We start from the raw sequence: 61,909 nt of genomic DNA, 5'->3' as shown, positions 1-61,909 counted from the left end.
TTATCTGTGAAAGAAGCAGAGTCCTAGGAGACAAAATTAGAAAAGAAAGTGAAGGAGTTTCATATTCCAAAGAAATTTAGGTATTGCTTGTATTGAAGCTAATTTTCTATAGTGCTTAGTATGACTTCAGTGTCTGGTGACACTAAGTCTGTGACATGGTAACTTCATATTAGAAACATAACTCTGAACCAGAGATAACATCCCACCAATTACACACTAGTATCTTGGGTGAAGGTTGTGACCATATTCTATTTAACATTGATTTGTAGTTTGAATATGCAACTATCCCCAGTTTACAGTGATCACTGGAGTGTGTTTTATGGAATTACACCTATATCAAGGTGGAAGGGTAGGGAGGACTGTGCCACTTCAAAAATTATTTTGTGTGACTGTCTCCTAGAGCAGAGCTACCTCTCTTTAGCCTTATTTTGCATACTTACCCAGTGTAGCAGCAGACAGGAAATTTTCTGCTTTTATTTTATTTTATTAGCTTCCACTGTTAGAGCTGCTAAATGTCTCCTGGCTTTCTGACAACAGCAGAAAACAAGCATTTGTTAGAAAACCATGAATTTAATGTTTTTCCTTAGAGGAGAGAGCAAGAAATGCTCATGAAATTCCCCTTTAGGGATTCCTCCACAATTGTTGAAGGAATTACAACCACTGCCTCATAGAAAATACTATCTAGTATCTGGAAACCCAGAAACTTCACAAATTCCCTGAGATCTAAACACTCAACAGAGATAATGAGTGGGAGGCTAGTGCTAGCAGTTGAATTTCGACCTGGTTTCACTCATCAATGAATACAACCCAGTGTAACCCTGCAAGCAGAGCACTGCCTATGTTGAGCCTTGTGCTGTGAGGGGATCTGTATTTTTTCATGAGGGAAGTGGGAAGGATGTGAGGGGAATAGTCATGGGGATATAATTGATCTGAGCGCATATCTGCACATGAACTCGTTGTCTAGACTGCTTTTGTAGTCAGTGGAAAGACACAGGTATTTTATAACTGATTTATTTGTCTTGTGATAGACATCTAAAAGAGCTGAACTGAGTTGTGTCCTAAAATATGTAAATGTCTATGCCTTCTGCGCTATTGTGGATAAACAAAGGAATGTGCAGAGGGAAGGTCAGGCAACTGATAGAGTATGAGAGATTAAACCCTAGCTCATTGATATTTCTGATTTCCAAAATCATTCTTATTGGCTTGGTTTCACACAGGCTTGAGGCATTTTGAACAAACCCCTGGAAAGCACTGCTCCTTTCCCCTCTTATGCCTGTTTCTCCTAGGTAATGAGGGCACTTGTCTGTCCTGTGGGAAAACCATGCTAATGTGCCTCTTCGCCATTACATTTGTGATGGACTCTGCAGCAAGAAATTGAATGGGACATCTTACTTAACAGTGTTCATTGCATGGACACAGGCTTTTCCAGCCCATCATTTGCAGCTTACCATCAATGTTCTTCACAATTTTTGAGGTCTAGGTTGCTCTCACTGCCTGTCTGACCAGCTGCAGGGATGAGTGACCAGGTCTCTGCAGAGCAGCTGAACATCTCTGTCACTGCAGGCTGGAGGACGTCCCTTCCTCTGTGACAATCTCGTAGCTGGAAAAGTCCTAAGTGATTTTGGAAAAGAAATAATTGATCAGAAATCACTGGTTATGTCTGGGGAGAGCCACCTTGATATTCTTGTTTGGAGCCAGGACGAACAAGGGTTTGATTTCCAGCTCTCTGTATTCTTAGAAGGTACTTTACTCAACCCAACCAGACCCAACCCAATGTGACCCAGTGATTTCTGTCTGGCCCAAGCTGGAAATACTCCAAACTGTCCTGATAGTATCAATGAACCTGCCACAACTTCCATGAGAAACTCTAGCTTCAGTACATCCTCTATTCTTACAAAGCTTCTAGACTGAAAAATCTGGTTAAATTCCTCAGCAATATTTTCCCTTCAGTTCTTTCTAACCATAACATTGAACCTCCCCAAGGAACAACATAGGCCATAGGACCAGTGGATGAACTATGATTGTGTTTTTCAAAGAAATCGGCTGTATGAAGAGGAAGCTGGGGTTAATATGAAACATTGCCCTACACCTCACATTGGCTCAAAGAACATATTTTCCTTCTCTCCCTCTCTTTCTTTCACTCTCTTCCTTATTTTCTTTTCGGTATTAAATGAGATGGATCAGATTTTCCAAAGTTCATGAAGAGGAAGTGCATGTCCTGGTGTCATTGTTTATGTAAAGAGATTGGCTGCTGCCTGTCACGTTCAAAAAACAGCATCACTAGAACTTTATAAAGGGACATTTTATTTAAATTAGATGACTGGCTGCTGCTTTGGCCTCATCTATGCTTTTGTTACTAAATGGAATCTTTCACACTTTTCATATTCAAAGCCCTTCATAAGTGTTTAGTCGTTAGTCTTCACAGTAACCTTGAGAAATACCATTACTGTTTTTGTATCCATGAAAAAAGTGGAGACAGAGAGGACCTGATGAAAACCACATTTGCCTTATGAGTGACCCCCCAGTAGAACTTCTATTGTGATACTGAAGATGAGAGATCTGGTGTGGGCAAGCCAAAAACAGCAATCAACCTAGATTACAAACACTGAAGTCTGCCCTGGGCCACGATTAGAAGATATGGTTGTTAAATTAACAGTGATCAGTCACAACAGTATTACAATTATTCCTACCTATTGGTGGAACTGCAGCAGTGGGAACATTCTTTGGACCAAAATCAGTACAGATACAGCTAAACAGATTTGCCCACAACCAAGCCTTTTAGCTATTGCAACATAACTCATGTAAATACTCCCATTAAGTTCATCTGGAATTATGAACGCTTAACTCAGAATGCTCTGCAAGTCATGGCTAGGTTGTGAAGAGGTGAAAATAGTAATGCCAGTAATTCAGTTTAAATGGCTTTTGCTGTTTCGTTTTCATCTCCCAAAGCAATCGTTGATCTTGAAAGGAGATGCTTCCAATCCTGTCTTCTCTATCCTGTGGAGGACTGTGTTGCAAACACTCTTAATGGCAATGGGGTCTGTGTTCCACAGTGCCTTGAAGGGCTTAAAAGACAGAGGGGATGTGGCAAAAATCAGGGATGTTGGACAGTTCTTGAAGGACAGTGAGTGGCACTAGCCCCATGAGATGCTCATTAATGATAGAAATGCAATGCTTCATGAGAAGTGTTTTGGCCTAGATTTGTACTCTCAGGTGATCCAGCCTGCAGAGTTGTCTGCCTCAGGACAAGAATATCTACATATATAAAAAATCATATATAAAACCATTTAAGGATGGCTAATTAACTTTAAATTAATAAGCAGTCTTCATCCAGATTATTTGTCAGTAATCATCAGTTCTCAAAATTTTGGTTTCGCCTAGTTTAGCTAAAGAGGTACAGTCAAACCCATCCAAGCCCTATATAAATATTTTTATTTCATTTCTTAAAGCTATCTCATTTTAATTTACTTAACACCTCTTCTTGACAATTAAAAGGTATTTTAAAAGAAGTGGAACTACCTCACTACCTGGATTTATGCCAGCTATTAAAACCACAGAGAATGTTGCACTGAGGCAGATTATGTTGCATCTGCCCTCCTGGGGATTCTTGTTCCTGCCTCTGCAGTGCCTTTTCCACATTATTGCCAAAGACAAACACTTCAATACTTGTAGATTCAGGATGGTTATGTCTCTGCTGCACCGAAGTCCCTGGTTCAACTAAATCACTTACACACAGAGCCCTAAGAAGATCCTGTGTCCTACCCAGGCTTAAAGAGTAAAGTTATCAGTTTTTTGTCTTTTATTTTCTGGTTCATTACAAAAAACACTGAGGAGCTCTTCTTCTGTCCTTTGCAAAATCTCACAGAAGCAACATGTTCCCTGGCAGCTGGCACCTGCGTGAAAGAGGGAAGAACAAGGACACAGAATGTAACTAAACTCAACTTTCTTCAAGTTGAAGTTGGACAAAAAAATGCTGAAGAAACAGAAGGAAAAAAGCTTGGCAGCCTGAGGTCTTTTGCAAATGCCATTCTTACTTGTGGCACTGACATTTTGTGGTGAATTTTGGTGGAACTGGGTCCTGAATGAGTATTAGATATGATTCTGTAATCTCAGTCAGTGTTGGTCAACATTAACATCTGCACAGTTTTTCATTAGTGGTGTACAACTTACGTGGACAGCAGGGTAGTTTTGCCATGGTTAAAGACAGACACCATGCTAAAGGTTTGTAACTGAGGGATAATCTCATGAGAATAGGGCTATACTACCTCCAGTGCCTGCTGGAAGCAAGGTAGCTGCTTTGCTTGAGGATGTCCCCCAGGCCAGGATGCTCTGCTAGACCCAGGCAGGTGCTGTGAGGAGCCTGCTTGGAGAGCCTTGTGCTGACTCAGGATGCCAGATGATGTGGTCCCTCAGGCACAAGGTCACATGAAGGCAGATGCATAGCTGAAGTCTGTCCTCGTGCAAAAGCTCTCATCTCCTCATGGATGCCCAGGTACTTACGGGGTAGGTGTATGCAGAGGTAGCTCTGTTGTGGAATGGCTGACACTGTCCCACAGGATCTGAGCTGCTTCTGTGCTCCACATCCCCCCACTCATCTCTGCCTTCCTGAGTTTCATCCAGGATCCCTGTCCTTTTCAGCCTCCACTCCAGATAACACAGGGTTAACCAAATCTGTTGGAGTGACTGAGCTTAAATCTTAGTTTTCTCCTGCAAAAATTGGCTTCAGAAGAGGCTTTGGTCAGAGATTAATCTGACTATGAAAAGAGGTATCCATCTGAAGAATAAGAATAAAAGTGCCACCCTAAAATGAAAACCCCAGAAAAGACCAAGAAAACAGGAGAAATACATCCACTTAATGATGCCCCAGACTGTCTAGATGGCAGCCTGCTGGGGCAAGCGCCCTGGGTTAATGGAATAACCTCTCACCCCTGGAAACTAGTTTAAATCTTGCCTTAGGGTAATAAAGGAAAATTGCATCTGATGGTGTCAAATTAGTCCCTAGCGGACCTTTCTCCACATCATGAATTCACCACAAATTTCACACAGTTTGTCGTGATTGGCAGAATCTGCTGAGGAGAAGTTTAGGATGGGAATAGCTACGATTTTGTAGACTGGAAGTCAGAGTCTTTTTGCAAATGGCATGACTTAGCACTATTGGCCCTTTGCTGTCAGAACAAAGCCTTAGATTCATTCGCACTCCTCAAAGCAAGGGAAACAAATAGAGAAACTGTCACCTCATGACAGAATTAAACCATTATTCACCTCTAGATACAAGGTAGTTTCTCAGAGACAGATCTAGGCTATCCCAGATTGACATCAGTGTCTCATTTGTGAAGATATTTGGGGTTTTCATCAGTCTATATGAGATAAAAAAAATATAATCACATGCTAGGGTTTAAAATAATCAAACTTTTTAAAAGACAGTGGACTTGACATAAATAAAACTACAGATTCTCTTCAGCTGTGACCATTTCACACATACCACAGTGTGTGAAATACCATTTGGGAGACTCCCTGTCTGAATCTGAAAGTATACATCTGCTTTGTGCACAGGCTGATGAGCACGCCGAGACACTGAGTCTCACACTTGCTCTGTACACAGAGAATTTGAGGAAAAACAACTTAAAAAGCATATCCTGTACATAAGAATTTCTAACAAATTGTTTCTAAAGAAATAAAAAGACCCTTTTAAAAGGCTTCAAAGAAGATTTACAAGAACAGGGGAACAAACGGGAAAAAAAAGAATGCAGAAAAGGAGCAGGAAGATGAGGTCTGGATTTATTTTCAGAGCTGATGGGATGTCAGGTCCCTCTTCTATTGGTTTTGGTGCCTGAGCAAAACCACCTCTGATCCAGTTGCTAAATAATGGAATGGAGAATTTAGTCCAAAGTCCCTTCATTCAGCAGTGTAATTTGAGAAATAAAGACCTTATCTCGGATGCTGTGAGAAAGAGACAGTGTGCTGGTCCACGTGGTTTTGGAGTAATAACACTACCTACTGATGCAGTCTTGTGTGTTACCATACACTGCTTTGAAAATATCACAACCCCTTTTTGTGTTATTACTGGATGTCCTTACTGCCAGTTGTAGGACTTATCAAATGACTGCTTTCCAGAGCTATTGACTTTGCTTGTATTCTGTTGAAGATTCTTAATAATGGTGCTGAATTGGATATAAACACGTGCTTAATGTCTTTGAACATGAAACTGAAGCACTTTGCAAGGATTAGCTGACATAAGTTGTAGTAACGTGGCAGTGAATTTTCTTTTAAACAACAGGGAGAAACACTATACCTGTTTTTATGAACAGGCTCACTTGACAAAACATACTTTAAAAACATTGAACTACACTGTTGTGCTGGCCATTTTGGTTGATTCCCCCCCAAGATGGAGATGGCAGTGTGCTGCTGCAAGCCTGGTGCTTCCCTGTGCCCATGGTGGAGATGTGGGTGAGCAGGAGGATGGCTGCCAGTGAGCCTGTGAGAAAGGGTTAGGATCATACCTGTGGGTTTGGGAAGATAGCACCAAATCCAGCCCTTGACCTGTTATGCAGCCCACAGGAGGTGCAGGTCCACTGACACAGTTCCTCTCTCACGGTGGGGCCAACTCAGGAGTTTTGCTGCCTCTTCTCCCTATCCCTCTTCCCCTGCCTGCCAGGATGTGCTGACTTGGCATTTTGTGAAGATCCCTCAGCACAGTGCCTATGTCTGCTACAGGGGGTGTAGCATAATGCAAATTAATAGTATGGTGGAGAACATAAATTAATTTTTTTTCCAATATATACATGTATAATACATTAGTTTTCTACATAACTAAAGTAAAAGAAATAATGTGAATCAGATAAACCTTGGAAGTTCTGGCTGAACAAAAAAAAAAACCCTAATGTCCATTCCTACCTGTTCACACCCTTAGCAACTCTCTTTGAATGGTTAATATCACAGTTTTGCATAAAGCTTTTCTTTAGTATAGTCTAACTCCTTGTAGCTATACCTCACTATAGATTTAACTATCTAGCTCACTAATATGAGCAAGTGCTAACATTTAAACAAAACAAATCTGTTTTCTGGTGTAAGCAATTAGGTGGATCAAACTTCAAATGAAATGAGCTTTTGTAGCTATAAAGGTCAACTACAAAGCTGAGTTAAGAAGTGCATTAAGGTGAAATAGACTCCAGTCATAGAATTACAGAAGAGTTTGTATTGGAAGGGACCTTTAAAAGACATCTAGTCCAACCTCTCTGCAATTAACGTGGATACCTGCAACTAGATAAGGTTGCTCAGAGCTCCGTCCAACCTGGCCTTGGATGTTTCCAGGGACGAGTCATCTACTGCCTCTCTGAATTACAGAATCACAGAATCATTTAGGTTGGAAAAGACCTCTAACATCATTGAGTCCAGCCTTTGATCAATCACTAACCTGTCAACTAGACCATGGCACTATGTGCCACATCCAATCGTTTCTTGAACACATCCAGGGATGGAGACTCCACCATCTCCCTAGGCAGTCCATTTCAATGTTTAACAACCCTTTCCATGAAGAAATTCTTCTTGATATCCAACCTGAGCCAACCTGAGCTCCTCCTGAGCAACCACAACCTTCCCTTCTCCTCTAGGTAACCTTTCTTAGTGTTTGACCACCCTCATTATAAATTACTTTTGTTACATCTACTCTAAATGTACCTATTTTTTAGTTTAAAACAATTACCCCTTGTCTGATTGCAACAGGAGGCCCTACTAAAAAGTTTGTCTCCATCTTTCTAATAAGGCCTCTTGAAATACTGAAAGGCTGGAGTGTTGTTTTCTCCAGGCTGAATAGTCCAAACTCTCTCAGCCTGTCTTCACAGGAGAGGTGCTCCAGCCCTCTGATTATCTTCATGGCTCTTCTTTGGATCTGCTCCAACATGTCCACATCTTTCCTGTGACAAGGATTTCAAAGCCAGACAAAGTACTCCAGGAGTCATCAGAACAGAGTAGAGGGGCAGAATCATCTCCCTCAACCTGACAGTCGTGCTTCTTTTGATGTAGCCCAGGATGCAGATGGCCTTTTGGGTTCCAAGTGCACATTGCCAGGTCAAGCCAGCTTTTTGTTTACCAGTACCCCCAAGTCCTTCTTTGCAGGGTTGCTCTCAATTCATTCCACACCCAGCCTTTGATTTTGTTTGGGGTTGCTCCAACCCAGGTGCAGCACCTAGAATTTGGCTTGGTTGAACTCAAGAGGTTCCCACGGGCTCACTCCTTTAGCTTCCCCAGGTCACTCTGTATGACATCCTGTCCTTCAGACCTGTCAATCACATCACTCAGCTTGATGCAGTCCCAAACTTGGTAAGGGTGCACTAAATCCCATTGTATATGTCATTGATGAAAATACTAAACAGTACTGGTCCCTGAGGGACACCACTCATCACCCATCTCAAGTTGGACATTGGAGGAAAAAAGTTATTGAGTAGCTCAGACTTCCCCTTGAAAGATTTTACCATTTTGTCAGTCTTGCCCATCGGAGGTATACTTTCTTTGACCTTCCTTTTCTGGTTAACATACCTCTAGAAGCCCTTCTTGTTATTCTTTGGATCCCTTGCCAAGCTCATCTCCAGTTGCACCTTGGTCTTCCTGATTCCATCCCTACAGAACTCGACAGCATCCCTGTACTTATCCTGAGATACCTGTCCTTGCTTTCATGCCTGTACATTTGCTCCTTTCCCTTTATTTTGGCCAGCAGGTCTCCACTCAGTCATGGCAATCTCTTGCTATTCTTGCCCAGTTTCTTGCACATGGGGACTGAGAGTTCTTGTATTCTCTGGAGGACTTCATTCGGGTCGTAGCTTTCTAGATACACAGTAGCTTTCAACTTCTCCTGTTTGTCCTAACTAGGTACTGGGAAGGTAAGGAAGGGAGAGAGAGGACTCAGAGATGAAACATATTAAAATTACTTACAAAAACTAAGCTTTTTTTCTAAAATACTCTCTTAGTTCCTGTTTTTCTAAAAACCAAAAATATTCCCCAGGGTGCCCTGAATCAAAACCTCCTATACCATTTACCATTACTTAGGAGTAAAGTTAACCTGGAATTTGACTTCAGTTCAATTTCATCTTCCATAGAAGCAAAAGAGTAAATGATCCTCAGCATGTGCACAGATGAATAGAGACAAGTTCATTCCCTGTCACACATAACCTGCCCCAACCTCTTAAAAAAATACTTTCATCAAAAAATACTGATAGAGGCAAAGGTCATGGGATATGATGTACAATGGTAGCTGAGGACAACCAGAGATGATGTCATGGCCAACATCTGACAGCAGAGGAAGGATACAACTCTACACTTACATTAGTTATGGTTTCTGTACAAATCCGTGTAGAATTTTTTTCCTTCAAAAAAATGCATCCCCTAAATATTTTAATCTAAACCAGCACTCTGTTAGCTAGTAAAAACAGTGAGGTCTCATCTTCTTGCTGGCTACTCGCTAACAGCATAAATTAGACTTAGAAAATTCTTTCTGCTGTACATGTCTGAGGCATAAATAACACCATATGTTCAGCAGCAGTTTAAATAAAATATCATTCTTACCTTAACAATGACACTGTAATTTAGGAGCCATGACTGCAATCACAATGGGAACACTGAAGTGTTCTGCTTAATCTTTGTAAAATACTATATTACTTTCGTGCTGCCCTTAAACTGCTTTAAAAATAGGACATTACATTTACAAGGGGAAAACCCCATCATCCTCTAGCTTTGTCCTGATAATATATACCAATCAGAAAATCTAAATGTCATCAGGAACAACCCACAGATTGAAAAACTTTTTCCTAAGAACATATGGACCCCACTGGCCTCAGGAAATATTTGAAGAGTGAACACACATTTCATCAAGATTTTTGAAATCCCAGGGGTAAGGAAGGAATGAAAACACGACAGAGTAATTTAAAATGGCAGGTATTGGACTTTTCCTGTTCAACATTGGAAATCAGATACCTAATATTAACAGAAGTCATTATTTTTATTACTCCAATTAAAGAGACTAACACCTGCCATCTCCCAGATTTCTGAGAAGGGTTTAGTTTTTTCTTCCCCTCTGCAGAGGCAGTTATATTGCTCCGGGTGTGGACAAATGCCATTACTTTATAAATTGACGTCTATTTTATCTTCCCAGGACACTGTACCTGGAAGAGTCTGTTCTGAGCAGAGGGAGAAATAAACTCTCACTGCTGGACCTGAAGAAAAGGTGGCAGCCTCTGAACCCAGCAGGGCCAGACCTTTCTTTTAGGGAGGATGGAAGGCAGTTGCCCTGCTGTCTGCTCATCCCGAGGATGACCTTCCCTGCTGCAGCCTGGCTGCTGGAGAAGGTGGAGGTCAGGATGCTCTTGCCTGCAGATTGGACCCATTTTGCTTCCAAAGTTCTGGGATTGCACTTTTAAACAGTTCAGTCCTGCAAATGAAATGCCCTTTTCAATGCTAGATATAGACGTACCTCTTCCCCCCAACCCCTGGACCCAGCAAAACAGACTTTATATACAGAGGCAAACTTTTTAACCTTCTGACTATATGCAAAAGTGATTTTTGTAGTCTGATACAAGGCCTGATAGCAGGGAATTTTTGCAGTTGCTGCTGTTGTAGTAGTCTCTCGGCACCAGCAGGCAGCCATACAGAATGGTGATGAGAAATTTTGTACCAGCCTCAACTGCAGGATTTTCAAAGGCATTGCACATATTTTTCAGGCTGCTGCATGAAACATTCTCTTGAGAGCACAGAGGGCTTAGATTTACTGCTGCTGGCACTGGGTACGTGTTGCACTCTAACTAGATGAGTTTTGACTATAAATCACATGCATATTACCTACTTTTGCCTTTACTGCAAAGGAATGAGAAGCATCTCCTTGGTGCTGTACAGGTTAATATTCAATGCTCTCTAGTAATGTGTAGCTGAAATATTGCAAAGTTTGAGCATTGTACAGATATGAGTTTGGTGCACAGGCATTCAATGCCAGAAAACAGTCACCACTTCTGAATTTCTCAGAGGTTTTCACAAGGTTGGTTTTCCTTGGGTTCAAGGTCATGAGTCATGTTACTGTCATCAGGGGGAAGAAAGCTTTTGTGACAGAGTCCACCTCGAGACTGCTGTTTCATCTGAGCTTGTGTGGTCACTGAATTCCAGAGAGACAGTAAGCCAGTGAGGTTCTCACACAGGCAGTGTTCTAAGTATACTCCTGCAACTTTGAGGCCTTCACTTCTGCCAAAGCCCACTCAGAGACATGTTAAGAGGTATAATGGCACTGAGCATCACTGGGTACAGATACATTTTCAGCGGGTGTTGTGGAGAAAAGAATCTGCCTTGGTGAAATGATTGTGTACAATACAACCACAGAGATAAGAAATACAAGCTGCTAAGATACACTAGGCTGGTACCAGTTTTCAGTAACCACATTGGTTGGTGCTATGTCTAGAAGCAGACCAAACAATCAGTCTTGCAAACTCCATGAACAAATGGCATTGGTGTCTCCTGCAGGTGGCTTTGTGCCTATAAGAGAAGATCTAGCCAGCATGTGCTGGGAGAAGGAAGAAGAGGTGAAGAAGAAATATGAGAGACATTAACTGACACGAAACTTCACTGTGTGCATAAAACTCCAGGTTCAGAGACATGAGCCCAGTTTTAGCTCTTCTGTGGGCACCTATGGTTAACACTCCCTAATTTCCAATGGATACCTAAGTAGTAAAGGGAATTAGAAATATGGACTGGTAATTACCATTCATAAATTTCAGAGTTAACACAGATCTCTCTGATGAGATTCGATGCCAGATATCTGGGCTGGCATTGGGTGAGGTTGCTCCAGGAACAGAAAGAGTGTCACCACATTGGTATGGCACAGGACCCAAGCAAACGAGTCATGCTGGGAGAAGTGGCTCAGTGCAGCACTGCACTGTGCTGCTTATCTTATTTCTAGTGTTGTTGCTCGTCTCTTTGCATGGTGCTGCAGGGTGCCATGAGGCGCTGAGAGTGTGCTAAGACGTAATGTAAGGATGGCTGGATGGTAATTCCCATTCCAGGGCAGAACCACAGAGGAAACAGCCCTCATTGGTGCCAATGCAAAATCAAAGTGGGACTTTGAACAATCTTTACTGTAGGATGCAGTGGGATTTGTTTCAAACCCCAAATCTCTCCTTGGTAAGTTTTTGCTTTTCATCACTTCTCTATCTTGTAGAACAGTGATGCTAGAGGCTTGCAGGCAGCATCTGGCCTGTAGATTTGATCTCTCCTTCAAGAAGAGGGTAGACAAAGCCAACACTGCATGTACCTAAGTAATTCTTTCTTTTTTTTCGGGGAAGATGTGAATGGACAGGAAGCATGTGCTTCCTGGCTGGCTTTTCCCTATCAATCTCTTTCTCCTGTATGCCAATAACATTGCACTAGACATGCACGAGGCTGGAGAAGGGAGTGGAATTATCAAGAAATTGATGAATAGGAAGGTAGAAGTAGCAGATATTTGAATTGGGTACTTCTGATCTCACCAGTCTCATCAGTTTATGTAGTCTATTGATTAGCCATGCCATGGGTGCAGAAACCCCAGGGCAGACCCATGCATCACTATTTTAAAAATAGCAGTACTTATGAAGTCAGGCTTTGCAATGTGTAAGCTATGCTACTTCCAGGGCCACTCAACCACTTTCCAATGTTGTCCAGGCTAATAAACCCTGACAAGCTTATTTTGATTCCCTCCTCTGCACTCCTGGCACATCAGGGTCCAGAGAGTTTATTAATAATGTGGGCACTGCAGTAATTTGCTTGAGGTTGGGGTTCACCAATACACTAGCTCCATCTTAAAGGTTCTTCCTACCAGATCAAGAGGTATCAGAAAAACATGATGCAAAATACTAATTAACCTTACCAGTGAATAAACTCATTTTGCTAGTACAAATCTGTTGAGTCAACTGTGTTGGCTTAGCTTTCCATCAGTCAGGTTTATGTGGCTCAGGCATTGTCCATCCTGTGGTTGCTACCTTAAAAGGATAAAATTAACAAATTTTAAATAATGTGTTCATGTGTTGGAAAAAGGGTTGCACAGATTGTATCCAGATAAAATGTTCATATTTGTATCACCTGAGAGGGGTCAAGTCTTGTGTTATCATTGTAGATCCATGACCAGGCACAGGAAAAACTTGGAAGGGAGTGGAGGAGCAGGAACTGGCTCCAGTTCCAGGCAGATGCTGTGGTCAGTGTCTCAGTGCTTTTCACTATTCTGACCCTCTTCCTTGCTCAGTCAGGGCTTTTACATTAGCTGGCAAAACTCCAGCCTCGCAATCATTCTGTGACATCCCTTGGGAAAAAAAAAATTACACCAAAACATAAGAAAAACAGCTGCTTCTGCATTACATGGTAGTTCTCCCACAATTAAAAACCAGATTTCAGATTCCCCATGGAACAGTAAAAGTCCTCAAAGGCAAAAAAGCATTTATGTAGGTGGGAAGAAAACTCTAGAGATATAAAGCTATTTATAGCAAAGAACATTTTCCTAATGGACAAAGGATTCTTGATGGCTTAGGAACCCAATCCAAAACCTTCCAAAGTCCTTGATTGTTTTCTCTTCACATTATGCTGTAGCATGCATAAATTCTACTTTATGATAACATAATAGCATTGGTCAGTATCCACATGATTTTAGGAGGCAAGTGGCAAGAATACCCAGTGCATATGCACTGTTTCTGTGCAGGTGATAGAGTACTGGGGTGATGACAGCACTGGATTTCCTTTCTGATGGCTTAAAATTTATTTAACATATATTTTGCTTTCTGCTTTAACCAGATGATGATTTCATTGATTTGATTCCTATCTTATGAACCCCGTAACATCTCATATCACCATGACTGCCTACAATGAAACAGCCCTCCTGGTGAGGAACAAAATGTCAGGTTAACATGGATGTGTATTGGTGATTGTAATACGCGCTTTATTGACAAAGGACAGAAGAGGATAAAATAGTGTGAGTGGAAAGCGAGTTTTAGAGCGATAAGGAGTGTTTCCAAGGATCAGGCAACCATGTTTCAAAAGTGCCAGAGCTTATCTTGATCAGTAGATTTTACTGTTGTGATAAAAACCCCAATTTTTGTCAAAGTTTGACAGTGGCACATTCATGGTCTACATGTCTTGCTAAAGAAAAGGTAAAATCAGTTGAGATTAGACTTTTGTATTACACGCATGTATGCAAACTATCATCTCTTTGTTCTGTATTTGAGAATTTTATTCACTAATTGTGTAGCTTTTCATTCTTCTGTGATTTTAAACCAGATCTTTTTAGTCTCAAAAAAAAGCACGTGTATGTCTTCCAGCCAAGCCTTCCTGACACAGAACTCTTGGCCTAGTAAAATTCCACTAACAATGACACTGTTATATCCTTTCACCCAGGAGGTGAGATTTACTTTTGTTCTTCATGAAGAGATTTTTTTCTTCATCAGCCTATAGATCTGGGTTTGAAGCAGCCTATGGTGGTTTGCTCATCTCACTATACTATATTTGAGAATAGGTACGTCTTTCATTTTCACAGCCAATTGGTGTTAATGTCTGCAGGAAAACTTGGACGACTGGAGCTAACCCCCAGAGCACCATATCCCCCCTTCAGCTGGCTAAGGTAATGCAATGGGCTCTTTTCTTATTAATCTACTCCTCCTGAAACAAGGGTACACCAGGGAGCAATTACAAGGTGAAAGAGGTTGATATTTTGGCAGGTACCCCATTTACTTTGGAATAGCCCTGGAAATAGTACCTGACAAATTAGCATAGGTTGGACTAAATTCTGCCTTTTACTTAACACTGACTTTATTACTGAAGTCGTTGGGAACAGAATGCAACCCCAGGAAAAGGGTTTTTTTTCTAGAAGCTCCATCATTTCCTTTATCTGGCCAAAGTGAGCAAGGCTGACATGAACAAGTGGCTTCATGAAACACAGCTTTTGCTGGAAAAACTCAGTTCACAGCTGTGAAGTATGCAACTGGCTTGCAGATAGCCCCAGTCAAGCCATTGCCAAGTGTGTGCCATGAGGCAGTGCCACCCTGGCTGAAGCAGAGATTCAAGGCTGTCGCCTCTGCTGCTTGAAGTTGCATAGCACTGTCGATCCACAAAATCTGTCACTGGGAGGGATGAGTTATCAAGATAGCCAGCACAGAAAACCGCCATCATGGAGAAATCCTTGTTAACACTTGCCCATCAACAAAATGGCTCTGTTCCCATCAGTCCTGGTATCCTGTCTCCTCTTCCTGTGATATGCAGGGGAGAGCAGAGAGCTTCACTTCCTTCATCCTCTTGCAAGCTGAAGTTTCTGATCCACATTTGCTCTTTCTCCTTGCTGGCAGGCAGAACAGCTTTGTGTTTGAAGCTATAAGAAAGGAGTTGATTCAGCAATAAGCATAGCCTGTGATGATTTGTTTTTTTTAGTAGCTGTCAGCAATGAGTAATATTCATGTCATACCTCCAGGATCATTTGAATCTGGTATAAATCCAATCTGCTGCTGAAAGTGGTGGTCTCATCCTGTCCTGTGGGCTCAGTCTTTCACTCCCATAGCACTCCCTAGTGCTGTTACTAGCACTTATGTGGGCCTGTGGTGAGCTGGATCAAAGAGGACATCCCACGGCAAACCAAACCCCTCTGCCCATGAAAAACTCCATATCAATATAAGAAAGTGCTACCTCGGAAGTGCTCAATCTGTCTCTGTGAAGAGTTTGCTTCCCATAAACGTCTCAGGATACCAAAAGGGGAAATTAAAATGGCAGGAAGCAACTTCTTGCTTCCCTGCAGTTGTGGCATTTGTATTAAGCTTGTTTTTAGATTGTCTCCAAATGCCAAAAATGGAGTAAGACAGACCAAACTCAAAACACTTGTGACTTCATAACACCTCAGAGTACAAGCCATGAAAGTTGTGCCTGATTAATCCACACTGCATTATGATGTTTCATGTAGTGCTTCAGTGGTCCTTGCTATTTGAGAGAACTAGACTTATAGTGCCAGGAAGCCTGATTGAAAATATGTACAATAAACTTCCCAGGGCAGTTTATTAAAAAGACAGTGTAGTTCAAGTAGCATCACACATGTTTAAAATTGCAACAGACACTTTGAAACCATGTGTTGTGTAAATATCAGTGTGCTAAATCATGTGTCAAAGTTGAGGGATCTGGTTTCTCTGAAAAGTGCTAATGTTTTTTGATGCTGAATAGAAGCTGTGTTTAAAAGAAACGATCAGAAAGCAGAAGTCAGTTTATGAGAGCATTAGTGCTTCAGATGTGGTTTATCTACTTAGCAGCAAACCTAGCTTGCAGCAAACATATTTTGGACATAAGAAACAAATCATCCTATCTGTGCATGAACCTCACATAATAATTTGCCTTGGTAGTAAAAGTAACCAGTGATTACGTTGCTGCAAGAGTGGAGTTGGTAAAAAGCAATGTGTCAGAGAGAACACACTGTTTAATGGTCGGTGCCCTTCTGTTGCAAATGAAGGCTTACTGCCGCTTCTTGGCTAAATCTGAAACGCATTAGTCATTTCACTCATTTGAACTTCATCCAAGACTTTCTCAGAACTGTTCTTAGTAGTCTGTCTGCACTGTCTTGCAATTTGAGTTGCCTCAGAATGTCTCTGCAAATCTATTGCACCTGACATACTTGGTGTCCGTAAGCCCAATCAATATTTTGGTCTGGCAGTTCACTAAGAAGCTGTCTATACTATGATGAGCTGGACCAATTGCTCTCTGTTTCCCTAAGCAGAAAGTCCATTTCTGTTCTGAAAAATGGGAGCTACTAAAACTCAACTAGGAACAGAAAGGCAAGTAGAGCTGGAACAGCAATTAGTAGTTTTGGGACCAGAGGGAGCTAAGCAGCTTTTAGCCAAGACAACCCCAAACTGGGATTCTTTGACCTCTGTAGGGATAACAAGGAAGAATAGACTGAAAAGGCCAACAGAGAGAAGCCAGCCACACAGCAACCCAGAGACCATTGTCTTTAGTCTTACCGTAAGGCCATTAACAGGTCCAGATTTTGCCTAGTACTGAGAAATCACTTAAATAAAGCATAAAATATTCCCTGAGCTAAAGTGAGATTTTTCACATAAAGCTTTAGTTGAGGGTAGACCCTCAATTTTCTTTATTTTACTTTTCGTCCCTAGCAAGTGTGACTCAGGACAGACTCTAAGTAGAGAAACCACATCTTCAATTATGTAAAAAACGGTTTACAGTATCAAATGGAGCATAATACAGGCATTAGTGATAGAAATCCAGCAATTCTTGCAAGTGAAGTTGCAGGATGCACCAGCATAGGTATATTGATCCATCTGTTTTTGGGTTTTTTTAACTTACTTGGGAATTCAGAGGAAATTTGGGCTAAAAGCCCTGTGTATAACTTCAGTCTACTGGGTGACCTGAGATCACTTTAAGCTCCAACCACTTGCAAAGTGCACAGGTCTCACTTGCAGCTTGCAATGAACAGAGTTCCTGCGACATCACTTAGCATCCTGTTCCTATTAGCCCAGATTTCAATCCCTGCCAGTACAGTTTGTAGCGGAAATTTCAAGACAGCGTGTTAGAGAATGAACTCCTAGTGGGTTTTTTGGTAACGTACATATTTCCTCAGTCTTCATTGTCACCAAAGCTTAAAAAAGGTCTGTAGACTCAGGCAGATATTATCCTACCAAGGGCCTACTCCTTAGCTAAGCTCAGCTCTTCCAGTGCCACCTCAGCCTCAAAATATGTCAGCGTTATAAGCCAGTAAGAATTCATTAGTCTAGCGTCTCTTTTCTTTTACCTCACAACGTCCCACTCAAGAAAACAGATGGAAGCTCTGAAACTTGAATTGTTTGAGTGTCTTACGAATTTTAGAAGACTTCCGCAGTACCAATACTCCAGCAGTGGCTCAGCTGTCTGTCACTACAGTCCTTGCAATTGGCACCATTAAACTGTTGTAAACCACAAAGCTTTGGTCATTTGAAGGTCAGTTTACAGGGAGATGTTTAAGAACAACCCATTTCTGGCTTGATGGGATTTTACTGATTTGTGTGTCCTTATTTGGGTTTGAGCATGTCCCTTATGCAACTGCTTAAAGGCTACCCCAGAAAGCATGGTGATACAGTGCTGGAACTCTGTTCCAATATTGACATTCAGCGTGAGGAAATGCTGTAGTTATTAAAACCTGCTGTATCCACTTGTAATCTGTGTGATCTTAACAAAGCCAAGCTGCCTTCCTCAGATGCCAGGTTTGCCCTACTGTACATCTCACGTCACAAAATATGCTCTGAGGATTCAAAATGAAAGCTGGATTAATGTCAGCAGTTAGAACAGGTCTGGAGAGTCTGTGTCTTACCATCTGTTAGAATAAAAATCCTAGACAGAAATATGGTGTATAACAAATAAGAAGGAAATGTTGCTAAGTTGGTGGGCTGTGAGCACTTCAGTGTAGGCATCTGGAAAGGAACAGGGTCTTTCCCAACACATAACAAAAACAATTCAGAGTAATGCTACTTCATACTGCACTGTGAGCCACAGGATATGTCCTTACGAGTCCTAGCACCTCATACGAGAGGTGTGCACATCTGGTTGCAGTAGTGAGAGGATGGCTTCCTGCTGTAGCTGTTCACATTCACACTTAGATAACCCAGATGCCAGAGAGCACTTGAATTAAATTCACCAGGGGTGGCATATGCTGATACACTCTGTGAAAACATGAGACTCTTAAGATTTACTCTCCACACTTGAAAAACCTATCATATGACCTTTGTTTAAGCAATAGGACACACACAGTCCAAGTCAGTGTTTAGTATGAGGATCTGTGTTCAGGGACCAAAACAAAGTCAGTAGCCAAAATCTAAGCTGAAGGTCAGGGGAAGGGCTAGCAACAACAGGCTTCAGTTGTCAGCCAGCCCAGGAGCAACTGCAAGTTCTGGCTGCTCTCTCCAGCCAGTAAACCAGAGCTGCTTTAGCATGACCCAAAGCGGTTGCTTATTTAGTCATTACTGCCCGGCCTCACTGGCAGGGAGGTCTGATCCAAACCTAGGATCCAGAAACATGCTCTCCATTTTTGAGAAAATAAACAGAGCTAGAATTTCAAACTGTGGGTATTAAACGCCCGTGAAGAGCTTACATGGTACAGGTCATTCTGCCTTCTCGTCTTGAAATATTCCACATGAAAACCTGGCAGACCATATCTAAGCAACAAACACATTTGTCCCACTGTGAGATCTGTTTTGAGGTGATAGTTAACCAAAGAAGGGCTCAGCCTGAGGAAAACATTTTTTCCCAGTCACTTGTAACTTGCAGAAGCAATTTCCAAACATGCTTAATGTTGAACAAAATCTACTATTAAAGTGAATGTCTAAATTCATGGGCATCAACAGAAGCCAATTAAGAGCAGACAGAAAACACATTTGACAGTCTCTCCCACATAATTCCCTGTGTTGGAAACAGCATGGGAAGATTAATATCCAATGAAGTTAATATGAAGAAATACAGAAAGCAATCATCCTTTCAACTTCTTGCATTTGTGTAAATTTCTTCTTGCAAATGGTAATCCTGTCAAATGTCATGTCAGTTTTGTAATTTTATTTTTTTTTTAAATGACAGGAGACTTTAATGGCCATTACTAATACCTTTTGGTATGCAAAGCATGACCATGATACAATGCAGGAAAACTTCACTGTTCAGAGAGTAAAATGACTAAATGCAAGCCTCAAAAACCTTTTCCACTTGTGTATAGATTTGTATGAATGAATTTCTGTAGAAGAGACTGCCCCGGTCTGCGGTGGAGCGTTGTAGGGCCGGGACACCGCACAAAAGTGCTCCAAGAAAGCTTTGAGGTGCAATGGCTACTTTATTGAAAGTGTGCAGGGTTATATAAGCTCTGGCGTGGAATGCACCAGAAAATGGGGTGGAGCATGAGACAGACAACCAGGGAACAAATAGGAGTAGGGACTCAGGGGAGGAACTGGGAGCGGAAAGGTCCAGTGGTAGCTCTCCCAACTCTGCAGCTTTCTCAGCTAGTCAGAGGGAGGAGCAGGGAAGCAGGAGCAGACAACGCGTGGCGTGCCTGGGCATGCCTGGGCAGTTAGAACTGTAAGGGAATCATACAATGCACATATTTAAAACCACGTTATAACTGTAAAGTCCATATAATAAAGTCCTTTCAATTGCTGTATATCTTTTTCCACGCCTGGAACCGTTCCCATTCTGATTCCTGCTCCTCCACAAGAGACTTGCAGAATGTGCACAATATTATTATGTTCTGCATGAGTGAAAATTGAGTGATGATACCAATCCCATCACAGTGAAACTTCTTTGGAAAGCTAAAGTAATTTGATTGACTTAAACTGGAAGCATTCCAAATTTGTCTTAATATATCTGAGAACAGAACTCAGCATCTATCTTTTCTTTAATCAGGGAAGTAGCTCTCTCTCTTATAGGAAGTCTCAGTGAAGCTGATGAAATATCTATTTGTTGTGTGTGGCATGACTGATTTGTTAGGTTTGCACAAATTACAGATGCCAATGAGTTTTGTCATATACCAAAACACAAGTTTTAGTAAACATTTCAAGAATTTTTGCAGTTCTGATATAATATTTTTATGCGCTGACAAAATAAGTATCACGACTTTTATAAAAATTACAATTCATAGGAAATTGAAAAATAAATTTGTTGCAATTCTAAATTAATGCCAGTAACACAACTTCTACATTTATTATAAAACATAAATACTAACTTTTTATCAGCTTTATTCATTAAAGCAAGAATGGATTAATTTAGAGTAGGAGATCCCAAGTTTTCTAGAAGGTTATGTATGGATTTACTTGTAGCTCTAGAAATCCCCAATAGAATGGAACTGAAAATAACTATACAAAATTTAGCTTCTTCAGAAAAGATATAGTTAGAATGTCGTATGTCTTCAGGACAGTTACGTGAATAACAGTTTTAATAACAAAGACATTCATTCTTTGCTTACTTTCCCTGCACTTCTTACTTCACTGCACCTTCTCACATCCTGCTCTGAGGCTCCTGACTCTTTCAGGTAGCCAGGGAAAGCTGCTTGTGGGCCCACACTGTAAATCAAGTTATGCGAAGTTATCTCAATAAAAAAAATAAAAATTGCTTAACAAGGAAAGAAAACCCCAAAATTCCCACAGACGTGTGGCTGCTTTCATAGAATTGCAGAATATTCTGAGATAATCTCAGGGTTTCTCTTTCAAAAATGCTTTTTAAAGAAGACAGTGGAAATTCTAAAGTTCCAATTTTCCCTTTCTGTTTAATTCTATTTTATAGTTTCATTTTTTCTCTTTCCTTTCCTCTTCTTTTTGATAGACCAGATCAAGAGGTTAAGCAGGGCCTCATACATATGCTGAGACTGGAACACAGTCATATGGTAAGAACATGGCTTTTATCCATTGTGATTCCTGGTTCCTTTGCTGCAGAATATGACAACTTTGTAGTAAAAAAAAGGTTCACAAAGAAGGGACAAGCTCACGGGAGAGGAAGCCAAGTGCTCTCCCAGATGACCTTAATTCCATCACAGCACACTTTCCTGTATGGAGATTGGCAAAACATCCATAGAGTAATTAATTTCAACAAAGATGGCATATTAGCTTGTAAGATATACATTCTTTGGGACTTCTCATAGGTATGGAGTCCAAACACAAACATACAGAAGATGGAAATCTAAGACTTTCATATATCATTTTTCCACATTTTGTCTGGTTTTTTGGCAAGTATAGTGAGATTTTACTTCCTGGAAGTTTTTTTCCATGTCTGTAGTATGGAAGTATTCAGAAAACCACAGTCTACCTAACAAATATGTTATACATTTCCGGTGTGTTCTCTGTTGTTTGCCTACTAAACCTGCCATAGCAAATTTAATTCTGTTGAGTAGTGTGACCCTAGTTCTCTCCAACAAATACGATTCCATTCAGCAGACTTCACAGTCTCATTTTGATGATTTTCTAGGCAATTTGCTAAGGTACTGTATTATTCAGAGCAATGGAAAAATTCTTGCTTTTTCATTTACTTGTCAATACATTTTTCACCATCCAAATATAAACACGGGATTTATTTATACTTTGTATTAATACAATTAAATTTGTTAGTCTCTACTTTCTTGACTTATATGCCTAAAGTATCATTCTTTAGCTCTCCCTTCTTGCTAGAAACCAATCTGTTATACAGCAAAAATCTTCCTTGGCAGTTCTGCTTTCTGTTACATGCAAGAGAGGATTTTGGTTGTTTTCTTGCTGATTTTTCTGGTAAAAAATATTTTTTCTGTCTCATGCTATTTTACTGTTAGTATCTTAAAAATTGTCTTTCAGAATACTCAGTCTGTAAGTATTTATGGGGAAGAGACAGTGGCTTCCATGAATTTTTTTCTTTGCTGTTTTAAACACACGCAACTGATTGCTTATTCTTAGAATATGGAAAGAACTGATGACAAGGAATTTCCCTGGTGCAGGGAATTTTTTCTTGTTTTGTCAGACTTGCAGCACAGCCAAATTGATATAAATTCATTTGAGACAATGAATGACATATTGCTAATTTGTATGGTGATAATCTAATGCATTTTAGTTTAATTGTTTTGTAACACATGGAAAGTTGGTATGTATGTGTAATTTTGATCAATTCATGTGTCTCATGTTAAATACCTAAGGAAGAGGGATTCAGGAATAAATTTAGAGACATCAAAAACTGTAGCCTTAAAGTTTTCTGTAGTGGTAAGTATAGGTGAAGGTTGATGGCCTTACAAGATTCTTTTCTGCACAATAGTATTTCTTCTGCATCAGCATCAACAGGTCTCTGCTTTGCTTTATGGTTGGTAAATTCAATCCTTATCTAAAGGCTTTTTAGGAGGCCTCCATATCTGAAAAAACCCAGACAACAATGATAATTTATATACAATGGAAAACTAAAAGGAAAAAAGCTCCCAACACTTTAATAGAAAGATTATTAATGAATTCATTTAATCTGTTATACATATTGCTGTGCACATGGTTTTAATAAAATCTGTTTTTTTCCTTACCATTTCACACATAAGATGAAAAAAAAGGCAGTAACTTGACATTTGCAGGACAGAATTAGTATTTTCTGAAGTTAGCTTTGTTCTTTTTGGATATTGTTTTCCATTCTGTCAATAAAGAAAGAAACCTCAATAGACTTGAACACTACTTTGCAATCTGTCTGCTGTGGCCTGTGCCAGCATACTAACTTTTCTGCTTTTTTAAGGAGCATAGATTCACTAAAAGCAATTATAACCACATGAGAACATTCAAGACAGGCAAAAAAGAGAACGAATTAAAAATGAAAGAACCTGGAAAAGAGTCTGGCACAAACATCAGTGGGAAGAGCAACTAGTATTTTGTAGGAATGGAACTATGCAAATATTATTCACATCACTTAGTGATGGAAGGAGAGTAAGAGGCATTGCTATACAGATAATGTGGAAAGGAGTCCCGCCAAATGGCCGTTCCTGGATGAAGCCAACAGCAAACACAATGGTGTGCTGTGCTCAGACAGTTTCTCACCCTTATTACACATATATTTTTTTGTTCTCTTTAATTACAAACCAGGATGACTCAGCACACCTAACTTTTTTTATTTGTTTTAGGCATTTGCTACTTCTTGGGAGGTGAGTTTGACCGTATGTCCAAGGCTATACAGGTGGCATGGGCGGAAGCAGAAACCTGGACACAGATGAGGAAATGTGGTGTGGAAACATAGGCCTGCCCTCCTTTTTGAGGTTGATGGTGGTCTACGCAACAGCTGGGCCCTTCCAAAGAGGGAAGCTTGAACATTTCCAGTATCTGAGGATGGACTGGAAATATTCCAGTGCCTGCTGCAATTGTAAAAAGGGAAACACTATGAGAAAGATATGTGTCCTAAGAAAATCAGAAAGCCCAAGTAACTTATGCTCTAAGTGATCCTGGGATCCACAGGCTGGACATTGCTTTGCCTTCCTTACCGAAAGGTGAGAAAATGCCTACACAGGCCAAGTGTCTGCAAGGCAATGTCTTTAGCCATTCCCCGTCATGACAACTACAAGAGGTAACAATCCTTTCTCACCCTCTCCAGAGAATGTGCCGTTTGTGACAGCATTCAAGTCTAAGCATTATTGAATACTTTCCTGCCCATGAGAAGGTTCTAAGCTTCCATCAAGGGAAAGGCTCTATCTAAACCACAGAGGAGAACTCATACTAGCTCCTGCTTACCCTGCTTACGAATATTTCATTCCTAAACTGAAAAGTTAAAACGTTGCCAGGGAAGTGATATGTTGCATTCCCCTCATTAGTTCCTCCCCAAAAAAATGAAATGCAGAAACATGGGTGATGTGGCATCATCTTTTTTTCAGCCAGGGAAAGGAACAAGACCCAGATGGACACCTGTGCCACAGTGGTACCGGGAAGGGAGTCTAGCATGGAGAGAGAAGGAACATTTAAAGTATTCTCCTACTTTCCACATTTCATAGGAGTTGCAATGTGCACATCCGTGTGGAACAAACCGGCTTCTCCAAATTCCCTACAGATCTCCCTTATTCCCTTTGTAGCTGTAGACCAGCTTCACTGAGCTTCACTTCAGGCTGTTAGCTGTGAGTAACAGGAGCTGTCATCATAAAAAAAGTGATAGGCAGCATACAGACCAAATAGATTTGGAGATCCAATCTTTTATTTTATTAAGGTTTAGTTACAGATCTGTAAGATAAGTATTTTTTTAATTCTCAGACTGATCAGTGGAAGTGTCTCTTGTTAAAGACAATGAGAAACAGAAAGGATTCCTTACATTTATGGAAATACTTATGCTTGTACAGATCTTTTTCTAGATGGAATTGTGCTTGCAGTACTAGTAAGACAACAATAGCTTTTATGGCAGCTGGAAATTCATCAAATAGCACTTAAGACTTTTAGAATAAGTAAAAGTTCTCCTTAGACACTACAGATAAAAGCCTAGCTCCTGGAATTCAGTGGGAGTTTCATCATCCATTTTAGTGGAGTCTGTATTTCAACACACAAGTATGAAGTCATAGAAATCAGAGATGGAAAAAGCTGCTTAATCATTCAGACCAGACCCAAGACCTTTCTTTATTCCTTTTTATTTTTATCCTTAAGGACTTCTTTGGTATCTGACAAGCTTTTGAAGGCTCTTTTTTTTCTGAGGTATTCCTTCTTTCCTAAACATCTCAGACCTCTGTTTTTTTCTGGGCAACTGAAGAGAAGGGCAGGCAGCTTTGAACTCTTGATGTTCCTGACTGATGAGTTCATCCTCCTTCTCCCTTCTATATCTTGCCAGCACCCACACCATCTCATGTTTTCAGAAGGATGAGAAAGAGTTTCTGTACCCTCACTTCACCTTTAGGATGGTTTCTAGTCACAATGCACACGGGAAAACCCCTGCCAACTGACAACACATAGCAGCCTCCAGTAACCTAGGTTTGCCCACGTAACTTTAATCTGTCTTGTGCCAGTTCAGCTTTACACTCTACAATGGAGTTTCTCTGTCTTTTGTAGGCTTGTCACACCTAATTTTTCACATGGTGTAAAATAAACTCTGTTAAGGCATATATTAACCTTAGCAATTAGGGTGCATAAGGAAAAGGAAAACCAAAACGCTGTTTTCCAAGTGGGAAGAGGATGACACCTACTCATAAAATGTTTGAAAGTTTAGCAGATTTGGTCTGCATAATTCAAACTAATATCTACAGTCAGTGAGGTTTCCTAAAAGGGGTGCATAAATTAGAGAGGGAGCAAGCATGAAAGTCTGGATATTTTTATTCATCCCCTGGCAACTTTTTGGAAAGCAGTAGTCTGATGGAGCATCACAGGAGATCTTGTGAAGAGAGTTGAGCAGGTGCACTAGTAAGGTTAAAGAAGGTGGAGAAAAGTGTCAAATAGCTAAAGTTATTAAAGTAACTAAAGCATCAGGTTACATGCAGAGGTATTTTCAGGAGTGTCAGGGGACCTCATTCATTTTGATCACAACCAAGTCTGGCAATCTGAGTGCATTGTGACTATCTGCTGTGTAATGCCTTTGAAGGTCAGGCTTCACTGAAGAAAATGCCTATAAGTAATGAAACGCTTGTCTTTTAATGCCTGTTGAGACTTAACTGTTAGTAAGTTTTGGAAACTTTTTTTTCTCTATACTTATTCTGCTTAGTTTTATTTCTACTTCATTGTTTTTAGTCATATATCTTAGTACAGTCTTCTTGACCCCTGATGATCTGTCACAGTATCTTCATAAGGTAGTGAAAGATAAGACAGATGCAAGATGAACAGTGAAAAGGGGCTCCCAGGTGTGGGTGCAAGGACAGGAGGTGGCAGTAGCTCCTACAGGGCCCCATGACTTCACTACAATGCAGGTGGGATGCTGGTACCCACTGGTCTCCTTCCTCCCACCAGAGATCATCCTAGTAGCCTGCAGGAAAGCTCAGCCTTATTGCCAGCACATCACAAAAATTTTCTTTCTTTCTTTCTTTCTTTCTTTCTTTCTTTCTTTCTTTCTTTCTTTCTCTTTCTCTCCCTCTCTCTCTTTCTCTCTCTCTCTCTCTTTCTCTCTTGCTTTCTATTTAGGATGCTAAAGAACATGAAGGAGGGCTTGTGTAACAGCCTAAACAAGGATGTATTAGTGTGTTAGCAGTTCTACTCTTTCCTCATGTGATATCCCTCTTGCTTCCAGTTTTTAAACTTAGTTGTGTGTCATTTTTCTGTGGGTTAGCATGCAAGGTGTGTGCAGTATCCACACTGCAGATGTCTTTATAGGGGCTAACTCCCAAGCTTCTCTTTACTGCAAGCATATGAAAAAAAAAATTGTGTGTGGTTAACAGATCTGCTTTAAAACTCTACTTCTGGAAGACATGACCAGTGCCTTACGGGAGCCTCTTCTTCTTGCTCTCCTAAAGAAGAGTTAGATGACCAGCTCAGATGTACACATCTATGCTGCTGATACACACTTGAAAAGCCCATCTATTAAGACATCTATATACCCGAATGACATTTTAATTTGGAGGTGCTGAAATCAAGTTCACAGCACTGAAGTAAGCTAAAAGCTAGAAATTGATATATGGGTTCTAGACATTCAAATGTGAAAATTGCACCTTTCAAGTTCGCAGTGAAGAAATGTATTAATCATTTCACCATATTCTAGTTCCTCTAAGACAAAATCCTATAATTTTATCCCTATAGGACCCTATATCTACAGATCAAGACTTAAGGATCTGGTGATCTGGACATCTGTAAAATCTTAGATAGGGTCTAGAAGATGTAAACCATATGTTTGTCATGCCCATCAAATCCTGGAATGAGACTCATATGTAGATCTGTGTTTTTTCCACTGCCATATGGGAGGGGCATATTGTACAAAATATGGATGAAGGTACGGGTCTAGGTAGAGATGAAAAGTATCTGGTAAGAGCACTTTGTCTTTGAGAAGGAATGTATCAATAAACATGTCGTTGCTCTTTATGATGGATATGTGTATTACATTTTGCATACACTTACCTAAGGCCCTGAACTGCAGCACAGTGTCAATAATTTCACAGTTTTCCTCTCTTCTTATCAACAGTTGTGTTCTATGGAGCTTTATAGTTTAATGTGTGATTGTTGGAGAGGTAGATCATGTTCTCCAAAGTTTCCTGCATGTGAAAAAATGGCATAACACTTAATTTAGAATGCTACTTGTCAAAAATTGTATAGCAAATCACTCATGATCTCTCCCCTTTCCAATTAAAAACCTACCTTTAAGAAATGTGGCAATAAGCGGAGGCACATGGGCTGCTTGGCAGTCTGCCTAAAAATCCCTGCAGCCAATGAATAATGATTACACTACAAAGCATCTGCCATCCAGAAATAGACTGTACTGTTTCCTAAACTTGCTATTGTGTCTTTGTACACTACATAGTGGAGGTGAATGTATTTTTTCTTCTGGTCACAGTGAGGAGCCAGATTTTAATTTAAATTAAAAATGTGATTAAACAAAGTCCAATAATGCATAATGTTAGCAAAATATTAAAATATATCAACTATTCTGCTTCAGATTTTTCTATATGAGTAAGTATTTTGCTGTAAAACTAGAACAGTTCTAGCAGAAAATTGTTTTCCAGTAGTCTCCTGCAAAAAAAAAAATCAGCATTAATTGAGATTAACACCTGACATCCCAAAACAAATATTTCAGGCAGGTTAATAAACACAGAGAGTTGTCAGGGCAGGTCAAGCCATTGCAAGCACTCCTCCACCACAACAGGAAAAGTATTTTCATTATCATCAGGGATAAATCAAACACCAATTCTGTCTTTTTTTACAGGCAGAGGCATCCAGAAAAAGTGCTGAAGGGTCACGAGGAACAAAAATGCCTCCAGAAGGCTGGGTGGAAACAGCCAGCCATAAATAGCTGGAACAATTATGAACTGGAGAAAATGAAGAAAAGAACTACTTTCCTGCTTTTTCTTTGTTTGTTATGAAGCCATGGTGCATCTCTGTTAGAAATGAATAGGCACTCAGCACCTTGATATGGTACCACTCTTTCATCAAACCAAATCCCCTTGTATTGTCTAACATTTACGGTACATGGACAGTGGCACTTCTTTTTCTCCTCTATGTTTCAGTGACTTGAGTCTCAGCCGCAGAGATTTCTTCTGTCTAGTAAGCAAGGAAAATTAAAATGATTCTTAGTTCTTAGGACTTACAAAAGAATACGATGTTGTCAACTGAATGGGAATTTGGCAAGTTTACCTATGGACAGCTTATTCTAATCTATGCCTGGGTTTGACAACCAAGTAGAATTTAAGAAGCAAAGATTGCATGTTAGTACTGGGGAGCATTAATAGAAATGCCAGCTCAACTCTTCCATATGCTAAGTGGCTCAATTTGAAAACTTGTGGATTTAGGATATAAAACCAAACATAACACATGTAAAAACAAATGGCTGAACTAGGAATAAAGTTTCAGAAATTTTGGAATTGGTGGATTCAGCTTTACTCCAGAAATCCTGAAGAGAAAAAATTGATATGTATTCTGAGCAAGGCTTCACTTTTGTTTGTTTCTTAGTGCCTTAGGAAGTGGGTAAATTTTAGTCAGATTATCACAACTTGAAAAGATGTCCAAAGGTGAAAACGATGATCTCTGCTGTGCTGTGATATTGTTTAGGATGTGAATCTGCAATTGGTTATGCACTAGACGCGTCTTCTTTTTTATTGACTGCACGAAGGTCAGAGTATATAAAATTATGCACAGCTGTAGAATTGGCTGGATCAAAGTCACAGACAAAGTAACCAGACAGCTCTGTAATGATGGATCCAAAAGTTCACTTGGATAGTCTATAACCATATTATCTTCTTTTTCTTCTCTTTTATAAACAAAAAAGATTCACCTGATTTTTCAGGATTGGACAACTATCCTTCAAGAAATTATTCAATTTTTATAAGTCAATAAAGAGAGCTATATATTTCTTCATTTGTTATAAATATCAAAGAATAGTTGTAATAAATATCAATACAATAGTCGTAATTTTAATACATGAAGCGAAATTTAGCCTCTGACATAGAAGCTATTACTAAAATGAAAGAGCATGTAAAATGGTAGAACTGTGTATATTTTTCTGATTCTTTTCCTTATGAGGAAGGTTACTTATTGCAATTGTTTTCTCTTAACATCATTTTCTTATTATATATCAACCTTGGTTCAAGCATCTTGATACTATTGTCCCACATCAAACTAAATATTACTTGGCAACAGGCAAGGACAAACAGATAGGCTTACAATTTGCTTTTATAATTAGCTGCTGTGTCAGTGTGAAAGCTAGGACACATGAACAAGGTACATGACCATGAACTGCCATGCAAGACTACCTGCTAGACTCATTTGCAGCACTGACCATTATGAACAAATAGGTAGCAGTGTGTAATCTCAGGCTGCAAAAGGGCAATTTCAGTGACTGAAATGTCTGATTACTGAAAACGTATCTAGAAATGCAAGTAGAGATGGACCATGACTGGTAATGAACAGAAAGCTAGAATCATCCCACTTAATTTCAGGTTCTCAGCAATGGTTTAAATTATGGGCAGAGACCTGCTAAATTTCTTTTTCTGTCACTGGAGAGAGAGAACACTGCCAGAGGCAGAGGTCTAAAGTGAGGGGGGATGAGTGAAAGCACAACTGTTTCCAGGCACAGGGAAGGTGGCATGTATTGCTTTCACATCTTTCCACATGTATTTCCATAGAAGGGTAGTTCACATAAGGCCTAACTGAGCTGGGGCTACTACAATTCAGACTCCCCCTCCCTCCCCACCCACAATGAGTAGATGCTACCCATGATATGAAAACTTCAGAGTTTATAGGTTACATGCAGGCCATCTCCTTAAAGCACTTGCCTTTGTAGACTGAAAATTATTTGAGTGTTCTTCTTGCATTATAACATGGTAAAGGAATTGTCTGGACATAGAAGAGACATGACAGTGCTGGGTGCAGATACGATGGGAGCAAATATGCTGATCATTGAAATGGCTGCTACCCTGGGAATCATCACTTAGGGTTCTGGGACAAGAGGAAGTTTAGGACCTCCTTAGGTCCCTACCAACCCAACCAGGAAATTCGCCGCTAAATAATGCATTTGCTTAAGTTGTGTGAAGTTACACGGAGTTTTTAATTATTTCACATTCCGTTTGATAGGGAAATGTGCTATTGTAGGCTACTTGGCTGTGTTGTCTTATGCCTTGCAAGAGCTTAGGAAGTAATGTGAACACATTTAGGCAGTATATGTGTAGATGAGTTTGCACATATGTATAATGCAAAACCTGTATATTGGGATTGATAATTTCTGTGGGTTGAATCTGCATGTTAGATGCAACCACAGCCAGAGGTTTTGTACTGTTTTAAGCTATGTGATTTGATACAACAGAACATGTCAGAAAACCAGGACCACATTGTCCAACTTCACTTCTAGAAAAATAAGAGATTAGTTTTGTATTTTGAATACACTTTGACCAAGTGATTATGTAGGTGTTTTACTCTGAACACATACTTCAAGATGTTTCAATACTTTTCTTTATCAGGGTCTTGGTTATATTTATGCTTTTGTTTTTTACCATGAATATATCCAGTCATGATTTTCCTGATGGCAGGATCTCCCTGTGTAATGTGTGTATTTGTTTTCTTGAAGATGTAATGAGTTTAAGACGCTTTCAGTAAAACAAAGAAATGTTCTGCAAATTCTCTTCATTCTTGACAGCTCTACCCTAAGGACAAGACCATTGGGTTCCCAAGCTTATACAATCATTTTTGTCTGAGAACAGTGAACCATAAGAAACTCCTGTTATTGCTCAGAAAATATGTTGATTTCACTAAATAGCTGAAGGATAGAGAAAGAAATTATTTGGTCTTAAGCATTATTTGGCCCAGTATGGATTAAAAGAAATCTTGTCCCCTTCTCCTCATCTTATCTTCCTAAAAAGCAGTAAATCTGTTTCCTTATTGATTCTATCTGTAAATATTTTTTAATAACTCCAGATTGATAGCTTAAAGTTTCAGAACATTCACTCAGTCTTTTTAATTCACGATGGAGATATCATGATGGATATAAGGCATTTAAATACTTTAGTGATAACAGGAGGGTTGCAGAGAATCCATATCTATTTCACTGAGCTCAAAAGAAAGCAGAACATTTTCCTGTAGCTTAGAAAAGATCTATACATACTGTGCTATTGTGTGTCAAAATGGACGCCTCTGTGTTGTAAGCTGATTTAGGTTACTCAGCTGATTCTCCAACTAGACACTTATTGCTCCTTATCTTTCATTTCTCTGATCTAAATCAGTCATAAATTGCAAGCATAGGTTTATCACAGAGGTGAGAGGAGACAGCTTCAGTTCCCTGAGCCATCAGCTGGGGTAATATGTGTCCTGTGTTACATCAGGCAGTTGTGGCCACGCAGTTGTTCAGCCTCTCCTTTCAGATCAGGGCTTCAGCTACGTCTGTCTTAAAAGCACCGCTCCTCCAAGAGCCTCACCCCAAATGCCTCCGGGGGTAAAATCTGAATAATAAGGATAAGATTTGAATAATAAAATGAAGACAACTTCCAGCTAGTTTCTATACACTCTTATACCTCCTTGGAGAAGGGATTTGGGCAATTTTAAAGTGTGTCATAAAAAAGTACTATGGTAAACACTTTTTTTCCTCCTAAATGGCTGTAAAGGGAAGCAAGAATGGGCATCTCAGGGACTGATACCTGCTGTAGAGATACTTAGAGTCAAATGACTAGAGTTTTGTGACCATAAGAAAATTGTAATATATATTACAGTGCACACTGGCCTGAAAATCAGGGTACTGTTAGGGTGATGTGAACTGGTTGAATTTTTAATACTGAAAATTTGGCCTCAAAAATGTGAGGGCCAGTTACTGTGAAGAAATGTACCTCTTCAGAAGTGATTATTGTCCCTATTCTTGTAGTCTGTGGGCAGACGTACTTTTATTTAACTAGCTAGAATAGTTTATCAGTTCACTGCTCCGTCAGTTTGTTACCACAAGCCCACCAGAGCTTAATGCCACATCCTTCGCTGGAATGACATGAGTATTAAACAGAGAAAGAGTCAGTAAAGAATACCTGTTGAAAGCAGACTTTGCAATACCTGGGATGAATTTATCCTCTAGTGTTGTTTTTCACTTCACTAACTTCACCATATTCATGAAAAATGGGATAAGGCAACAGAAATGTGGCAAAATAGGTGGGGCTTTTTCAAGGTAAGATGCTCCCTTGTACCTTTGTTTGAAGTGAACTGGTCCATAATGCCACCTTGGCAGCCATGGGCTATTCCAAATTGTCCAGATTCACTTATTAAAGCTATTCAATTTTATGGCTCTTGCCAAGATTAATAGAAGCATCAAAACTTGTATAAAATGGAAAACAGATGCAGTAGAGGGGGGAAAAATAAAACCTAAAAAACCACCCCCAAACAAACCTAAAAAAAAAACCCCCACACCCAAAGCACAATTATTTACATCAATGCTGAGCAAAGTAATTCAAATTCTTTAGAAGAGACGATACTTAAAATTCACAAGCATAGATCAACTTGTTGAAGAGTAAGAAAGTTTATCATTTAAAGATTGTGTTGGAATTCAGGAGCCAAGCAACTACAGGCAGAAGAGAGACTATATTAGGATTTGGTGAGGCTATATGCCTGGATTCAGAGATGGCAACTCCTATGTACTCATTAAATGTTCTTTAAAAAGTTACATCCAGAGTCATTTTCTGTGGTCATAGGCAAACAGCACAACTAGTTTGCTGGCATTTCAGATTTTCTTCATCTTGTTTTAAATTCTTTAGATTCACTGTACTATATAAAAATGCTATAGTTTGCATATAGGGAGTTGTGGTTTTCTTCAGATCTGTGGGTTTTGCATCCTGGAAGTCTTGTTTTGAGACCAAATCTGGTCATTCCAAATTGATTACACAAAAACTATAGACTAGGTTATAATTTCCATGGTGTGTGTAATATGTGGTGTAGCTGATTGGACACTCAGAACTTGTGGTAGACCCTCCAGCTTGCTAACTTCCTAACTCAGCAGATCACAAGCCTTTAGATATATATGTCGTGTAACAAGGATGGTGATGTTATTACTGTAGGTCTAATTAGATATCCTTTAATGATGCTTTCACTCAAAAATCTTGGAGATGCGTTTCATCCAGATTTGGTTCTTTCCCATATTTGTTAAGAAAAAAAATTATTTTGTATCTCTGCCACAATTAAAAAAACTCACTAAATACTTGTGGGACATTGTAGACTGGAGGGAATTAAAATAAAACCTCATGAGAAAAAAGAAACTTACACCAAGTTACAAAAGAAACCCCAAAACCCCTGTATGAGTAATTGGATCCCAAAATGTAATGAAATGTTGGCTGAATGTTGTGCTACATACCAAATACTCCCTTTAACAAGCTGAAATCTGAAAACAGTGGAAATGTAGATCAGAGTTTCTGCTCAGAAATGATAGCATAGGAACAAGGACCTGTATTAGAAATAGGCTTCCCATTCACAAATATCTTTAAGTTAAGCATATGTTCGAAGAGACCTATTTTTTTTTGAGCAACTATAATCAGAATGAAATAAAAGCCCTAAACAAAAGTCTCAAATAAAAACCTACCAGGGCTTAAGGGAACTGTCATATTGCATTAGGAAAATAACATTTTTGCTCCTGAGACAGTATCGTCACTTCGTAGAAACTAAGAGGAGAAAGTGGAAATAGATAATGTAATTTATACACTGGTAATAAATGTGAGTTGGACAATTTTAAATTAAAATATAGTCTCACAAAAGTAAAATGGCAGATGAGTTTGGATCTATTAATAACACAGACTCAGGTCTGCCTGTGAAAAAACTCAAAGGTGAGATGTTGCATGAATACACTTGCAACAGATCTCTCCTTTTCCTCTCTCCGCCTCTGGAGTTTCCTGTGCTGTGTAGGACAAGGACAATTTCAGGCAGAAGGTGAAGTTGGACAAGATTGCTGCAGCCCAGGCCTCCCAAGGTATCAGCAGAAAAGCCACTGCAAGCTTATCACAGTCCAAATATTACTTGACTAACTCCCACAACAGTGGGATGCTGAAAGAAAGCAGATATGTATAGGAGGAGCAGTTGCAGGAGTGAAGGAGGAGGAGAACTGTTGTGTGCCTTCTGCTTGGTAGTCAATTCCACACCTCTATTCCAGCTAGTCCCATGGGACTCCATTGTCCCCTCTGTAAAGGGGAATTTCAGTATCTTTTGTTGTTGCCTGGCTCTAGGAACAGTTACAAACTTATGGAGAAATAGCTGCTTTAGGTCCAGGTTTACTTTATAAGGTCCTGAACATCACTGTATTAAAAGGTTATTCACTGTATTTAAAGTTTATTAAAAACTTGAACTGTATTTTCAAAACTGAGACAAACACCAAGTCAAAAGAATTTGAGTTTCTCCTCTCTATCCTCATGACAGGTCTAGTAATATTCCATTCTTTGATTCTTTATAATAGCAAAAATCCCAGGAAGAGGAATCTTAACACATCCTTTGCTTAATTGTGGCACAATAATATTTCCCCACTAAAGTGATTGTATCTCCTCTGAATTTTACTGGATGGTTATGTGGCACACATGATTCTTTTCCGTAAGGAATAAAAGTAAGTGAGCTGCTTTCTGTACAATGTATGTCTCATTTCTATATCAGAAATTGTCTTTGGTTTAATAATTTTGAATTTAAATTTGCTACAATCAGGAGAGGTTAGACATATATGTATGGTCAGACACCCAGGGCTCAATTCTCCTAAGCATATGAGAACATCTCCCCTCCTCCCCTGCCCTTATCGTAAAGATATTCAAGCTGTGGTCTAGAAATGTCTGATTCTCTTGAAGGTCCTATTTATATCTGCCAGTCCTGCATGGCAGATATCCTCTGTCAGATATTGTAAGGTCTCTGGAGTGACACTAAGTATCTGTGTATGAGAAACTGAATCAAACCCATTAAGACATTTATCACAGTATTTTCAAAAGCATTTCATCACTCATCTCCCACTAAAAGTCACTGGAGATGGATTTGGATCATTATTATCATTAGCAACCTAAATAACTAACCTGTCAATGTGCAGCTATTGAATATCTTGCATAATGGCTGACACATATCTACTGGATAGTTTGCAAGACAGTGGGAAAGGTGTAGAAGTATATCTGTGGGCAGGATAAAACATGATTGAAAATCAGCACACAGTTGACTATGTTTAGAAGATGGTTTTATTGCCATATAAAAGCATTATAAATATTCATTAGTAATATCAACCTGTAATTGCAGAAATAAAGAATTATACATAAACTTGACTGTATTTCAAGTAAAAAATAAATATTTTAAAATGTTTATACCTAAAGGAAAGAAACTGAGGAGTAAGAGGATTAGCTGTGCTCCAGGCATTGAATGTGTGGAAAAATAAGAATCACTATAGGCATCCGTCTGTATCTTTGTGGCTGTGAATAGGCTCTCCCTCACCTCTGGGTTTTCTTCTTTTCTCTCTTCTTCTCCCCTCACCCCAACATGTTTGGCATTTGAGAGTTTTGAAGTCATTTCCTCCTCTGGCCTCACCTGGGATCTTTGCTGTCCCAGAACCTACTCCTGACCTCAGTGTTGTGTTTTCATTTAAAGCTGGGGATGTCTATAAATGTCAGCAGTACAGGGCAATTAGAACTTTGAAAAGGGCTGTAACATAAACCAGCATTATAGTGAAATGGATACCGCCTTAAGCTGCCTGAAATTCACTTGCTGTTGGAAAGACAATATCCTGCCATTCTCCCATGGTGGCCTTCAGCTGAACACGTTTGGCTGACGGTTGACCCATTATTAGAATAAGTCTCTGCATGGCTTGAAACAATGAAGAAACACAGAGAGAGAGAAGCCAGCAAATTGGGCTGGTAGTTAGCCAGCACTGAGCAGAAATGTGACACTGGATTAGGCCTTAATAGCTGTCTGTGGTGCTATCTGTGAAATTCAATGCTCTCCTTGTTTCCCTGCATTACAGAGCAGAAGCATGTGGTTAGATGTTGAGCAAAATCCCTCCTTTTTTTCTTTTTTTTTTTTTTACTAATAGACTCTAAAACATACCTCCTGTATCTCTAAAAATAAACATTCATTGCAATAGCAATTTGATTCATTAATAAGGTCCCTTTTTTTCATATGTCATCACACTATGTTAATTTATGAGGTTTCTGGTTAGCTCTGTCCTTGTCCCTCCAGTGCACATGTGCTGCTTTCCTTTGCTGCTCTAAGCTGCTATATATAAATTAATTCTGCCTTCACATCATCTCCATTAAAACCATCTAAAGAGCTCCATTAAAGCCATTCAAACACCCTCAAAACTCACTGTGAAGGAGAAGGAGAGGAGTTTTTGCATAAAATATGTTCTGAATTTGTCAACACTACATTTCCTTTTTTTCATGATGCAACCTAATGTAAAAGCAATATGGCAACACTCTCTGTGCAACTGGGAGTATGTGCTAAAGTCAAGTAGGATAAAAGAAAAAATACAAAAGCTCCAAAGTGATCTATTCAATGGATTTCTTAGCAAATACATATATTTCTGCAGAGAGATTTCATGGAACCTCTCTTTCTGCTCCTAAGACATTTCAGGTTATTGCACTTTGTTATATACAAAAAATCCATACAGGCAGAATTTTGCTAATTTTCTGACAAGGAATTTTGAAAAGAGTTTTCTCTGATTTATAAATGTTTAGATTCATACATTGCAGTTTTTTCCTTTTTGAACCTAGTATGGAAGCACAGAGCCATGAAACATGCTGGTGAAAATAATCGTGTTTTACTGCAACTCCTTGAAGTTTAGCTAGTTCACTGATCCTGCCTACTGCCTAGTAGGGATAGGGATGCACAAGGATGTTCTTTTATGGTACCTTGATTTTTCTCAAAGCTTCCACACTGCACATTCACCTAAACACATTTAATCACAGTTAGACCAGGATGTTGTGATGCAAAATCCTGAAAAGATTCCCAGTAGACTTTGAGTCAGGCTATGAATATTTTTGAAAGGACACTCTAGAACAACGGTAGGGTTTCAGGAGAGTCACCGTACCCAACAGGGACTGTCTTGGGCTGGTTGCTGAGCATAGTGCTGTTTCATGGGTGTTCCTGGTATATATAAGGCCATATGGTGCTAGGACCTGCATGCTGAAAAATGCAGGTACAGCGGTGTGTTCTAAAGGCCAATTTCAGAGCACGTATCTATACTTCCTAGTCAGTATGGTGCCATTTTAACATATGTAATAAAACTAATCCTCTACATGAGATACACAAACAGGTCACGGCCTGTGAAATTATGAGAGGTGTCAAGGGAAAACCAAAGTATGAGGTTGACGCTGGAAAAAATGTGTAATTTACTACACAACGGCCAGTGCAAGTTCTTGTTCCAAACAGAACTAACTTCCCAGAAGCAAATCTTTGTGGTTCCATAGGGTATAATACGGTTATTCCAGCACATTTCTAGTCACCCTGAGATGTTTTGCAAACAGCATGGTGTGCAAGCTTTATCTCTGACCTTAACATTCCTTTAATGAAGCTTAAAGTGTACATTGTCTCAAGTAAATATGTTGTTTACAGAGCGAGCAGTATAGTGCTCTGCTCCTCATCTCCTTAAGGGTCAAGTTCACCTTTGGGAAAGAGGCAGGAACGCAAAAAGACTATCAAATTTGTCTAAAAATCTATGTTGTCAGCTAAAGAGAGAGAGGTATATGAGATCTGGAACAGGAAAATCTTAAAAAACAGAGGAATGGATACCCTTTTTTTTATATACATATAACATTCTTTTCCCAATACAAAATATAAGTAAGCATTTAGTTATTTTTATGAAAGTTATTTTAGTTATTTTTCTTGAAAGTTGTATAACCTATCAACTCCAATCTCTTGTCTCTACAGTGCCTGGGTTATATTCAATTATGGAAGATAAAACTTCTGGGTTATATCTTCCACTAACAGTTTTTAGTGATGAGCGGAAGATATAACTGTGATATTATTGCCTGCAAACTCTTTTTCAGCTGTGGATTCACAGCCATCCAAGAGTCTAATCTATGACTCTACAAAGACCCACATCTCCCAAAGTATACAGACATCTATGGTTCACAGATCTTTGTCGATAATTTTTAGAGGTTGGATACTGAAAGCTGAATGATCTTCAAGCTGTGAGTCATGCTCTGCAGGAAACATAACACTGCCAAAACCCTACTGTGGTACTAGTTCTAGATGCAATTCTTTTCTGAATGCACTCAGTAGGATACCTCAAGAGAAGGATAGTTACTGTATGCAACCAAAGTAAAAGCACAGAGGAATAACTGCTTTTTATATGGGCTTGGGAGAACCCAGTCCCATCTGTGCATCAAAATGTGCACTCATGAAGACTGGACATTCAGTTTAATGCAGCTTCCTACTTCCAAACACTGGTGCAAGAGCTGCCAAACATTCTGCATGTCATAGATTTTTCCTTATTACACAGTCAAATACCCTGTCCTATACGAAAATAAAAAAGGACATCGCTTTTGCTATGTTTTTGCAACAACCACTTTCCCAGGTGCCCATAAAATGGGATCTTGGAAAGACACTACAGGGCATATACAGACTTTCTAAGGGGGACAATTAATGCCATGCTGAACATACTATGAAACTAATCAAATCACTCCCAGGTGCAGATGTGAGGCAGAACTGGATCATGCCATTGCCCTGCCTGCAGCCTCCAGGGTCTTTCCCTGATCCTGCCCTGCTTGCAAATTTGGCTGCCTCCCACAGGCATGCAGTCCCTTTGACTCTCAGTGCTCAGCTCAGATTTCTGTTACTCTGCAACACAGGTAGAACCTCATCAAAAGTCTTCACTATGAACATTATATTCTCAGGGGCATCAGCTTGGAAGTCAGCACGTTTTACCTGCTTTCCTGCCTTCAGTTGGTGTAGGATAAAGACATGACCAAATGCTTTCCAGAATGATGGCCTAATATCAACGACTGTTTTAACTGATATAAATCAGCACACCTCTGAAGAATACTCGTTTGCTGCTTTGTTTTGACTACACTTAGTGTCTTCTTTGGGACAAAAAGATTCAACCGTTGGAGTAAATTCTGTACTCAGTTATGACTGTGTAAAACCTGATTATTCCTTCAACAAAAAATAGTCATTGGAGCCTTACATGAGATTCACTGAGAAGAGGGTTCAGCCACAACTTACAGTATTTCTCACAATACCAGCTGCACATTAGCCACAAAAACATCTCAGAGATGCCTGGATTTGTTTCAGTGGTAAATGAAAACAGGTAATCCCTTCTTCAGAGATGATTGTGTGGGATGTTTTGTCCTCCTTCCATGAGTAAACCTCCACAGGGCTCTAAACCACCTTCTGACTTGAGACTTTGGTTCTAATCTTTCCTACATGACTTTAGACCACAGTGAGTACAAGCCAAGCCCAAATCTGTATATAGCAAGCCACAAGACTGTACTGCAGAACACCACTAGTTTGCAGGCGAAATGCAGTACAAAATGTGAGATGCCCGTAGACCACCTGATTGCCTTCTGGAATGCTCAACATGACAGTGAACAGAAGGGGCTGCAACTCTGTTCAAGGAAGATGCAGAGACTACTTTGGCCTTCTCAGGGGGATATTTACAAATGCTTCTAAGGACAAGTGTGCTGAACTTCCTAAGAAATCAAATTAATTTGCGCTCTACCAAAGTGAGTGAGGCTCTGCTAGGAATCTGTCCTGCAGCCAGAAGGCTACAACTTAGTTGCCATTACTGAAACTTGGGTGGGACAAATCCCATTACTGGAGTGAGGTTGTTGATGGCTCCAGGCTGTACAGGCCTCACCTGGGGAAGGAAGGAGGGGTGGAGAGATTGCCCTCTACATCAAGAAATGGATAGAGTGTGAAGAGCTGTCTCTTAAGAACAGCCACAAGCAGGTTGAAAGCTTATCGGTAAGAGTCAGAGACTGAGGCAACAAGGGGAACCCTCTGTCTTCTACAGGCCACCTGACCAAAGGGATTGGCGAAGTCCTCTTACTCCAGTTACAGGCAGAATCACACCCACAGGCTCTTGTCCTGCTGGGGGACTTCAACCACCCTGAGATCTGCTGGAAAAGTAGCATGTTAAGGTGTAGGCAACCCGGGAGACTCCTGGAATGCATGGAGGATAATTTCCTAAGCCAGATAACAGTCAGCCCTAGCAGAGGGGATGTGATACTGAACCTGTTGTTCACCAGTGCAAGTGAGCTAATTGGATGAGAAGGCTGAGGTACTGAGCAACATTTTGCCTAGTTTTTGCTGGCAGTCTCACTTTCCAAACCACTTTAATGGCTGGATTGCAAGATGGGGAGCGGAGGAGCAAAACTCCTCCCACTGTAAGAGAATGTCAGGTTCATGACCACCTGAGGAAGTAACTCTAAGGGTCCTGTCAAGACGCATCCCAGAGTCCTGGGGGAATCAGCTGATGTAGTTGGCAAGGTACTCTCCATGATATTTGAGAAGTGGTGGCAGTCAGGTGAAGTCCCAAACTATCTGAAAAAGTGAAACGTTGTATTCATTTACAAAAAGGGTAGAAAGGTGGACCCTGGGAACCAGCAGCCTGTCAGCCTCATTTCTGTGCCTGGAAAAATCATGGAACAGATCTTCCTAGAAGCTGTGCTAAGGCACATGATGATAAGGGAGGTGATTTGAGACAACCAGCACAATTTCACTAAGGGCAAGTCCTGCCTTACCAACCTAGTGACCTTCTACAATGGAGTGACTACAACAGTATACAAGGGAAGAGCTATGGATGTTGTCTATCTGGACTTCTGTAAAGCCTTTGACAAGGTCCCCCTGCAACCTCCTTCTCTCTATGTTAGAAAGGGATGGATTTGATGGGTGGACTGTTAGGTGGATAAGGAACTGTTGGGACCATTGCATCCAGAGGGAAATGGTCAACGGCTCAGAGTTCTGATGGACATCAGTGACAACTGGTGTCCCTCAGGGGTCTATATTAAGACCAGTGTTGTATTAATGCCTCCATCAAGGACATAGGCAGTGGGATCATATACACCCTCAGCAAGTTTGCAAACAACAACAAGGTGACTGGTGCGGCTGTCTCTCCTAAAGGTCAGGATGCCATCCAGAGGGAACTTAACAGGCTTGAGAAGTAGGCCTGTACAAACGTGATGAGGTTCAACAAGGCCGACTACAAGGTGCTGCACCTGGGTCAGAGCAATCCCAATCAGAAATACAGGCTGTGAGGAGAACAGATTGAGAGCAGCCCTGCTGAGAAGGAGTTGGGAGCGCTGATGAACAAAAAGCTGATCATGAGCTGACAATGTGTTTTCACAGCCCAAAAAGGCCAACCATATCCTGGGCTGTATCAAAAGAAGCATGGGCAGCAAGTTGCGGGAGGTAATGGTCCCCCTCTACTCCACTCTCATGAGAGCCTATCTGGAATATTGAATCCAGGTTTGGAGTCCCAAATGTAAGAAGGATGTGGACTTGTTGGAGCGGATACAGGGCAGGGCCACAAAGATGATCAGAGGTCTGGAGCACCTCTCCTATGAAAACAGGCTGAGAGAGCTGGGGTTGTTCAGGTTGGAGAGGAGGAGGTTCCAGGGAAACCTTATAGCAGCCTGCTCATTTCAGGACTAGATGACCTTTAAAAGTCCCTTCCAACCCAAACTATTCTGCCATTCTATGATTCTATGAGATATCAGTATAAAATTTTGGTCATTGTACCAAAAATTTATACAAGTCTATTGTTACCTTGTGGTTAAATATTATACAAATAGGGAAAATCACATCCATTTCAGTTATGATCTCATTTCTGTAAATGCTGCATGACCATTCCCCAAGTCCTCTATTCATAGCAGCTGACTGAATACACATGAAACGGAAGAATTATCACTGAGTTTAAAATCATATTTGTCACACAGATAAATTATCTGGTAGATCAACATCCGTATTACTGAACCAGAGTGCAAAAGACATAGGGCAATGCGTTTGTGGAAAAGTGTGCAAAGAGTGACATAAGCCACTGATACTTTCAAATAAACTGAAATGTTATTTTTAATATGTTATGCAGAAACCAAATAAATAAATAGTTAACTTTAAATGAATTCTTGGCATTCTCAAACTGAAGAGTTTGCTTTAACCAACTTGTAGATATTGTCTCTGGTACAATTTAAAAAAGACATAATGAAGGGAAGTAATACACATACTTTATTCTAAGTCTGACTGCTAAAGCTCAAGAATGCAAGATAAAATTAATGAAAGCCTTCCTCGGGAACCTTGATCAAATTCCTTGTGCACCACACTGGCACTTTATTGCATAATTAAATTTATTGGAAAGGTACTTTACCTTCATTACACATGTCAAGCTTACCTTTTTTTGCCCTGCAATCTTCTATTTAAGTCTTTAAATTCAGATATTCTTGATTCTCCAGACCTAGGTGCACATGCAGTTCAACAAATTACAGAAATAATTTATCTGAGAAGAGTCAGAGTATATTTTTGACTTATTGCTCAATCAAAGTTGTCAGACAGGCACAGCTAATGCTATGTGTTGCACTTTGACCCACCACTTATCTGCATGAATGTTAAACTCATTGTGTGCCACACTGTTTCTCTCTGTGTGGTTGCATGACTACACTGATTGCAACACCATGAAACAAAATAGAAGTCAGTTATGATTGAGTAGTACCAAATAGTCTTTAGCTGTCACATAGCAAAACCAAACAGCACTGAATTTTAAAGCTGAACAGTGATTTCTCTTTGAAATCATCAATGTAAGACTCTAGCACTATTCAAAGTCACCCAAGCTTGTGTCCTGGTTGATAAGATGTAGCAGAATTTATAGGTCAGCTGCTCGCAGTGAGTGAGGAACTCAAACGAGGGCCAGAGAACTGCAGGAAACTAAAGAAGGAAATGACCTTCTAGGATCCTGTTCAGGTCTTTAATGGGATGCAGATGAAAGAGAACCAGAAGACAGAAGGTGGAAGGCAAGTGGGTACCTGGAAGAAGTGCAGGTGGAAGGAAGCTGCAGCGCGCTGCATGGAGGATAAAGCACAGGGACATGTCCCACATAGATGAGAACATGCCCGCTATGGCTCTCCTAAGGACCTGTGGGGAAAGGGATAGACAGGCAGAGAGGTAGATACAGGTATCCAAGGAACATGATCAAGGAAGAGAACAGCATAAAGCCATACTGATTTTATGAAATCTTTTTGGAGAGGATATAGGAATTGCAGACTGCAGTTGAAGGGAGGAACATGTCGTGGTTAAGAAATGGTATTCTCCAGCTTAGTCCTTCCACTGAAACCACTCTTCTCTTCCCCTTCCACCTCCCCTTTGTGAGGCTGGTGAGGGGAAATGTAGGCACGAAAGGTAAAGATCATGGATTGAGCTAAGAACAATTTACTGGAATCGGCAATCAGATCAGAAACAGTAACAGCAGCAATACTAATGACAGAGGGTATAAGAAAAAGGTGAATGAACCACATGGAAAGAAAAATACCCAACCACTCCCTCTGCGATGCTATGCCAACACAGAAGGGACCCCTTGCCCCTGAAGAGACTCCCTTCCCCCTGCCCAGAGCAATGATGTGAAGTGGTATAGAATAACCTCTTGGTCCTAGCCATGGCCCCTCCTGGCTACTGCAAAAATTAACCCTGTCCTGGCTGTAACCAGGACAGAACAAATTCTGAGCAGAGCAGGAAAGGCAAAGCGCAAGGAGGGCAGCCATGAGGGGTGGACAGAAGAGAAAACAAATGGCATCTGTTTTTGGAGGAGCTGAGAAAGGAGCCCATGAAATGAGGTCTGCAACTGTGCTGGGAAAGGGAAGGAGATTTGGTGGAGATCAGCCTGGTGGCACCATGGTGATGAGATGTGGGGAAGAGTGATGCTGGCAGCAGACTAAGGGTTGAATATCTCACAAGTAGTAAATGAAAAAATTTTCAGAAAAAGGCTGAACCTGAAAACTCAGTGAATTTTGGTAGAAAGACCTCATCATGTTGTGCCACCTGCGAGGAAGATTTTTTATGCCTGACACAGGAAAAAAGTGGAAGAATGGTATCTCTCCCCTTTCTTGCGACAGCTGTCCCTTGCTAAGCCACCAAAGTTTTCTCATTTCACTGTTTTTCATCATGTAGGATATGTAATATTAAACCTGACTTTCCCTGTCAAAGATTCCAATTTTGAGCTTTAATAAGTAGGTGTGGCAGAGCCCACAACTGATTTTTTTTTCCATGTTTTTTAACAAATTTGCCTGGGGTCTTGCAGTCAAATAAAAGGTATTTTCTGTGGTCTGCAGACCTTATCATCTAGCTGGGATTTGAATGAGATTTGTGGCTTCAGGATACTCCTACAAGGGGTCACACAGACATTCCTCCCAACTATCACACCACATTTTTCACAGTCCACAGTTCTGGACCAGATTTAAAGTCTGACTCTTAGCTGTGAGCATCTGGTTTTGGACCAGACCTGGGACATTTTTGGATCTGCCTGACAGATTATTCTGTTCCTCTTTTTTGTCAAAACCACCAGAGTGGACTACGGGAATCAAGACTACTGTGATTGTACTGAAACACAACTTTCTGGCTGCATACTTCCAGCTTTATGAAATACCAAAAGCAGTTTCAGAGGTCTTAACAATAAAGGACCCCCTCAACTGCTTGTGCCCTGCTTGTTGATCCTATTGCCAGTGCTTGTGTTCTGAGAGGAGAGAAGGGTCACAGGCTGTGAAAATAAAAAAACTGAAAGAGTGAAAACTGCTTGGACTTGATTCTTCTGCCCCATTTGTGCCCCTTTCTGTCACATGGTGTTCATGGGGGTCACGGTAGCAATGTGGATTGTGGCAGAGAGCAGGAGTAGTGCATTCCTTCTTCCAATGTTTCCAAAAAGTGCTAAAATACATTAATGATTTATACCATGGTCTGTGCAATAAGATTATATATCACTGTATATTTAGAAAGGTTATACCTGAGATGCTAATGGTTTCTATTTCAAAGCACATTAAAACCTACAGCAGTGATGTTCATGGCAGCCTGGACCTCAGTAAGCTCATATTACGTTTATAACTACAGCCTTTTTTTTGTTTCCTTTTTTGTATAGCAAATGCTTAACATTTTATTTTTATATTATGGTTCAGGGAGTCTTTTAGTGAAACCTCATGGCTAATTCTGGGGCACTGAAGACATCTAAACATTACGTACCCAACCACATCAGCCACCTGCTATATCTACATGACAGAAGCAGGGAGGTGGTGTCAGTCTGGATTTGATACTTGCCTTTTGTAACCAGCATGTGAGAATCTGAAGAAGCACCGATATGGCTCATGTGTGGATGATATGTCAGCAGCCTCTTCTGGGCACAAATGTCAGCTCTGTTTATGAATGTAGGTTCAAATGTTGGTTATAATAGCACAGTTGGTATTGCTACCTCAGAGATGAACTCTGATCAAACCTTTTGTGGTTTCTAGTTGCAGCTGGTTTGTGTTCTCTTTCTCAAAGTCTTGGGAAAGGAAAGGTGTGGAATTTTCTATCATACTAAGCAGTTATAATAACATTTATATGAGAGGGAGATATCTATTAAACTGCTACCACTGCAGCAACACCTATGTAAACAGAAACCTCACCATACCAGGAGCTGCATGGGTAGGTATCTGACTACAGTGACTGTCCCCAGGGAGTCCTCAGCCCAGCCATGCAAGCAGAAGCTAGAGAAGAGATGCGCGAAACGTACCTTTGTAGGTCACTGGGATAGCCAGGATCTGGGGAAAGCAAATCCAGTTTCTCAGATCTGGAGTCACAACATGAGTCTACTGTCACTGGCTAAAGGCAACCAGCCCCTAAGTAATTCAAAGAAATTATTCTGTGGGAATTTGGTTCCACATGGTTGCTCAGAACCCCATCCAACCTGGTCTTGAACACTTCCAGGGATGAGCAACCACAGTTTCTCTTGGCAACCTGTTCCAGTCTCTCACCACCCTCATAGTGATGAATTTTTTCCTAATAATTAATGTAAACCTACCTTCTTTCAGTTAAAAGCCATTCTCCCTTTTCCTATCCCATGCCCTCCCTCTCCAGCTGTTTGTAACTCAAAGGCTGCTATAAGGTCTCTCTGGAGCCTTCTCCTCTTCGGGCTGAACAATCCCAATTGTCTGGGAGTATTCATAGCAGAGGTGCTCCACACCTCTGATCATCTTTGTGGCCCTGCTCTGGATCTCCTCCAACAGGTCCACATTCTTCTTATATTTGAGGCCTCAGAGCTGGATGCAGTACTCCAGATGAGGTTTCACAAAAGCAGAGTAAAGGGCGAGAATAACCTTCCTCAACCTGCTGGTCACAATTATTTTGATACAGCCCAGGATACAGTTGGCTTTCTTGGCTGCAAGTGCACATAGTCAGCTCATGATCAGCTTTTTGTCCAACAGTATCCCCAAGTTCTTCTCAGGGCTGTTTGTCTGTTCTCTGTACAGTCTGTATTTCTGCTTAGGATTGCCCTGACCTAGATGGAGTACCTTGCACTTGGTCTTGTTGAACCTCATCAGGTTTGCATGGGCCCACCTCTCAAGCCTGTCAAGGTTCCCAGGTGGCATTCCTTCTCTCTAGTTGTACCACTCAGCTTAGTGTCATTGGCAAACTTAGAATCATAGAATATCCTGAGTTGGAAGGGACCCTGCAGGATCTTCAAAGTCCATCTCTTGGCCTGGCAAAAGACAACCGCAAAAATCACACCCTGTGTCTGAGAGAGTTGTCTAAATGTTTCTTGAACTCTGGAAGGCTTGGTGCTGTGACCAATTCCCTGGGGAACTTGTTCCAGTGCCTGACCAGGGTGAAGAATCTTTTCCTGATATCCAACCTAAACCTCCCCTGACACAGCCTTATGCCATTTCCTCTGGTCTTGTCACTGGTCACCACAGAAAAGAGATCAGTGCCTGCCCCTTCACTTCCCCTTGTGAGGAAGCTGTAGATCATGATGAGGTCTCCCCTCAGTCTCCTCTTCTCCAGGCTGAACAAGGCAAGTGACCTCAGCCCCTCCTCATATGGCTTCCTCTCTAGTACTTTCACAATCTTTGTAGCCCTTTTTGGAGACTGTCTAATAGCTTTATGTCTTTCTCATACTGTGACACCCAAAACTGCACACAGGACTTGAGAAGAGGCCTCAAGACTTGAGGTGGGGCTGAGGGTGCACTCAGTCCTGCTGTCCATGTCAGTAACAAAGATGTTAAATACCATGGGTTCCAATACTGATCCCTGAGAAACACCACTCGTTACTGGTCTCCAATTGGACATCGAGCCCTTGATTACAACACTTTGAGTGTGACCATCCAGCCAATTCCTTATCCATCGAGTGGTCTACACACTAAATCTATGTCTTCTCACTTTAGAGGTGTTTTGCACGAATCCAGGTAGATGTGAGCTGAAATAAACAGTACCACACAGTTGCTATTCAGGCACCCCAAAAGAAACCTCCGTAACAATCTAGTAGACCATCTTCATTGCTTCTGTCAGAGAAGGTCTGATATCCAGCCCAATAATTTTTTTGGCAACCCTGCATCTCCATATCAAACTGCCACAATGAACAAACAACATCCACAGATACAGCAAATGGAGGCAAAGTGAGAAGAGTATCTACCTGGTCAAAGGCACTGAGCCAGCAATGATGGCTGCATGTATCTCTCACATGGCGGCTTCAGCTGCTTGTCTTGGTTTTCCCCTACTTGGTGGATGTTGCTGCATGGTGACCTCATCGTTGGCAGCACCAGAGGATTGCTTAGCCCTCCACAGTAGCCTGGCCCTCACCTTTTTCACTGAGTCACAATAACTTGACATGAAAAGGATGCTGATAAACTGGGTTCAGGTAGAACCCTCCGAAGGGACCCTTTGCATTTCATCAGCTGAACCATATTAGGGTGTAAGTGGCAATCAAGAGTGCTCTGATATGACACAGGGTGCCCAATCCTTTTCTGCTAGTCTCCCTCTCCCCACTACAGCCTGTCTCACTTCTCAAGATTGTTAGAGTAAGCTGACTGGAGGAAGGATGAAATTACTGGCTCTTGATCTTTTAATTTTCATTGAAGCTGATTTTCTAATGGCTGGGCTCATGTTGGACGTGGTGCACAGGGAGGGCTTCAAAGGCTGTTGCGTGACCTGGCCCTGTGCAGCAGTGTGGGTTTGGGTGCGAAGGAGAGCACAGTTTTCAAACCCAATGGCTTCATCTAATTCACCAAGTGAGTTTCATCCTTCTTTGTACCAGAGGCTCTCAACCCCAAATGTCTCTGCTCTCCCACTCCCACTGCAACCCCTGAATAATGTCGATAATCCAGTTGACCTCTTCCAGCAATGAGTGTGTTATCAGCCAGATGAAGCTTTCACCCTGGCTGTCTGGCAAGGCAGTAGCCTGCTCTGGGAGCAGTGCGGCTCGTCCAGCGCATGGACTCAGGTTTTCACTGTGAGCCGTTCATCTCTGCAAATAAGGGAATCTCAGGAGCTTGTCTCCGATTTCTCCGGTGACACCAAGTTATACAAACATGCTTGCTACCATTAGCAGCTCGCCATTTTTACTCTTTGAAACATAATCAGTTTGTATAACAGTATGGACTGATTTGGGAATGCAGTCCAAGAAACCCTGATTGCCTGCTGGCTAAAGATTTTATTGCTGTTAATTTATGGGGACTGTGCTGGCCTTTTCGAAAGACCTTTCAAAATCACAGCAGTTTATTATGATACCACAATGCAATTCAGCATTTCCAAGAATTACTTTTGTTTTCTTTAGAATAGGAAGGACTTTTTTTAAAGTTTTTTTTTTCTGCTTATAACCAAACAAAAATATTTCTATTTATGCACTTTAAAATAAGCATTCTCAGGTGGTTTTTTTGTTGTTTGGATTCTTTTGGTGGGGTTTTTTTCTAAGTGTTGGCCTCGCCCCCTAACTTTAGCAGAAGCCTGAGAGGGGTGCCACAGTACCTTGCTGAAAAGACTGTAAGCATCCTGCCCAGAGCTACTGTCCAATGGGTCCTGCCACTGTGCCCCAGAACCCAGTCAGAGACACTGGGGAATGTATGCCTTGGTAAATCTGAGCACAGAGGAAACTATCAAACAGAGCAATTGCTGACAATTTCCAGTCACCTCTAATTGCTTGGGGCTTTCTTGGACCTCTGCCACATCTATACCTTTGTGTCCTTAATCACTAGGCACCCTTTGGATAATATGTCACACCTGGGACATAAGATAATTTATCACTTGCAGATGGATTATCATCACAGCTCACTTAGATAAATTTTACTTTAGCCTCAGTCCCAGAGGCCCTTCTTTTATAGCACAGTTTTATCCATTAAAATTATGACTTCCAAAATTCTCTTGTATTTTATTACTTCCATGAGATATTTATGACTCTTACTGTTTAAGTGGACATTTCTAAAGATTTACTGAAGAAATAATTCAAGTAAATAGCTCAGAAGAGGTACTGCCAATAGCAGTTTGGTGTTGTTAAAAGACACGCTGTTTTGAGCGTGCATATATATAAATGGAGTCTTAATGCATAATACTGAAATGCCACTAAATATGTATTCAAAAAACCCTATTAATATGGACTAGTTCTAGACAAAATCCAAACATTGAATTTTAACCTTCCAAACTCCCTCTTTCCCCAAAGCTGTTCATATTCTTTGCTTTTCTGCAAAATGTGAGAGATGAAAGAAAAAGCCAATTAAAAACAGTTCATAGAGTCAAGCATTTCCATAGGCCCTGTGAAAGGGGACATATGAGAGGTGTTTCTCTTCTCCTGCTCACTTAGTTTTGTCCTAATTGGGGTAATGCTTTGGGTAGCTGAGCCAAAACGGCAGAGCTCAGGTTGCAGTTTGACAGAACCAGTGGAGGCTTAACTCCCTGCCAGGGGAAAGTTGAACTGTGCCTTTTTGATCCTTTTAGGACTAGAACTTGTCCTCTGTTTTATACTATAGAAAGTCTGAGGATTAGAAAAGTAGACTTCATGTTACAGCTTGTCTCTGTGAGAAGTGACTGGTGCTCTGTAACACACTTAGTTTTTTTCTCTTTAAGGTGAGTGTGAAGTCTTTTACAGCACTGCAGCACAGGAGCAGAAAGTGATTTTGTTAGCATTTGTTAGCTTCCATGCTTCCAATATGCACCTATTTTATGACTTTCAACATCCTGATCTCTTGGTGAAACTGCTCCTTTGGGAAGCTGAGAGGAACCCTAAGGAAGGTCTCTGAATGCCTCGCTGGTAATGGCACACCACGTGATGCAGGTGCTGGGCTCAATGGGTCACAGAGCAGCAAGAGGTATTTCAGAAAATGCCTCACTCCCATGGATTTTAGGTAAAAATCAAACTTATCCAATTAGGCTTGCAACACATACTTTGAATTAGGAATTGAATTCCTAAATACTTCTGAAACTTGACACAAATAAGTCTTCAAAAGATGGAAATCACTGCAGCATCAATAATTTTCACTGATTAAGTTAGTGTAATTCAAGACAAAAGACCAAATCCTTCCCTGCAGCTGGTTCTTCAATATATTTTTCAACATCCCAGTATTTTCCCAAGGAGTTACCTTGTATGTGTGAAAAGTATGAATACGGACCTCCACAAATGCCTAAAGTAACTGATTCCAAGAGGATTTATCTGTTTGCAGGAGCAGATTTATAAGAGGTGACAGGAGGAAGACTGCCAAGTTTAACTGTTAATTAAAGGTAGACCATCTTCATCTACTTGGGAGAAAGATAAATACCCCTGCAGAAGATATCCTGACTGCATGTTGCATCAGCTCCAACTTACTAATAGCTCACTTTGGTCCTAGCATCCATGGCCCTGTCAAGGAACCGCAGCCAATAGCTGAGCTGCTGCAGAAAGAGAAGAGGTTTAAATTAAAATAATGTGATTTAAGACTGACCTGGGTCTTGGACTGACCTTTACACATGGCAAATTTCATCCTTCGAGTTTCTTTCCTCCCCTTTCCTCCCCTCTCTGCCCCAAAATACACTCCTTTTCCCTTCACTGCTCTCCCCTGGTGCACTCACTCTATAGAGTTTTGTAACAGAACTGAAAAAACAAGAAACAGACACACTATTGTATGCTCAAGCTCATGCAGGACTCTAAAACTAATCTTTGTTCTGGCAAATCTCATGCAGCATTGACTGCTTTACTGGCTACTTCATTCATCATGTGGAAAATGCATTTTACTGACTACCAATTACAAGAGCCAAACAGTGGCTTTGTCAGTATTACATGGTAACCATTACCTTTGTAATTGCATAGTGACTGATGTACAGTATGATGTAATGACAGGTTAAATAAATGCATACTAATTTGTCCTGTTAAAAGAAAGAAATGCCAGCACATTAACACAATTGCAAGTTATTTTATATGATTATACATGAAGTAAAGGCATATATTTATCATAAAAGTCCTCTGTAGCTGCTATGTTTCAACTTTAAAAAATTCTTTTTCACCTTTAGAATGTTTAGAGATGTATAATCTCTCTGCATTCTTGCTAACAGTATTTGCAGAAGAAACAGTTCAAAATGTGTTAGATATGTTGGAGTTCCCTTGTTATAACACCTGAAATTTTTTATATATTTTTTTTAATTAGGTAAAATGTTATCTTAGAAATTTTCCTTTACTTACTGAAAACTCAGTGTAAAAGAAAAAAATTATTAGAAAATTGATGTGAGGTCAGTTATTTACAAAAACATACTTCATATAGTTAAAGGAAATGACATCTTGAAGAGAAAATGTCAGTGAAATGTAATTGGGAGGCTGGGAATTAATCTAAGTGAAGTTTCATATATGGAGAAACAGAAGTAAAATTAATAGCACAAAATGAAAAAAACAATTACCACTGTTGGGAATAAAACTCACAGGTTTTCAGTTCTGTGCAGAGAGCACTAACTCAGGAACTCAAATGAAGAGCATAAGAGTGATGTTTCCCTTAGCCAGAAAGACCAAGCAGTCACAAAACAGATTTCCTCTGCATTCATATTTCAGTTTGGGTATTTGGGTTAGTTTTCCTCCTGTGTCATCGAAAGCCTAGATTTCCCAATTCATAACCTGTAGATAGGACTGCCTCTGCCACAGCACCAAAATGGCAGGAAAGGACAGGGTTACAGTTGTCTTGCTTTGGATTTGGCAGGTCCAGAGGAAAAGAAGGAAATTGAGCAATTTGAAAATTTTTGTGCCAGGAAAATCCATGCCTGAAATCTTTCAGATCCTTGCCCCCACACAATCTCTTACCTCTTTCCCACATCTAAATTCACCTTCCAAAACTTCCTCTTCTCTCTGAAATTGATGTGTCTTTTTTCCTGTTCTCCATATTATGTCTCTCCTAAGTGTTTTAACATCTCATGCTCTTGCTATAGGATGTCTCTTTCCTTGAAATAGCCTGATCTTGTTTTGCAATTCACAGACCTTTCCTTCTACCAACAAGTTCTGGAGCAACTAATAGCTTATAGAGGAAAAAGATTATTTTTCCCTATGTGAGGAAATTCACAATCATCTAGAGATGTAATTTAGCTTTTACATGTTCAATATGTAAATTTTCTGTGGAAATGTTCTTCCTTGCAAATGCAGTGACTTTTGGGAGTGTTTCCCCTTTTTGTGATAGTAGCAATTTTGAATTACAGAAGAAAAGGAAAGGAAGTGACAAGAGGATTTCAAAACCTCTATGATAGCCTTGAAGGTAAGGTTTTAACTAGATACATTTCCTACACACACAGTCAGAGAATGGCTCAGGCCTTGAGATTGGTTGGAAGTCTTTCCTCTCTGGTTGGAAGCTAGCAATATCCTCATTTTGGTGCAAGGAGTGCCCAAATTGACAAGTTACAGCCCTTTTGTATTCCTATAGCCTTATCAGAGGTAGGCTTTGTCATTTCAGCTTGGCTTTGTAAAAGCGAGGAGGCTAAATGTGATTTTATGCTAAATTACGGAACAGAAGCCATGCATTCTGGCTGTGTTTCTTATCTTTGTGAGGCCAAACACAATGAAGTTAAATGCTTTGGAAGATGCCAAAATGCTCCTGTTGCACCCAGAGGGTTGTGGTGTGGGGGCATCCCAGTACATCCACAGGAAAAGCTGGGTGAAAGCAGCATCCATTAGGCTGGTCTGTGAAGGGGTAGCTCCAGTGGGATAAGTCTTCAGGTACCACCTCTGCTGCTACTGCCATCCAGAAATGCTGGCTTCACACACAGGGGTAAGAAGTAGCATTGAGCATGATAGAAATATAGTAAGAAGGGGTGAAGGAACAAAGTCCAGGAGGTAGAGAATTAAGGAGGAGAAGCTGCTGAAGTAAGAGTTGTCTTTATGAAGACACATGACCCTCAGGAATCTCATCCATTGTTTACATTCTCTCATCTATCTTATACTAAAACACAAAGAAAGCAGTGTAATGACATCTGCAGGACATAATGTTTTTCTGATTCATAATAATAAGTAAGGTTATGTTCTTATGCAGAAGGAAGGAGTGTCTCCTTCTTTCCAAACATGCAGTAGATGTTAGAAGCTGTTAGAAACCTAGAGAATCTAAGTTTCAGCTACAGAACAGCAGTATTATATGAGCAATCTCCAAATCCTTGTGTCTGGCAGGACTTGAACTGGTTGCCCAGTATACCTTCCATACATAGATGTGGTAATTATTACTGTATCATTACAACATAAATACGATTGATCTGTCATCCAAGCTGGGGGGTTAATTTAGTGAGATTACACTATTACCAGGGAGGAGCAACGGCCTAGATTGACACATGATCCCAACAAATTCTACTAGCTGTGTAAAGCTGCATAATTACATTCAGTTATTCAGCAATATTTTTTTTCTCTAATTTCAACTTACTGTCATGTAATTATTACATAATTACATGGTTATTTTATCTTATAAAAGAAAGTAAACCACAAAGATTCAGAGCTTGCTTCACAGGTCCTGCTTAGCTTGAAGCAGAGGGACAATCTCAGACAAAGACACTGTGGCTTCCCTTGGGCTTGATGCTAAGCAGGAGTGGGGCAAAACAGTGTGCAGTGTGCCAAATTTCTAAACAGCCTTTGAGTCTAAACAGGGAAAGTCTATCTTGTTTTGGAATTTTAGCTTACTTAAATGCATTGATCTCCATATGCAGATGTGAGCACGATTTCGTCCATTTCCAATTAGAAACAACAGGGGGACAAAAGATGAGGAAAAAAAGAACAGTGGAAAGTGCATAGTTTAGACAATTTATATATATGTACGTATGCATTTCTAATTTTAACTAGATTTCTATCTAAATTTGTTCATCTTTGAAATAATATGTGTTTAAATTACAGAGGGGTAGCACCCCCAAACTTGCCATTGGCTTTGTGAGTGCTGCAAGTACCATTGCCAGGAAGTCTACCATGCCTCTAGCTGCTCAGAGACTGCATGTGTTCATGGTGTTGCAAGGTGCTTAGGGCTTCAGTAACAAGTATGCTGGGCTCAGCACCACAGTTCTTTTGAACCACTTTTATTTTTCCTGCAAGGAATTGAACCAAGTCTTTTTTGTTATGTACAGGCTAGGATGGGGCAGCAGTGGACTTCGGAGGCTCTTTCTGTCACTGAACTAAAGAAGACACAGGAAGTCACACACCAAGCTATCTCTGGCTGTCTGCCAGTGATGGGAGGGCTTTCTTTCTGCAGAGTTGGTAGATAATTCTATCTCCATACTGGATCAGGGCTGGGTGGCATGTTGTGTTAAATTACACTAGTATTTTTTTTACCAAACTACTGTTTGGGGAGATTGGAGTGACACACTGGCAGTCTGTTGTGGCACATAGGTGTGGATGGGGGCTGAAGATGATTTTGGCCCAAAGGGAAGAACGTTTTCTCTCAGGTCTCACTCTCTCTCCCTGTCACCCCTTTCGTATGCACTAGTCACAGAAACAGATATCTAGAGGCCCAAACACTCTTCCAACACAACAGACTCTTCACAGACTTCACAACAGACTCTTCTTGCTACTTCAACTTCAACCTCTTGTACTGGAAGAGCTAGAGCTGTCAAAGATTATTTTTCAAGTGCTGCATATCTAGCCCTAAAAAATCCAGAATACATCAAAACGTTTTACACCTGGCATATGGGTAGTGCAGCACTCCAGACCACTAATTGCTCATGACCAAAGTAAGGATTAATTGCTAAGTAAATAAGCAAATACTGAATGGGGTACAAGAAGGCAAAGTCAGGCTGTCCCAGCTGTATGTGTGGGGAAGTAGCCCAAATACCTGAGAAGTATGAAATGCAGTTGCGTGTGACTCTTCAGGAAGGCTCAGATGGCTACTCAAGACAAATTATTTAAGAAAATTGGACTTCAATGAACACAGACAAAGGGTAGAGACATCATTTGGGGCAGTGCTTTCTAGCACTACCTGCTCTTTAAGGACAGCATTCCCACTTCAACTTTTCCTCAACAATGTAAACTTTCAAGGTCTGAAAAAAGTCACACATAATTGTCTCTAGCGTTCACAGTTTTATGGAAATAATGAATCCTACTAAAATGTTGGATCTGGAACATTCAGTTCTATATGACACACAATAAGAAACATATACAAGTATTTATTCTCTTTCTATCAGATGGTGAAAGGCAAAACCCAAGTATACTCTAATGAATAGCAGACAACATCAATAAATTAATTTAATTTTCTGTTGTGGTTTAACCCAGCAGGCAGCTAAACACCTCACAACCATTCCTTCATCCTCCCCACAGCGTGAAAAAAGGTAAAACTTGTGGTTGAGATAAAGGCAGTTTAATAGGACAGAAAAGAAAAGGAAAATAAAAGTAATTATGATAAAAAGAATATACAAATTAAGTGGTGCAAAATGCAATTGTACACTGCCTACTGACCAATGTTCACCCAGTCCCTGAGCAGCAGCCATTGCCCCAAGCCAACCCCCCTCCATGATTTATGGGATGACACCATACAGTATGAATATCCCTTCTGCCAGTTGGGGTCAGCTGTCCTGGCTGTGTCCCCTCCCAACTTCTGGCACACCCCCAGTGTCCTTGACAGCAGGGCAGCAAGGAGTCCTTGAGTCTGTGTGAGCACTCATGAACAACAACTAAAACATCAGTGTGTTATCAACATTCCTTTTATCCTAAATCCAAAATGCAACACCGTACCAGCTATTAGGAAAAAAACTTACTGTATTCCAGCTGAAATCAGGACATCTTCAAAGTCATTATGAAACAATAAGAATAAAAAAGACATCTTTTCAAATCTATGTGATAATGAACAATGAGATTTTGTCTATATATTAGTTCTTACAGTAACACTCAGTTGCTTTGTTTTGGGGAAAGCCGCAACATGTTTTATTTTATATCATGTATGTACATATTTTGAATTAATACAAATTGTAAAGGATTGAAAGTCTAAATGCCTTTATTAAGCATTGAGGCAGCTGAGCTGTCTTTCAGGCTCTGAGCATCTTCAGGTAATCACATTTGAAAATTAATATAGTGAATAATACTTCCAAAATGAATGTTTTTAAAATAAACATTTTGAAAAATATTGTTTTCTCAGTTCTTTGTTCTGTCATTTTAAAAGTGGTAAACTTACCAGTTGATCTCAACCCTCAGCTTTGCAGTTCTTTTTGGCAACATCTGAAATAAATAGAATGCGTCTTATTTTGTCTTCAGGTATGTCTATGCAACTCCCTTTGACCACAAGTGATTTGTATGGGTATATTGGTGTTTTTTTCTTGTGAAATGAAACCTTTTATATGAAATGCCTTTACAAGACAGATTTTCATCTTTTCCCTTCAACTTGTTTTTGGCCTTTGAATATGATAATGATAAAAAGTATAGAAGCAGAAAGCATAATCCCATGTCAAAATAGGCCCAATCTGGAAAACTTACACATAATGCAACTTCGTTATTTAAAAATATCTGCTTGAACCAAATTCTCACTAGTAAGTTATATCTGTGGAGAGTAAACATAAAAATTGAGAAGTTGGCAAAGGGCAACTCTAAGAAAAGCACTGAAGAATAAGATACTTGAAGGCCATCCCACGTAAGTTATTGTCATGAACAACAGATAAAGCTTGTCATGGAAGGAAACAAGTCCTTTCTTGGTTGCATGTAGTGTCCTCAAATTTCAGCACTGGGCAATATCCTATAGTCTTTCGAGATACTTATCACAGAACCATAGAAACATTAAGGTTGGAAAACACCTTTGAGATCAAGTCTGGCCATCAGTCTAACACTGCCAGGTCCACCACTAAGCACCACATCTACATGTACTTCTTTGAGCAAGCCTTTTCTTTCTTGGGCAGCCCATAGGGATAGATACCTAGCTTACGATCCGTAAGTATCAGAGCAAGTGCGAATGTGAGACTTGTTTCAGGGAATTCTGTTCCCTGGCATTTTCATTTTTTCAATCAATAATATTATATTTAATTGAGATTTGACTTTTCATATCAGGAAATATGTAAAACATTAATCTACTTATGATGCTCAGCAGAACAACATTCAGATTTGAGGTGGCCAAGGATCTTGTAAAAATGGGAGTTTTGTCTTCTGGATTCACATGAGACCATTAAAAAATCTGTTAGGAATGAGAAACAAGATGGTAGTATTGACTTTTGTTTCTATTTTCTGAGCTCTGAGGTTTTGGAAATAAAATGCTATTTATGATAAAACATTATTCTCAAGATAATTGGGGCTTACAGGAGGAATTTAAATTTACAGTCTGTACACTGCTGTCTTGCTACAGTCTCCAGAGGCTGAATGTGTGGGCAGATGCAACTGTAGCAAGTGACCTAAAGAAACTATCTCCCAGATGCTCTGGATAAAGAACTTCTGACAGACCAATACTGCCAACGGCCTTTTGAGCCACCACAGCATTGTTTTATGCCTCTTACTCATGACATTTCTGTGCCAGTGGTCCCAACTGGAAGATCTGAAACAAATAATAAAGGGTGTTCCTTCCCAGGAGGCACAGGTGACCATTCCTTGGTGCAGTATATTATGGATGGTAACAGTTTACCCGTTCAGGGACAAAGGTATGGAAGAGAAGTTCCACAATGACTCAACCCAGTGTCATGAAAATCAAAAACCTTATTTGTGGCTCAGGAAGTCCCTAAGCCACGAGTTAATGAAGGCCCTGAGAACACTGGGGAAGTATTTCTAGAGTCTTGTTGTATTATATTCTAACATCACTCTTGGTGACAGGATGCTAGTTTGGATGAACTTTTGACTCAGTATGGCTGTTGTTAGGTTCTTATGTCCTTGCATTCACCACCAGTATTTCCAGAGATACCTTCATGGGGGCAAAAGAACAATTTTGAAAAAGTTTGGACTTGAAAGAACTGACTACATTCAGGAAAAATTCTGAAATACCAGTTTGAATGGAATATATAAGTGGGATTTCCTGAATCAGTTTTAAAATTGAATGTATATGCTGCTAAGATGTTCCTTAAACATTTATTTTTTTTCACAGATTTCAGCAGATAGGAATATTCAAAATAGAAAACTATTGGGAAAGAAAGCACCAAAACAGTTCAGAGACACCAAAAGTGGCTTGTGGCCTTTAATAATTATAGCCCCTCTCTCCTGAGGGAACATGTTGCTCTGGCCTTTCTTGCTTGAGAAAACCTCAAGCAGTATTTCGTATGTTAAAGCGGTATTTCAAAGCAACCTATCTTTTCTTCTGACATTCTGACTTTTAAAATAAGTGGGAATTCATCTTTCTTTTTCTAGCAACAGCAGCTGATGTGAATAGTTTAGGACTGCACTGAAGACTGCCACCAAAATTGTAGAAGAGCTAAGAACACGCAGAGATCAGTGTGATCTATTGATTTTTACTGACTAGTTACAGTTGTAGAGCATCATAAAAAAAAGTAATTTTATTAGATGTCATCATTCTGCTGTGATCCTCACTTCAGACTGAAACCAGTCTGTTCAGTTTCAAAGTAACGGTGTCTCCACTTAACCAAGCATGTTAGTTGCAACAGGAAGCATGAAGTTCCCTGTAATTTTTTCTATATGTTAGAGAAATTATTCCTTACTTTCTGTGTTTGCCTTTCACAGACAAATTTTTATCATTTCTTTTCTCAGATTTTGCTCGGAGTCCTTGAAAGTGAATGGCTCCACCACCACCACCCCTCTGCTCCCACCTCCTGCTACATTAAATCAAAGTGCAAAACATGGTATAGCAATATTCTCCCAGGACTGTGATCTTCAGTGTTACCCTGAAGAATAAATGAGTGAGCCTGACGGTTGGAAGGAGAAAGTATGAGGTGGGGTAAAGTCAAATGCTGCATAGGAGTCCAAAAGGAGCTGTAAAATTGTGGTCATTTAAAAGTGCAAATCCGGTTTATTTTTGAAGTATTAAAAACAGACATTGCATTTGGCAGCAGTTTGGAGAAACGTGTCTTAGCAAATTTCCTGACTGAACCAAAGAATTATTTGACATTACCTAAAGACTTGAAGCAATGGTCTAAATAGTAATTAGCATACTTGTTATTGGCATTGATGCTGTCCTCTGAAGAAAGCAGATGTAACACTAAATATGAAAGTAATAAAAATTTTCTTTTCCTGAAAGTCATTCAGGGATATTGTTTTATTTTCTTTTTTACCATCATGTCATTTGCTCTTCAGAACTCTATTAACATTACTCATCCAAATACAGAGAGACAAACCTTGCCAGAGATGTAGGAAAGTTTTAGCACAGTTGGCATGGCAGAAAGCTCCTGAGATTAAACAGTGATCCATAAGGGATGCTCTGTAATCCCAAAGAGAAATGCATTGGTGGAAGCAATGAACCACACTCATGTTTTTCGTGATGGTGATGGCTGGCACTCAGAGTATTTAGAATTTGGCAGTGATGAGCATCCAGCCAAAGTAGCAGTGAAATTTGGAACCATTCGAGACCTCTTCTGAGTTAACAATTTACTTCTGCTCCTTTGTGAGGAAGTTGACAATCTGGAATTCATGGTTTGCCTTGAAGAAGGGAAATGAATTGGCCTCTTTCTATGATGCAGTGTGTTCTCACGTTATATATGGTCTTTCCTGTGGCACTTAGTTTCAGACAGTGCTTCAGCCTTATATATATCTCAAATCCATACCGTAACTCAGACAGATATCTCAGGACCATTACCCAGAAACTCTAGAGGTAAAAAAAAAAAAAAAAGGCAAAGAAAGAGGAAAAATTTGATTTGTGGAAGGAATCCTCTGAACCTTAGAGTTCTCCACTTTAGATGATCTAAAATAAGCAAATCATGTATGAATTCCAGGTTAAAAAAGTAAAAATCTTAAATTTTCTCACAGTAAGGATTAAGTAATTAATGGAATTCATTAAGAAAAAAAAAGATTTGAAGACTTAAATAGCATCTGGCTTTGTGAAAAGCAATCAACAAAAGAGGTGACCAGAGTATGTTGATCATTCCTTTGGTGGTTTCTGAAGATATTTTCCTCTTATACTAGAATGAAAATCAAATCTTCTGGAAAGTGAGATATACCGAAACAGTGAAAGAAATATTCTGGAAAGTGAGTATGGAGTAATAGATAAAGTTAAAATTTAAAACAAAATTACAGAAGAAAAACAGCTGCTGCTTCCTGGACGACAAAAAAGAGGCTTCTGCTGCCTCTTCTCTGATATTACAGGGTCACAAGGCCTCACAAAGTTCCCCAAGCATTGACAAATACCTGGATGCATTGGAGAATGGAGTGGTGTGGAAACATCATGGCCACTATTCGCAAATATCCTGCTGGAAAGGACCATGGTAACACTTTTGACCTGTGCCAATTTATCCATCAAGAAAAAATAGATGCTGAGGACAATGCCCCAAATTTAGCACTTATGACTAAAGTCACTCAAATCCCACCTAAAACCTAAAATATAGTATAAAAGGAGATTGGAAATGGGGAGAGAATTGAAAGATTTCCATCAAAACTCCTGGGGTTGACTGATGGGTTGAACCTGCCTTCCTTTCCCCCCAGGGATGCCTCTGTTGGGTGGGAAACTTATTCTTTGTGTGCTAATTATTGCTGGAATGACTAGAATTTACTATTGCTTCATAATATATTAGTAGATTGTTTTGTTTTAGAGTCTTTGCTTGCGTCTTGCTTTATAGTATTATTACATTGTCTTAAGTGTGTTTTTATAACCAGACCCTATTACTGAAGACCACAAACTTTTATTACTTTGTCACAATTTGTATTAATAAATACTGTTAACCTGTAAACTGTTAGAGTGAGTCCTTTATAAATGTGTTGACAGTTTCGTCGATGACAGAATAACATATGGAAGAGATGCACTGAGGGGTCCCCACACTGTTGGCTTAGCCCACCCGAAAAGGGCAGTCGAATCACCCTCTGATCTTGTGAATCTGTTCAGTGAAGAGTCCCCTGATGGGACACCGGCAGACTGGTCGGGAATAAAGGTTTCAGCTTCCCTGGGGCACTAACAAACTAATAAATC

At 40.2% G+C, this 61,909-nt stretch overlaps 2 long non-coding RNA genes across 3 annotated transcripts; one reads left to right on the top strand and one right to left on the bottom strand.

Moving 5' to 3' along the window:
* Nucleotides 1-20,718: 20,718 nt before the first annotated feature.
* On the bottom strand, nt 20,719-24,021 carry LOC113943011. 2 transcript variants are annotated; one of them, XR_003526156.1, is made up of 3 exons: nt 23,951-24,021; nt 22,737-22,852; nt 20,719-20,833 (listed from the first exon to the last, which is right to left on the bottom strand). It is a non-coding gene; the product is annotated as an uncharacterized LOC113943011 (long non-coding RNA). The 2 variants fall into 2 exon arrangements; XR_003526155.1 differs by lacking the exon at nt 20,719-20,833 and adding an exon at nt 22,536-22,637.
* A 1,993-nt stretch (nt 24,022-26,014) lies between these two features.
* On the top strand, nt 26,015-28,399 carry LOC113943012. The gene is made up of 3 exons (XR_003526157.1): nt 26,015-26,092; nt 26,879-27,013; nt 28,279-28,399. It is a non-coding gene; the product is annotated as an uncharacterized LOC113943012 (long non-coding RNA).
* The last annotated feature ends 33,510 nt before the right edge of the window (nt 28,400-61,909 follow it).

Source organism: Corapipo altera, unplaced genomic scaffold (genome assembly GCF_003945725.1).
Source record: "Corapipo altera isolate COAL_440 unplaced genomic scaffold, ASM394572v1 2b, whole genome shotgun sequence".
NCBI classification, from domain to species: Eukaryota; Metazoa; Chordata; class Aves; order Passeriformes; family Pipridae; genus Corapipo; species Corapipo altera.
This window is presented reverse-complemented; position numbering and strand designations above follow the sequence as displayed.